General features: G+C 50.2%; 1 protein-coding gene and 1 long non-coding RNA gene across 5 annotated transcripts in view; both read right to left on the minus strand.

Moving 5' to 3' along the window:
* Positions 1-17,606: 17,606 nt before the first annotated feature.
* On the minus strand, positions 17,607-26,434 carry LOC122182609. Its single transcript, XR_006179883.1, has 3 exons — positions 22,076-26,434; positions 21,233-22,001; positions 17,607-20,411 (listed from the first exon to the last, which is right to left on the minus strand). It is a non-coding gene; the product is annotated as an uncharacterized LOC122182609 (long non-coding RNA).
* Positions 26,435-59,643: 33,209 nt separating this feature from the next.
* Positions 59,644-71,046, minus strand: part of UACA (uveal autoantigen with coiled-coil domains and ankyrin repeats) — a 27,160-nt gene continuing 15,757 nt past the window's right edge. For 2 of the 4 annotated variants that reach the window (XM_042876118.1, XM_042876119.1), the window contains exons 8-19: positions 70,909-71,046; positions 70,403-70,440; positions 69,802-69,888; positions 68,605-68,712; positions 67,739-67,771; positions 67,160-67,258; positions 66,957-66,993; positions 66,092-66,141; positions 62,408-65,110; positions 61,837-61,989; positions 60,998-61,063; positions 59,644-60,315 (exon numbers count right to left, since the gene is read on the minus strand). The exon at positions 70,909-71,046 is cut by the window's right edge and continues 44 nt beyond it. In XM_042876118.1, the coding sequence (XP_042732052.1) occupies positions 60,244-60,315; positions 60,998-61,063; positions 61,837-61,989; positions 62,408-65,110; positions 66,092-66,141; positions 66,957-66,993; positions 67,160-67,258; positions 67,739-67,771; positions 68,605-68,712; positions 69,802-69,888; positions 70,403-70,440; positions 70,909-71,046 (3,584 nt within the window). In that variant the 3' untranslated portion in view covers positions 59,644-60,243. The remainder of the gene's footprint in view (positions 60,316-60,997; positions 61,064-61,836; positions 61,990-62,407; positions 65,111-66,091; positions 66,142-66,956; positions 66,994-67,159; positions 67,259-67,738; positions 67,772-68,604; positions 68,713-69,801; positions 69,889-70,402; positions 70,441-70,908) is intronic. The other 2 variants (XM_042876121.1, XM_042876120.1) reach the window with 2 other exon arrangements.

Here is a 71,046-nt window from a genome sequence, read left to right on the forward strand (position 1 = left end):
CCACTGTTCGGGAGAGAAAGAGGCTTACCAGACCGAGGGTTTCCTTTTTCATCAGCTTTTTGAGAGGAACTCCCTTGGGTGGCACGCTCCAGGAGGAGCCAGGGACACCACACAGCCCAGCTCTGAGCACGCTGCTCATACAGGCTGCAGCACAGCCTCAGCTGCCGTGCATTATAAATCAGTGCAAGAAGGGAACACCCCCCACCAAACACACCGTGAAGTTCCTCACCTGCAGAACAGCGAGTCCAGAACCCTCAGAGTTCAGCGAACACAACTCCTGAGCTGTGGCAATTCGGCACCCCGCACTGGTGCTGATTCCTCAGCCCTTCGTACAAGAGTTTTGGGCTCTCCATTCGTCACAGCTGTGGCCGGGGCTGCGGGCAGAGGGGGGAATGGAGCAGACCGGGCCCCGCAGCGCTGCCGGGGCTTCTCCCACCACCGTGTGGCCGCGGCAGCCGCTGCACCGCCCGACCCCGCGGCGCTACGGAAGTAGAGTGCCGTCGACGGCACGAAGTCTGTGATCCTGTGCTGGAAATCCCCCTTCATAGCATCACAGGTGGGAGGGACCTTTAAAGGGCGCCCGCTCCCACTCCCCTGTGATGAAATGGGGCACCCGCAGCTCCACCAGGTGCTGGGAGCCCATCCAGCCTGACCTCGGGTGTCTGCAGGGATGGGGCACCCACCACATCTCTGAGCAACCAGAGAAAGGTGACGGGTCAGTGTGATGCACACCGTGCCCGTGGTGGTGGAGGGCAATGACAGCAGCATTTTTGCTCTGCATGGAGCCCCGTGGCAACAGGAGTCAGAAACACAAGGGCTGATGGATGCGGCCACCTCAGCATTTTTCTCCCACCTCAGTCACAGAATCACCAGGGTTGGCAAAGACCTTCAAGATCATCCAGTCCAACCATCCACCTATCACCGATGGTACTCACGAAGCCATGTCCCTCAACACAAAATCCAAACGTTCCATGAACACCTCCAGGCTCGGTGACTCCACCACCTCCCTGGGCACAACCAAAGCACTGCCCAAAGTGTTGTGGCACATGAGATCTGGCTGAGCGATGCAGCTGCCCAGAAGGGCCTCTGGGGGAGTTGTGTCTGTGCTGCTCTCAGGGCTGTCTGGCTTTCTTCCAGCTCCAGAAAAAAACCCAGGCCTATCAGGTTAGCTCGATGTTACGTGCTGATATGCATACAAGAGCTCACCTTGTCGGCTTTAGGAATCCATCAGTCTTCAGTGAGATAACAAGGACCAGTCTCCGGCATTTTTTCCAAGATCTAGTGATATTCTGAGCTGCTCTAACCTCCAGGCTTGATTTTGCAGACAGGCAGCTGAAGACTTCAAAGGCAGAAGCCCTCATCTGTTAGGAAATTCCTCTGAATACCCAGAAGCATTTGGCACAGCGGTGCTGCCAATGAGCTGGGCAGGGTGGGGTGGGGACAGGCCTGGGGCCGTGCTGCGGGGCTGCTTGTCCCCATCCCAGCTCAGCACTGGGCAGAGACACGGGGCAGAGCTGCTGTTCCAAGGGATGAGACGCCAAGCCGAGGCTGTAACCAGCGTCATGCTCCAGCTCCCATGCACAGAGCCTCTCCGAGCTGCTCAGCATTCCCCAACACAATGCAAAGCAGAAAGAAAGGCTCCACCACGCCGGCTCCTCGGGGGCTTTACCTCGGATGCCCCGAGCGGAGCCCAGCTCGCTGATTGGAGCTCAGCACAGAGGTGGAGTGCGGGGAGCACAGATTGCGCTGCAGAACCGGAGAGGGACTGAGAGTTTTCAGCAAATTACCTCTGTTATGAGCCTGGCCATAAAAATCACCTCGCAAGTGAATTTAGCTTTTCCTCTCTCCATGCCCAATCAATTAGCACATGAGTAATACCAGGTCCATTAGGGCAAACCGATGCCGGGGGTGTTATGTCATCTGCTATAGAAATGATTGCTTAATATACCGGTTGGCTCCGAGGAACTCTTACCCATCACACAACCCTCTAAAATCGATAGCAACAGTCAAACTATATTGTTTCAAACCAGAGTACTGCTGGGTAGCTAAGTAAGCTCAATATCAGGGCTTGTGATCTCAGACACTTACCGGGCTATAAATAATACAGAGGAACAACAACAATGGAGAACATTCTACCCAGAAGACGGGGCTGGCATGAGTCGTACGGGGAGGCAGCGTGGGGTGCAGGAGGGCAGGGCTTGGGGCAAAGCGTCCCCATGGTATCTGGTGTCAGCTCAGCAGAATGAGCCCAGCTGCTGCATGTACATCTGTGCACACATCCAGCTCCGGTGCTGCAAGCAGCACGAGGCCACCATTGCTTTAAAATACGCTTCGTGAAGCAGAAAGGAGCAAAGTGCAATGATGAAGGCTGACCTAAAGCACCTGGACGTGGTGACATTGTGGGTCCATTACAGCCAAGCTGTGTTTCCATCACCTCTTCCCTCTCCCACCACGAATCATCACTGGCTGTCGAGGCTGGAGAGAAAAGGCACAGGGAAAGGCTGGAGCTGGTGGGATGGGAGCCGTGTGGCACCAGGCAAATGCTTTGCTCCCGGTAGGAGAAGAGCTAAAAGCAGAAGGAGGAAAGCTCCTCTGCTCACCCTGGGGAAGGGAGTTCACATCATAAGCGCAGGACAGAGAACTGCTGATATTGGGGCTGCCAGAGGATTTGAATGGGATTGGCCTGGGCTAACAAACTGTGGTCAAAGCTAATCTCTGATTAGCTATACTGAGGAGATTTAATTTAGTTTAAAGCCTTACCTGAAATGCAGAACCGGGTATTATTGCATATCTGACCGAGGCCGCTGTGTACAGCTGAAGTATTTATAGTAGAATTAAAACCTCTCTGAAAGCAATCATCCAAGGAGCAGCAAAATTGATTGCAGCGGTACCGCTTCCAAACATTCGGAAAACATGAGTCAGTCTCCAAAATGTCACAAGATTTTAAAATGTAATATATTTTGTCTTATTTTTATTTAGTTTGCGAGAGCGGTGCTCGCATTTTCAAGCTGCAAAAGGTTGAAACCTGACTCTGTGCTGAGGAAATGGAGATTTGCACCCAACGTGATTCCAGCAGCCTGGGCTTTAATAAAAGGCTTCTGCAGCACCACTTCCCTGGGAAATCAGAGCGCAGGGGAAAAAGTCGCCTAACTAATTCCTATTAGAGGCGAGCTGCTCTCTCCTCATCTCCTGTGAGTGTTCTTGATTAGCTAATAAATGATTAATCGCGCCAAGAAAAGCCTGCTCCTTCACCTCCTGCTTTCATCCACCCGCTGCCTCCAGGGCATTTCCAATGTCACAGCAGCCCCTGTGCCCCCCCAGCCGTGCTGAGACCCTCACAGCAATGGCTTCTTTGCTGCAAGCAGGGCTGGAGGGGAGCACATGCATCCCTATGGCCACCACAGAGCACAGATACCCCGCGCCCACCCTGCCACCCCCATGTGCCCCCCCTGCCATCCCCCTGTGCCATCCTGCTGTCCATTATGCCCACTGTGCCACCCTGAGCCCACCCTGCCATCCCCTCGCCCTGCCCCTCAGCCCGACATGCCCTCCTCTGCCTTCATCTCACACCCAGCAGTGCCCCACTGCCCACCTCTGAGCATCCCTCCCCCTTCTCTAAATGCTCTGTAATTTACCTCAGAGGAAATGGGGTGCATTGATGCCACCGAAAGCAGCAGGCACATCTTTGGAAGCCGTCGCTCCTGACAAGTGCTCTATTTTAATGCTCCGAACAGCAATTTTTATTCCAGCAGTATGTGAAGGCACTTAGTTTTCTATGCAGTTTTTACTTTTTAATCTCATATACTTCTTGCTGGTGTCAAAGTGTCACCATTTAATAGTCTTACTGGGAAAAAGAGTGTTTCAGATCTTGTTCTATAGTCCACATTGTGAATACATTAGAGAACCACTGAATGATTTAAGAGGAATTTTTATACCTCTGAACACGAAGGCAAGGCTAAAGCACACGGGTGTACCGTGCCCAGCCTCACAGTGAGTGCTAAAGAGCCAGGCAGCCTCCCTTCCCACTCCAGCATCTCCCACAGCAGTGGGGTTCCGGGGCTCTCCCCCAGGAATGGCTCACACGGTGCTGCTGGCGGAGCCCAGATGGGGAGCACGGTGCTGGCATGGGGCTCTGCCCAGCACCCCATATATCCCCTATCACCTTCTGCTCTCAGGTTGTGGACATCTCCAAGTGCTGTAAAAGATGCTCCCGCGGCACTTCTGATAAGGAGAACAGGAGCAGACGGTGCAGCTGCTGCACATCAAAGCGCTCCAGCCCAGCCCTGCTGTCTGCAGCAGTGCAGCACCATCAGCAGCCCTTCCAGCTCCACCAGCAGCCCCACATCAGCCCTGCTCTCCCTGCACACATGCTGTACAACACAGGTGCAGGAGTGCACACTGCAGCCAACAGCCAACAGTCCTGCACCGGGAGGGCAGTCCAGAGGTTGTGGAAGGCAGCAGCAGGGACGGTGATAATGATGATGATGATGATGATGACGAAGATGATGATTTCAGGTATCAGATGTGTCTTATTTACTCCCCTCAGCAGGATTTTGCATGGAAGTCCTGGGTTCCAGGTGTGGTCACTGAGACGTGCAGCCAAGGCCCAGGGATGGAGGCAGCTGTGTGAGGGCAGAGGAAGGTCCTTGCCATGCACTTGTGGCACTGATTGTGGAAGGAAAGGACATGGAATAAAGCCCGTTCTTCAGCCAGGGCATTTGCAAAGCATCATTCGCCCCTCGTTAGCGTTAGCTGCCATAATGATGCAACTCCTGAGATTACCTGTCAAGGCTCTGTGAATTTTAAATAAAAGGTAAAAGGGTTTAACTTGAACACGACACCTCTGTGCATACAGAAATAGCTCAGCTGCCGCTTCCCTACAGAGGCAGGTACGATCCAGACCCCGGATCAACACCAAGCACGGCTGCAAATCAAGGGCCAGACATGATTGCAAACATATTCCTCGCTCTTTCCTTTCTTCTGCTACAAAGGAGATGGGAGGCACACATGGGCTTTGCTTACATCTCATTTCAAACAAAATATACAAGCATAAATAACGCCGGCTGACAGCTGGAAGGTTTCTGATCGCACCGCAGACGAGGACGGCGGCTGAGCCGCTCTGCTGCAGCCACAGCCACTGCGGGGCACAGTGAGCATCACCTGCATGGGGGTGGGACCCCCATGAGCCAGAGAGTGGGAAAGGAAGCTTCAGGAATGGGGATTGTTTCCCCCCCCCAAACACACTCAAGCAAATGGGAATAGTTAGGGAGTTTCCAAAGGATGGAGTGACTTCAGCCCAAGGTGGGCACTCGGCCTACATTGGTCAAAGTCATGATACAGAGGAGCTGAACCGAGCCACGCTGCAGAGCTCAGCATGGGTGCTGTACCCCATAGCAACAACAGCAACGCTATGGGTCTTTGTACTCCAGCAATGGGTGGTGGCATGGGTTATGTCACTGAGGGATGGAACCCATCCCTGCTCACATGCAGAGCAATCCTCAGTGCGGGCACTGTGCATGTGAGCAAAGCACAGCACCAGGAGTGACGGGGACGGGGACCCCGTGTTCATGTGGCACACATATTAACGTGGCACCCGGCTGGATGATGGCGATGTCTTTTTAATGCACCCGCATCTGAAACCTGAATGCGTAATCTCTCTATTACCCATACGCATGATATATATACGGCCACGTGGCCGGGGTGATGGATGCGCACGTATTACATATGCAGAGGTTTGGGATCCCACTGCACAGTGGGCAATGATTTCTCTTTTCCACAGCTATTTATTTGCATAGCTGCCTCTGTGGATGACGAATACAGAGCGCTGCGGTCAGGGCGAGACCACTGCTGAAATACAGCCCGGCTTCCCGAGCCCGCTGCACCATTAATTATTAACTCAGTACAGGAGATTTGCCGCTCTCCCAGCACCAGACACTAAAATAGTTCCGTACATAAAAGAGCATTAAGTGAAAGCTCGGGCAAAGCCGATCACTGTGCACAGAGACGTCCCGCTCGCAGGACCCACTGCTCGGCAGGAAAATTTACAATCCTTTAATTCCATTTACAACGCGGCAACACAAAAGGGAGCTGCAGACAGAGGCTGTGAGCGGGGAGAGCGATGGGGAAGAATGGAATAAACAGGGCTACAGGGGAGCGGGATCATCAAATTCCAGCCGGGATTAAGGGAGAACGCGCCTGTTGGGCACCAATGTGAGCCTGGAGTTGTATTGAGTTGTAGAGGTTCCATCTTGTCTCTGCTCCTGGCTGAGCACGTTGCACATCTCGGAGCAGCTCCCCGTAATTTGCTTATAAATAATTGACTTCTCGGTGATGGAAGCCTCTGGAGGGTCTCCCGGTTTATTCACAACAAGGCACCTCGGCCTGCCGTGCAAATTAGCCCTTTCAAACCTGTCTCTTCTCCAACAGAAACGTTATGAAGAGTGATTTTTTTTATCCCCCGTAATAACCTTCAACTAACCTTTAAACTGAAGTGAATAATTTAAATCTTATTTTCATATCAATGGGGGAGTCAAGCCAAGCAATTATCTTTTATCTGTATACTCTGTCGTCAGCGCGAGGCATAATAAAGTTTTCCCAAGTGGGCAGAGCGAAACGGGGAGAGAAAGAGAGAAAGAGAGAGAGATGCTATCTGACGGCATTAAGGCAGAGATGAATTATTCAGCAACAAGCGCAGGAGCTGCAGGACAGCCTGGCTGCATCAGCGGGCAGCGGGGACGGCCTCACCCACAGGGTGCTGGGGGGAACAGGAGAGGGAAAGGGGGCATCCGGCAGTGGGGAGCGGGCTGACATTCCCCTCTGGGCTCATTAGGATGCTGAGTCCCACCCGAGTCCCACCGGACCGCCTGTAATCTTCTGTATTAACGCCTAAAATCCCACGCCTGCGATGATGGAGGGTGCTGACAGTAGGGTTGGTGACCCTGGCGGGGGTTGCAGCCTGTGGGTGCTGCCTCCCCCCCGTCCCTGTGCTGCACACGTGTGTGTGCCCAGCCACAAACTGCAGCTCCGTGCTGCTGGATGTCACTCAGTGCTCAGGGACAGCATCCTGCAGAGATGGGGTGGCTGCTTCCCATGGCACCGCTGTGACTGCACCACAGAGCCAACGAGGGCGGGGGGTTCTGCTCTGTGGTTTTGCAGTGTGAGCAGAGCTTGAGGGTTCTCCAGGAAAATCCCAGCAGGTCGGAGCTCCCTGCTCGTTGTTGCCAATGGGTGAAGGCCTGGAGTGAAGCAGGGCGGTCCCACGGAACGCTGCAGCCCATGGAGAGGTGCTGCCGCTGAGCGCGGGATGTCTCCCTGTAATCTTTCCACTTAAACCAGTGATTAAACTGATCTGGCAGATGATTAAGCAAACAAAGATTAATGAAACAAGCAAAGGAATCAAATCTTGATGGGGGAATAAATGCGTGATTCAAAACAATATTAGGACAAATTGTCTAAAACCGATCGGGAACGCGTTGCTTTTGTCTCCACAGCATTTGTTGTACTCTCAGTTCATCGCAGTCAAAATATTTGCTCAAACCAAAAATGGAGATGAAAAATCTCAAATGCTACCAATGCTTCCCATGATTTACCAAAAAAGATCTGCAGGATGCCCCATCCTGGAATGCCAGCATCAAATGCAGCACCCAATGGTGGTACCCAACAGCGGCACAGCACATGAGCGCAGGGATTTGCATTTCTGTCTGAGCAGAAGCAATGGGTTTTAGAGCTGCAAGTCTTTTTCTTTCATCAATTTTGCATATGGAAAGATCATGTTTGCTCTAAATAGTTTTGTTTTTAAAGCCTCTTAAATTTTTGAGATGAAAATAACAAAGAGGGAATGGGGGGGGAAGACTGCTCCAGACAGACTGTCACAAGGCTGCAGCGGCCAAAGACCAGAAGCAAACTCCATCAGCAGAGCAGTTAATTAAGAGGGGAAGGAAACAAGGTGCCTAACGCAGAGATAATTGCTCCTGTTCTGCTGCAGCACACACTGCCTACACACACACACACACACACACACACACACGTTGGTACCTGGCACATCCCATCTGCAGTCCTCCCCACCCAGAGCGCCCCGAGGACGCGGTGCTGCTCTGTGCTGATGATGGCATTGCCCAGATTTTGCCTTTTCATTCAGATGATGCTCTCAGATAAACCTGACTCAGCAGCATTGGACAAAGCCAAAAGGTTCAACTTGTGCTCCTGCGATGCAACAGAACAAGACGGCAGTCCAACGTGAGTGCAAATCCTCATTCCTAAAAGCTGCACAGCAAAGTTTCTGCCACCATCCCAGCACCACTGCCCATGGCTCTGCATGGCCAGCACGATCAGTGGGACCAGCTCCAGGGCTGCTGTCCTAAAACACGGCACGAACAGGGAGGCCATGCTTCCCTCCAGATCAGTGATGCACAGAAGCAGAGCCGAGGTGCGTTGCTCCATGCCTGGAGGACTCTGCGTGTGAGCGCCCTTTTGGAAGGTTTGGGTTCTCAGTGCTGTCTTTGGGGTGGAAAGAGGGAAGGAAGGGCCTGAGGGAAGATGGAGGTGTCAGTGGGGCAGCGTGCTCTAGTGGAATGTACCATGCATTGCATCACGTTGCATTGCATTGCCTCAAACCACGTCACGTAGCATAGCATCACTTTGCCTTGCAGCAAACTGCAGCACACGGCCCTGCGTTGCATTGCATTGCATTGCAGCACACTGCATCACGTCACAGCACCTCGCATGTGTGCAGCAGTGCAGCCAGCAGCAGCTCTCTGCCCAGTGCTGGGGCTGCTCCTTCCATCAGCAAAGCAAGCTGTGCGCTCCCTGTCCCTGCAACCCCTATAGGCCCCAGCCCTGCAGTTGCTGGGCACCTCAGGGAGGGATTTGGCAGCAGCAGCTGCAGCAGAGAATCCACTGAGTCCATGACATGAATTCCAAGTCTCCCTCTCACAGGGAGCTGCCTGAGCAGCTCAGCCATGCTCCTATCTCTCACTCTACCCCCCCCTTCCCCTTTTTTTGGAGACTCATTACTATATTGTGGATATTCTCCACTAAAGGGCATCTCTTTGAATGCATTTGCTTTTTTATTAATGTGTGCTAAGACAAGTCAAGCCTGATTATCATGAAGACAATTGCTGAATTCCCTCCTGGAGAAATCTCATCTAGACTGTGTAGGCGTTTTAATTTCAGAGACCCATTAATTGGCACAATTGCTTAAGCAGCTGCTTTCCGTGTCATTTTAGGACCACTTTATGAAAAACAGAGCTTAAGGAAAAAAAAAAAAAAAAAAAAGAGAGAGAGAAAGAAATAAAAGATAAAAAGAAAGAAAGGAAAAGTATATGACAGGCCAGAGCTTTCTGCATGGTAGCATAATTAATGCAAGGAGCTTCTTATGGGTGGGAAAGCAACAAAAAGCTGCTGCAGCACTGCAGCGTGGCACATGGCTGCTGCTGTCCTGGGCTGTGTGTGCTCAGGTGCAGCACGGGGTGTCTGGTGCTGCCAAGGATCCATTGGGTTCTGGAAAGCAACGAAAAAAGCAAAAGGAAATGGAGAAGGCAGCCTGCAGGGATGGGCCACGTGTATTTCCTGCAGTGTGAAGCTGCATCGCAGCACACGTCTGTGTGCAGGAGCTCCTTCTGCCTGCATGGGTGAGGGATGGGCACAGTACTCTGATGCCCTCTCCCCAGCCCTGCGCCCTTCCCATGCGTGAAGTTTACCACTGTAACCCCGTGCTCATGACCTGCAGCATCCCCACGTCTCCAACCTACAACATCCCTACATCCCCAGCCCGCAGCATCCCCGCATCCCCAACCTTCAGCATCCACGTGTCCCTAACCTCGTATCCCCACATCCCAACCCACAGCATCCCTGTATCCCCAACCCAGCGCATCCCCATGACCCCAACCTGCAGTGTCCCCATCCACTGAGCTCCTGCAGTGTCCTCACCCACTGAGCTGTGCCCTCCCACGGCTGCAGGATCACAAGAGCATCCCAGCAGCTCCAGCAGCACGCAGAGCTCCCGTGATGAGGTTAATTACGGAATGGCTGAGGAACAAATCCTTCCCTCCAGGAGAAGTGGCCGGAGAGAGCCGCGCGCTCTTCTTTGCCATAGGCAAAAATATACATTCCCCCTTATTAATAAATAAAGCCATATCAATGCCCTAAATTATCAGCAGAATGTATTTGCTAACCTGAAGCGATAGTAGGAACAATTACTTATTAATAAAGCAATAGCTAAATCTAATTACATCCCCATCAGATCCTGCAAGTAATAAAACCACAGTTGCCTCGCGGAGCCGGGGGACCTCCTGACCCCAAATCAAAGTTTAAACCATCCATCAGCTCCCAATACATTCCCAGCACATCCCGCAATTACCATCACCTCCGCTCCGCTCCCTGGCAGGGGCAGGGGTCACCCCATGCACTGCATGGCTGTAAGCTAGAACAGAGCCTTAGAAATCTCATTATCCTGTTAACCATACATTTATCTGACAAGATAAAAGAGACTAGGTGACCAAGCTATCATTAAAGATTAATAGAAAGTATAAAAAATTCAGCTGCAACCAGCATTACTGTTTAGTGCCTGTGATAGGCCTGACAGGATTATTAATCAGGCAGCCAAAAAGATTTAGGTCTTTGCTCTCGGTTTTTCATTTTAAGCCTTTCGTTTCCCCCACGCCATAGAAACCGCAGGTCAGCGCCGGCTGCCGCTAATTGGTTCTGCGGGGTTTGAATGGGAGCGGCTCGGACCAATTATGGGATCACCGGGAGCTGCGGTGACAATGAGGGCTGGGGACGCCGAGCTGTTTACCAGGAGCCCCCCCGGCACAGGGCTATTAATAAATGGTACAGATCAATGCCCGCATTAATTTTAATAGAGGGCTACAAGGACCGCGCCAGTCCCAGGGTGATTTTCCCCTCATTCTTAATTCCATTTAAGTTTAACATGAAAGATTCCCAGGTAACACCTACACAGGAAGAAACGAGATTTCCCTGTTTTTAAGTCTTAAGTATTCTTTTTATTCTGCTTTGCTTTTTCCCTTTTGATCATAAATCAATGTCCTCTCACAAGCTTCCCTGCAAGCCACGTCTGCGAGCAGGCTGTGCTGCACTGCTCTCCATTTCTCCACCTGTGAGAAAGAAAAACCAATAAATTAGGGAAGGGCTTTCTGAAACCCTGCATGGGGAAGCGAACCTGCTTTGCCCACAGTGGGGGTTTGGGAGCCTCCGGCTGCACAGGGCTCCATGCCTGTCCCCATTCCCATCCCCATCCCCATTCCCATCCCCATCCCCATCTCCATCCCCATCTCCATCCCCATCCCCATCCCCATCTCCATCCCCATCCCTCTCTCCATCCCCTTTCCCATCCCCATCCCCATCCCCATTCTCATCCCCATCCCTCTCTCCATCCCCTTTCCCATCCCCATCCCCATTCCCATCCCCATTTCCATCCCCATTCCCATCCCCATCCCCATCCCCTTTCCCATCCCCATTCCCATCCCCATCCCTCTTCCCATCCCCATTTCCATCCCCATCCCCATCCCCATCCCCATCCCCATCCCCGTCCCTCTCCTCATCCCCTCCCCATCCCCATCTCCATCCCATCACTTTTGCCTTTGCCACGTTCCCCCAAACCCTAATGCATTTTTAAATTTAAAAAAAAAAAAAAAAAAAAATTACTGAAAATGTATTCAGCCTTTGCTGGGACACCTCCAAGAACTGTTCAAATCCTTTTAACATCACCCTTCTGTTTTCTCACAAGGCAATATTGAAGCAGGAGCTCGGAATTGGGAAACCTTGGTGGTAGATGGAGGTTGGACTGGATGATCTTGGAGGTCTTTCCCAATCTTGGTAACTCTAGGATTCCGGGATGGCTGAACCAGCATGGGCACAACTCTTTTCCATGAAAATGAAACAAGCCAGAACAAATCAGCTTTCTGTAAGAACAACTTGCATAAAAAAAACAACCATAAAATATCCCTTGCTGTAAAAGCCCTCCAGACACCCAGCAGGGCCCTGCATGCGTGAAGCTCAACCCAGAGCCAGGCTGGCAGAGCTTGACGTAACAACCCTTCTACATGGCATCACGTGCCGTTCCTCCCGGGAAGCCCTATCTGCTGCAAGATCACATTTAGAAGCAGATTATCACACTTCCAATCGATGCAGCACATTGTTTAAGATCCCACAGTCGGGCAATTAATTGTCGAACATAATTGGAATTATGCAGAGAACAAACCGGCGCATCAGCAAAGCCCTGCATCCCCACGTCCTCCTGCCAGTGAGGAAAAGCTGAGTCGTGCATTGCACCTCCCAGCCCTCAGGTCTGCCTGGTGCTGCTGGGCTCTGGTGCTCAGGCTGTGCAGAGAGGTGCAGCACCGCGTCCTGCCGCGCTGCCGCCGTGCGAGCAGACGTGCGTCTCAGCTCTCGTGGTTTAAAATAAATTTAATAGATGCTTCCACACTTTGCTGCTGCTATTCTGGGCATGGCGGCTGGAGTCGATACGCAGGCTGCTAATTGACAGATCGGCTCGTGAGCCAAAAGCAGAGTGGTGTCTGCGAGAAGACGTGGGTTTCGATTGCTGATCTGCCACAGCACCAAGCCATGGCCCCCGTGCCGTGTCACCTCCCAGATGCTGTGTCACTGTGCCGTGTATCATGTCAAGGAATCGTGCCATGTCGCCTTCTGTGTCACCATGCCATGGCACCATGCTGTGTCACCATGCCATGCCACCATTCCAGGTCACCATGCCATGTCACCGTGGCTCCTTGCACTGCAGCAGCATTCCCTATGGATGCCCTCACACTGTGCTAGGCCACTGGCTGTCTGAGCTGTGCCAGCATTCACCAGAGATATCTTCTGATGCTTTCTGATGGGACAGTGCTTGCAGACTTCCCCATGCTTCCCATCAAAAAGAAAAAGGCATTCAGACAAACGGGGAGAGCAGCTTTTATTTGCATAAGTTTTTGCAGCCAAAAGCAAAAGACGGTGGCATCGGAAAGGGTTTCCTAAGAGCTGGTAGGCTAAAAGGGCTCTGAAGAGCCTGGTTTGCATCCAGCCAGGAACTGCAGTCGTTACTGCTGCAACCAAAATAAATCAATTCCAGTTCTGCAGGATGAACGCGGGAGGCACGGGCTGCTCCGCTCCCATCTGCAGCGAGGTACAGCTGGGCTTCACGTCAGCTTTGAAGCTCGCAAGGCTGAGATAAAAGAGAAATGCTAAAACCTCGTGCAAGCAAGGAGAGCTGGATGGTGGGAAAGCCAGGCTGCAGTGCATGTCTGAGAGCTGTCTGTCTGCCTGTCCATCTGGTGACCTCCATCTCATCACAAGCAAGTGCAAGGTGGAAGCACAACCTGCAGCACAGGGCACTTCAGCTGCACAGAACCCAGCAAAGCAACAAACGCTCCTCCCAGAGCCGAGGCCATGCTGACTCCACCCGGTTTGCACGAGCTTCAGAGCAGTTTGGGGCAAAAAGCTGTGAGCCTTTGAAAGAGCATTGCAGCTCTGTAACAGAGCGTGAAGCCAGGCGGGATTCACACAAGCCTGACGGGTTCAGCAGGGGAATGTTGGGAGAAAAGCAAATCCAGATTGATAGAAAGCTCCATTCATCTCAGAGGGATCCAAGCCACAAAGAAATGGATCTAAATGTCAAACATTCCCCGGGTTTTGTGGTATTCCAAACCAGAGGGCTGGGCGGACCCATTGCACAGATGAAAACCAGGTGCAGAGAGCTGTTGTGAGGTGGGCTTGGATGACCGGGCACAAAGCCTGTGGGTCTCCAGATTGAGGGTTTCATTTTAGGGACATTCAATTCCAAGTAAATCCGTGTGATTCTTGCCAAAAGTATTCCACAGCATCCTATGGAGCCAGGTTGGCCGCTCAGTGCTGTCTGGATGGCAGTGAAATGCTGTGGCTGCCATTGACACATCGACATTCACTGTGCCACTCTCCAAGGCTGCGTTGTGCAGATGCCCTGGGCTGCCAACTGCCCTCAACCCCAGCAGCAAATGCAGCTGCTGCCAAAGGTGCCACCCAACCCCCATTGCTTCTGGGGGAGCTCTTAGATCCCATTTGGCACTGTGGTGCTTTTGCCTATGGTGGTGCTCGTGAGCCAATGCAGCACAGCAAGTTGAATGCATGTGCATGAAGTCTGCTACCCCCTGCACCCACAGCTTTCTGCAGAGAAAGCAGAGGACCAGGAGGGGCACGTAGAATCACAGAATAATAGACTGGCTCAGGTTGGAAGGGACCTCAAGGATCTTCAAGCTCCAACCCCCCTGCTGCATGCAGGGCCACCGACCTCCATATCTAATACTAGACTGGGACGCTCAGGGGCCCAACCAACCTGGCCTTGAACACCTCCAGGGATGCGGCATCCACAGGGCAGCTTGTTCCATCACCTCCTGCCACATCTTTCATCAACACTGAGACCTAAAAAAGCCATTTTTCAGCTAACACTATAAAGCAAAGCTGCCGCTTTCCATGGAGGCTCAGCACACTTGACAGAAACTCTTTGTGGGGGGGTAACTGGAAATAATAGGAAGGAAAATCAAAGCCTTTTTTGGGGACATGTCCGAGGCAAAGAGGAGATAAGGTAGAATGAATTATTTCCTGACATCAGCTGATGGGAGGCCTGCAGGACGCAGAAGCCTCAGTCCTTCCCCTGTTCCATAGGCTGGGCTGGGAGAGGAGGATGGGGAAGAAGAGCCTAAGGATGGTGCCTGCTGATCATCACCACGAGTAAAATGAGCTGCTTCCCTGAACCTGAAAAATATCAAACTGCATAAATAAATCTATTTAAATTATTAATAAACGAATTTACATTCGGAGCCTGAGAAGGAGAATTAATTTCATTTCTTATGCTAAACTGGCCAGCATGGATGATGACTCAAGAATTAAAAGATGCAGAAATGAAGGGAAAATGAAGGTAGGCCGGCTCCATCAGAAAAGAGATGCGAAGTGGGGATCCTGGGTCCAAACAAAGCCATCAGCCATAAGCAAGAAGACCAAAACTAACCTGCAAGCTCTGGGGGAGCCCGAGCCCCCCTCTGCTGCCCATGCATCCCGTGTCTCTGCCAGCACTTTGGGGGACAACAGCCCTCAGTGCAGAACCCCATCAGCTGGCTGCTCCCAGGGCAATTAATTAGGAGGTGCTCCCAGCCCCTGGCATTCCTCCTCCATCCCTTCCATTGGGAAACGGCATTCGTGACGGATGGCGTATGAAAACCCACTGCTAAAACAATCCTCTCCTCATCTGCCCTCTCGCTGGAGCCTGTCTGCAGTGCTCTCCAGGATGTATTGTTATTTCGTGTGATGAGACATTCCAGAGAACGAAATAAAATAAAAATAGACATTTGGAGGGGTTTTTGTATTGCTTCTTTGCAGCTCCCCACACTGTGACTCCTGTGAAGGCACTTGTCGGGCTGATCCGCTGGCGCTGCCGCCTCGGCTGTCCTTGTGCTGGAGACACTGCTCTTTTAAATTCGGTTTCTCAGAATTAGAAGAAAAACTTGGCAAAGCAACAATAGGGAAAAAGAAATATGAATAATCTCAGAACAGAAATTGCATTATGTGATGTGGTTGCCATGTGGTTAAGTCTGAGAGAGGATCATGCGAGCGCATTGTGGGAAAATTGATAACAGGCTGAAGAATACGGAGCGTTCAGATCGGAGGGCTGCAGTGCCAACCCTGAGCCAGTGCAAGGGGCTCAGTGCTGGGCAATGGGATGGGGATGGGGGCACCTGCACCGGGGTCTGCAGCCCCTGGGGTGCTCAGCTCCAGGATGGATGAGCTCCCTCAATAAGCCCCGAAATCTCTCAGGGTGTCACACAGCCCGTCTCAGCTGCCACCGAAACTGCAGCCAGCACTGAGATCCGTGCCACCCACCCCTGCCTAAGCTCTGTGCACTCTGCTCCACTGGGGACGGTGCCCACAGCCATCAGCACTGTGTGTCTGTGGCCACGTTGACCCCAAAGCATCGCCCCCAGAGCGCTGACTGGGAGGAAACACAGATTGCAGATACGCTGGGATTCAGATGGTTTGGGGGAAGTAATCATGAATGATGAAAGCGAATTTTGCTCCCCAAACTGTGCGAGCTGTGATCCATCCCCGCCCGCTGGCTGTCGTGCTACGGTGGTTTGAGTGGGAGGAAAGTCAGCACTGTCAGCTGAGCGGCAGGAAGCTCAGAAAGCGTGGGGAAGTGCATGCACACACACTGAAAAAGGGGTAAATTCTGTGAAATCAGATCAGCAATGCAAATTCTGCTCTTTTCTTGCACCGTGGCTCACTGACAGCATGCACAGTGCCATCAGCCCAGTGCAGCACAGCAGAGGGGATGTCCATGGTGTGCCCCATCGGTCCCAGCAGGTCCTGCCTCCACCCAGCCCTATGCAAACCATGCAAAGCATGGGGAGGTGAGAGGAGAGCAGGTGCCTCTGTGGCCTTCTCAGTGCTGTAGCTTTTGGGGATCCTTAGGACAGAAGGATGCTGGGGCTGCACATTCATTCCTGCTGGGATGGGGATGGGGGCACCTGCACTGGGGTCTGCAGCCCTCGGGGTGCTCAGCTCCAGGATGGATGAACTCCCTCAAAAAGCCCCGAAATCTCTCAGGGTGTCACACAGCCTTCCCTGGGGGTAGGATTCTGTCTGTGCATTGCTGCTGCTGAGCACCTGTGTACTCTGTGCCAGGAGTGCTGAACAACAACTGGAGAGATGGGGCAGCAGCTGGCTTGGGGTCTGCAGGTACAATATGGGACCCTGGACAGTATCCAACATCAGAGCCTCAGGACAGCCAGGGCTGAGTGCACACAATTAGGGAGCAAGAAGGGCAGCAGGACTCCAAATCCTAATTTGGCCTGATGAAAGCTTAATGATTCCAGCTTGACGATTGCCGGAATGCCCCAATTTCCTCATTCCAAAAAGCCCCCACTGCCAAGGCTTGGGTGGAGCGGACACGCATGGTGCTGCAGCTCCGAGGGGTGGCAGGAACAGAGCGAGGATTTCAATGGCTGAGGCACAGAGAAGGATTCCTGCGAGCAGATGAGCCGGTAATCTAACAGAAGTGTGGAATTAGAGTTTTTTAATGAGGGTTTCAGAATGAGTAGCAGCCTGGTAGCACAGCCAGTGCAGGAGAGCAGCTATTTGAAGGGAAGCAAAGCAAAGGCTGGGACCCTTCAGCACCAGCTCCCTGCCCCCGAGGTGCCCCTGCCCTGGGGCTGCACCCCCGCATTGCTCCTGTGCAGGGTTTGTGGATGGGAATCACACAGCAGTGCAGCTGGGGAGCAGCAGGAGAACGCTGCTCCTCTCCCAGAGCCCGTCGCGATGGCTGCAGAGCTCCATCCCTGGAGGAGACAGATGGGAATCCAGCTCCTATCTGCATGCAGCTCTGGGCCCCGTGAAGCTGTCTGTGCAAGGGGGGAGCGGGGCGGCCGCAATGCGCACAAGGTGCTCTCGTCATGAAAGCATCTTTTGATTTTGTTATTGCAGCTATCAAAATATTGCAGAGTTCAGAGCATTCCGCAGGGATCCCCGCGCTCTTCAAAGACCGGAGGACCACGACTGGGGAAAAAGAAGCCTTTAATTACGTCGGTTTCCACGCTTGTTTCTGCAGTGGAGTTCCTTTAAAAAAAAAAATAGTTTTAATGAGAGGAAACACATATGGCCCCGTTGTTCAAACAAGGAGAGATACAGCTGATTTTTTTTTAATAGGCAGCAGTTCCTTTGGGTCTCCTGGAGCTCACATCGAGGGGCTCTGCACTGAGCGCCCCCAGCAGCAGGGCTATCGGTGGGGCAGAGCAGCTCCATCCCAGCCCCATGCCATCCATCACCCCCTCTGTTCCCACTGCAACTCTCTCCTCCTCCCCTGCTCCTTCCAACCACGCGGAGCCGCATGCAGTGGGATCTCAGCATGGCCATCCTCCGTGAACGCTCTCGTTTCTCTCAGATGTTCATTTGAATCCAAATGGAAAAGCTCACTTTTCCCACAGTGTAAATATCAGTGCCGTGTATGACGCAGCAGAAAGCACGGGACAGCCCCACATTTCAAAGAGCATCTTGAGCATATCCTTCTAATAAATAATCCTATCTGGCAAATTTAATTAACGGGCTGCAGTGCGTGGTGCAGCCCGCTGGATAGAGTATCTCCATCTGATCTGTAATGCTTTTAGAAGCTTTAAGTATTAATAAAGAGTGTTTTGTTCAAGAACTCACAGGGGACAATTACAAATAATTGCCAAGAAGGGTGTGTGCCTCATTTAAGTGACTGCATATTAAAAATGATGAAGGATTAAAAAAGAATTCATAGCATTGGAGTGCAGCAGCGGTGGCTGCCCCTGTTGCCATCCCTGCAAGGGATGCTTGGTGCAATTCGGGCTTCCCAGCCCCAGGGCAGAAGGAGCTGAATGGAGGAGTGGAATGGCCAACGGAAGACAAAACCCACCAAGGAATCCAAACCCAGAAAACCACATTAAAATTATCACACCGCAAAGTTTTTCTGGGATTGTTTCCCCATTTTTCCTGCCTTGGAGCTATAGAGTGGGGTTTCCCCCTCCACTTCTCCTACTAATTGGGATCAGGGCACGAGATTCACAGCAGCCAAAAAGTGCTCATTCCCTTCCGTGATATCAAGGCAAGGAAGAGGGAAACCTCCTTTGAAACGACTTCTCATGGCAGCAGGGCGTACAAGGAGCAGCACTGCAGGCGCTGTATGTGCAGCACTGGCATTGGGACCCTCCATTTCTTTACAGCTCTCACTTTCCATGACAATGGAAAAGAAAGAAACTTCCAGCACGCCTTTCTCACCCTGCAGGCAGCAAGACACAGGCATCACAGTGCCCAAAGAAAAGCTCTGTTGGGACCCAGCAGTACAGATCAGAGAGGCACCCACCGATGCCAAAAAGCGGCACTCTTAGAACCACCATAAAGACATAATTTTGCTGCTTTTTCACATGCAAATAACAAGTCAGGAGAGCAGCAGCTCTGGCACAGAGAGCAAAGCAGGGCTCAGGAGGGACTGTGCCAATGTCTGGGTGATGAGGTTTGGATGGGAAAGCCCAAAGCTATGCCTGTAAGCCGCCCTGCTTGGGGCCAGGGTCTGAGCTCACCAGGTCTCCTTGGGGATGGCACTGTGGGTTCTCTGCCCACGCCACCTGCAGCACCTGGGATGGGGGCTGAGAGCATCCCCCCCCACGTGCTCCTGCTCCGCTACCATCAGCCAGTACCGAGGACAGTAGGGACAGAAGGATTGGGCTGTCCACCCTCCAAGCCAGAACGCGTGGCTCAGTGAACACCAGCTTTGGGAGCTGTTTCCAGCTGTTTGGGAGCAATGCCTCCTCCAGAGCCAGGAGTACCTCAGGGCTGAGCCCCGTGATGTACATGGGGCTAACGAAACCCAGAGCGTGAGGCCAGCACAGACCCAGCCCCGTTCCCAGACAAGAGCTCTGCCAGGGATGGGTACCAGTGCCGGCATTGAGGTATCAGTGCCAGAATGGATACAAGTGCTGGAGGCACGGCCCCGAGCAGCCCTGCGCTCCCGTGGCAGCCAGCTCACCGCAGCCTCTCAATCTGGGAAGGGTCCACCCCAGCCCTCTGGAGCTCAGCTCAGCAGACACACAGATCCCCCACCCGCTGCCATCTCCCCGTGGGACTGGCAGCAATAAATCCTGCCCGCCGCAGGCAGTGCCATGCCCCCTCATTTTCCATGAGATCCGCACGCAAGGCTTCGGCTCCAAACATCTCCTTTTGATTTCATGGGGAAGGAATGCTGTGAACTTCAGTTTAGAGAACCAATTTATTTCATGCAATTTCTCCTCCTCGTAGAAGCAGCTCTGTATTCCAAGCCGTGATTTTCCAAAATAAAAGCAGCAGTTAACCATTGGAGCGGAGCGATCCGCCTCCGCCTCGCTTCCCCTATTGCTGTGTTTCAGAACTTTGCTTAAAAATGGAAAGGGGCACCTTTAAAACTTTAATACCACGTAAATGTTCCAGTCTCGCTGCTGCACCAGATCGTTCAGCAAAGTAGCTAATTAAAAAATGGCTGCTGTGATGACAGACTAGATTAATAGTTTTTGAAGAGCAGCCAGTGCACCAACTGCTCCCGTAGCCATGCTGAAAGCTAATAATGTAGAAAATTCTGCCAATTCTTTTAATTCATGAATATTTAAGCCTGTGAAAAATCTGTCAGATTATAGCACTTTTCTGGTGATTTTCTGCTTAAGTACATTTATGGGCAAATGCCAGTTGCTCAAGAAACTTCAGTGGAACGCAAAGACTTTTTATTGTCTGCGCCGCCAGAGCCCTTTTCCTCCTCCCATCGCCTTCCAGCCGGTGCCAGGATCAGCTGTGGGCACAGCACTCCCACTGGCGTCCACTGGGATCCCAGGCAGGGATGACCCATCTGCATGGTAACAGGGATGGGGAGGAGCAACAGGTGATTCCTATTAGAGAATTATATACATATATATATATATATATATATATAGCATATATATGTTAACTTTTGTAGGAGCACAAATCCTGAGTTTTCCAGCTAGGATCACTCCCAAAGCTCCTCAAGGGATGTGTCCAGGTCAGACAGACTGCAGTATCCCCAGCCCTACAGCAGCAGGCAGCTCCCCAGCTCACTGCTCATCCACAGCACCGCCTGGTGACTCACCTTACAGCTACTGAAGAAACAATTACCCCAGCTGGGAGCATAACCTGCCCAGCCTTCCCTCACAGTGCCAAAGGCCAGAACTCCCCATGAGCGGTTCCTGCACAGCTATTCTCCAGCCCACCACAGCAGGGATGCTCTTTTCCATGAAACTGGGAGCAACACGGTGGGTTTTGCTCAAGCTCCCAGCAGAATGGATGGGATGGTTGGTAAGGGGCTGCAGAGCTGCATCCCCCGCAGCGCCCACAGCCTGGGGATGTTCTGCACCCTGCGTCCCAGCATCTCTGAGTCACCACTGAACTGCTGCTCAGCTGCACCCGTGTGCAGGAGGACCTCATTCCAAAACGCTTTGGAATGCACCAAGTGGTTTTGTGACTTTGAAACAAAAAAAAGAGGAAACTCCAGCAGAACTCAGAACATCCACAGAGCTGAAAAGAGCGTCTCATCCCAACGCAGCTGTTGTGGTGGGGAAGAGAAAACCTGCCCTGGAGCCGCGTGCTGGGAAGGTTCATGTTTTTAAACTTGAGCCCCAAGTGTCCTTCGTGCTGTCAGGTCACATCAGCCCCTTAAACGTTACACAACACTGCTGTGTAATTAAATGCTTACAGGATTTGCAGACTGCTTGTCTCACAGCTGGGAATGGCTCCTCCAAAGCTCTCAGGTTTGGCACATCAGCTCCTCGCACCAGGGATGCCCACACCTGGGCTGTACCAGCACAGCACAGAGTGGGATGCAGCAGGAGGCAGCAGCCAGCCCCGAGCAGAGGGTGGGGGCAGAGGGGTTGGGGCCCAGCAGGTTTGGGGCTGCCCCATTGCAAGCGGAGCAGCGGCGAAACTTCCCCTTCCTCTCCTCACCACCTTCAGCCACTCACAATGTCACTCCAGCTGAGCAAGAAGCAATTATGATTTAATTACCCCACTGCTCTTCAGCAGAATTTTTGGAATAGCGGTTTCTGCGGTGCCTCATTTACCCTTTTCCTCTTCACCTGCATTTGTTCTGCATGGTGCTGTTGCTGCCCAGCCACGACCGCACGGTCACCTCGTCTCCCTCCCCTCGCAGCACCCACACGGCACAGGCAGGGCACGATGAGAGCTGCTAATTCATAAATATTTAACACCCAGCTCTGCTGCCTCCTGATAGCTTTTTTCCAGAGTTTCTATTCTCATCCGTATTCCACCCCCTTCCCCTCCCTTACGGCCCTCCTCGTTTTTTTCCCTTCCTTCTCGCCGGGCATTAATCCAAGTGCTGAGATGACTGTTTCACTTCCCCGCTGTCATCAGTTGTTTTTATCTTATCTGGGCCGTGGATGCCAGTCAGCAACCCGTTGCGGTCTTTCCAGTTGAGTCCTGACCTCCGCAATCAGCCTCAAGATGTCCTGTAACGAGCAGATACGGTTACTCAACTTGTCCATCAGCACTTCTGGAGGGGGGAAAAAAAGGAAGCACAAACCAGCAAATGGTGGCACGAGGCAGGGCTGTGGGCTGCGGGTGGGCTGGGCTGCTCCCTGCAGGCAGGTGTGCCCGCTCCAGGCCCTCGCATCGGCACCGCATGGCACAGAGAAGCCTCTGCAAACCAAGTGAGCTTTAGGGCTGCTTGTCCTCCCGCCTTCAGGAGCAGCAGGAGGATGTGCTATGGGGCTGCGGTCTGTGCTCCCCGGGGGTCACACTCACCCCACTGCCCCCAGGCAGAGATGAACACCTGGGGGCTGCGCGCTCCGTGCCCGCAGTGCCGTCCTGCATACACAGGTGCCCACGTGTGCTTGGCTCTGGTGCTGAGCGGAGGGAGGAAAACTCACCCCAGCAAACAGGATTGCCACCTCCTGCATCCCTGAGCACAGCCGTCCATCTGTCCGTCTAATGATACCACGGAGGGCAAAGCGAGGCCAGCGCAGAACCAGATCCACTTTATAGACTTATCACCCGGTGTAAAAATGTCCTGTTGGATTTATCCGACATGTGTTCTATCAACGTGCTCCGCTCTGAAGTAAAAGGGCTTTTAGTTACAGCAGATTGGAGGGGGTGTGGGGAAGGAGAAGGGATGGATTTGGGCTCTGCCAGCAGCTCTGGTTGCTTTTGCATCAACGTCTCTATTTTCTAAGGGAGGATTTAAGACCTCGTTGTGTACGAGCAACCGAGACAGGAGAAACTCGAACGGGGAGAACCGTAAAAGGTTGTACTGAAAAATGCTATTAGTCTGCATGAAATAAGATTCTTCCTGGAAACATGACACTGAACATCGAAGGGAGGGGGAGGAAGAGCTGTAAAATGGCTGCAGAAAAAAAGGGTTACAAATTAAATATGATAAAAAGAATCCTTTTGAATGAGATCTTAATTTAACCTCAACATCATGACCGTATATTTCAGGAAATTAATCCCTCGGCCTGCAATAAATCCCAAGGACGGTACGACCACTTATGGCTCAGCAATGAGCCATTACTATGGGTTGCAGATGCCGCAAAGCCATCGTGCCATTACTGAGGGGTGCGCAGAATAACCCAGCTCCGTGCAGCGCCCACACAGCTCCAACTGCTGCAGCACTGACCTGTGAGCCAACCTGCACCCAGACTCACATCTGTGCCCTGAAGGAGTGCTGGGAGCTGCCCACGGGGCCGTGCACCCCAGCATTGCACCAGATCTGCATCTACTCTCAGTGCAGACCAACCACGGACAGAAGTGCAAACACCAGCACCTCACGGAGCCTTCCCTGCTCCCCCATGCGCTGCCAGCTTGGCACCCAGCACTTCCACATATGCCCCAAAAGGAGGAGAAGAACTTCTAATGAGTCAAGGCTGTAACCTTGCTCTGAGAGCAAACATATGCCACCGCCGCTCCCTTGGCAGCAGCACTTGGAGCCAGTTGCTGTCAATTCCATTCGGGCTGCAGCCACTTTGGGGCTCTCGATAAGGAGCAGACAGAGCAGGTGAGGAGCGCCGAAGCTTTGCAAGTGTCGGTGAGCTGCTGGCAGAGCTGCTGCAGCCCTGCTTCGCGTTGGAGGTGGTGAAATGCGTGAGCAGCTCGATTCCTCCTGGGGGAATATCCCTGTGCACTGCTAGGGATATTGCTGAGTGCTCTGTGGGGTAAAAGGCAGTGCACTCCGCTGACCCCACGCACAGCCTTTCTCCCCGGCAGCACGAGGTAGCAGAAGTGAGGAAGCGTCTATTGGGATAGGCAGCCCTGAGCAGAGCTGGCCCAGAGCAGTTCAAGCTGGGAAATGCCTTTTTGACACGAGTCAAGTTCCCCACTGAAAATTTTTGTCAAAACTTTCAAGGTAATAGCAAGAAAGAAAAGCCAACCCCAACAAATCCGAGAGCACCCTGGGAAGCACTGTCACAGTGGGGGGAAAAAAAAAAGCTGCAAGTGTGATTTCTGCTGGGGAATGGTGAACAGGGGCGGGCAACATCCCCAGCTCTGTGCCCCACGCCAACCAGCAGAAAGGAGCCCCAGCAGCAGCCAACCCCAGCAGCACGTTCCCTATGGCTGCGGTGGGACCGCGGCGCCGCCGGAGGTTCCCACCTGCAACCATTGCGTGCAGCGGGAGGAGGAGCGGGCTGGGAACGAGGGGTGCTCTGCTTTCTCATCAGCCACCGAAGTTCTCGTTTGCTGCGCAGCCCCGTTCCCAGGCTGCCCGTGCAGTTGATGCTGCAGCGGATGCTGTGGTTTGCTCGTCTGAAATAAATTGCGCAACAAACTCAGCCCAGCGCTGAGCAGCATCAGCTGCAGCAAAGCAGCTCTAATAGTGCTGGTCCTGTGCGTCCCGCTGGGGGACTTTCAATTGACAGAGTTACAAGAGATGAAATATTCAGTAGGATTAAGAATTTGGAGGAGGTGGAAATCAAAGCGAAAAAGAAAACAAGTAAAAACAGCTTAATCTAGCCTTCTAGCACTAATTGTCATTGGGATTCAGGCTAAAACAAACACAACAAAATGAGCTGCCAATTTGAAAGGGGAAGGAAGAGGGTGAACACGATTCCCACCGCATCGAAAGCAACCTTTTATCTCTCCTCCACCGCAGACAGAGGCACGTGGGGCACGGGGCCACGCCTGGGACAGCCCCAACCACACAAGCAGGATCTGAACCTCTCAGTGCTGGGCAGGGCTTTATCTAAGCGGCCATCACCCATGGCACGAGGGCTCCAATGCAACATCGCCCCAACATGGCATCGCTCCCATGCAACACTGCCCCAGTGCAACACTGCCCCAACATGATATTTCTCCAATGCAACACTGCCTACTGCAACATTGCCCCACCATGACATGGCCTCAAAGCAACACTGCCTCAACGTGGCATGGCCCCAATGCAACACTGCCCCAACATGGCATGGCCCCAATGCAACACTGCCCCAACATGGCATGGCCCCAGTGCAACACTGTCCCACCACGACACGGCCCCCACCTGTGGGTGCCTGCAGTCCCATGCAGGAGAAGCAGTGCAGCTCTGTGCCCACACGCTGTGGGCAAAGGCACCAGCAAGGCAGATTAGCTTACAGCCGAAGCGGAGTTATCCAACACTGCAATTTAAGTTGACAATTACATGGTAACCGACTTGCACACAAAGAGAGGCTCTGGAAGTATTCCCAGAACGCAGAAGTCTGACAGTATCCACCCAATTTGTTGCAACAACAAAGAATACTGGAATATGTCCTTTCATTTGGCAGAGTACTGTTTTATTTTTTTAGGCTAGGTGGAGAAATTTAGCCTGCTATTTAAGGAGCTTGTTGTGCCTTGAGAGTGACAAGCCAAGAGTTTCACTAGAAAGCCAAACTCAAACACAAATTGTATCCTGCCACCCGTGAGACTCAATTGCATTGAAGGAAGGAATTTGCAGAGCCTCATCTGCTGCTGGGGTCTGCCTTTCCAACCCTACAGAGACATAACTGGGGCCTTTCATTGCTCCCTTATACAATCCCCCCTCTTTGCACAAAGGAAGAGAACGCATTTCAGCAGGCATTTGTATGGGCTACTTTTTTTTTTTTGAGCATTCTCCCCATGCCAAAGCCATCTCATTTGCGGGTGTTTGTGCCCACAAAAACTAAAAAGGAGATTTTGTGTGTTAGATTATGATATTTGCAGGCTACAGAGACAAAGCCTTTAGGGAAACACATGGCCCCAGGGGGGAAAAGCCAAAGGAACCCTGAAAGCAGGAGATGGAAATGCATCCCAATGGAACAGGAGGCAAGCAATGGGCTTACCTGCACCACTGAGCCATTCGGCCCCTTCCCAGCGCCCATGTCAAAAGGTCAGCAGCACAGCCATCTCTAGGGACTTTTTTTTCTTGTGGCCTCACTTCTGGTGGAAATTAGTCAGCTTTCCAGAGCAGAAACCTCAAGCCATAGCCACACTTCTGAGCCAGCTCATCACTGTCACCCCTCCACAAACCACTTCCTTCCCGATTACCATCAGTCTCCCCGGCGTGATGAAGGGGATTCAGCCCTGCACGGGGCCATGGGGAGGGGCTCAGGGAGCTCCTGTGGCACGTGGGCAAGGAGCAAGCAGGGAAAAAGCAGCAGTGAAGATGTAAGGTGGTGATGGGGCACAGCAGGGGTGGGCAAGGAGTGGCAGCCAGGCACACAATGGGGCACCGGGAATTTGCTTGCACCTGGGACAGGCACAGACCTCACTCCTGTTTCATCAGCAACCAGACCAAAGCTCGCACCTGCCCGCACACGGCATCGACCCCCACACGAGGAACAGTCTTTCTGAGGGGGACAACTTGGGCTTCTGTGACCTGACAGAGCCAGCTGGGCAACAGACAGAGAGGCCCGCACCCTGAGTATATGGCAATGGTGGCTGAGGGCAGCCCTGTCCTGCCCCCACCACCCTCACGTGCAGCCAGCTTGGCTCCCAGTCCCGGATTTTCCCCCCCAAGCTCTGCTCCTGCACAAACAGCTGCAGTTGCACAGACCCCCCTGGGGCAGCTATGGGGCAGCACCACTCTGTGGGGTTCCGTTGCGATTTGCAAACTGCCACCGCCGCCTCAATGCCTTCCCCTGCCACCCCTGTGCTCCAGCTCTGCAAAACCTGCCTGCCTGCCACAGGCCAAGAAAACGCAGCACAGCCTTCGTTGGAAGAGAGGAGTGAAAATGAGTTGCTTTCACCCCCAAACAACCATCTTTCATCCTCAGACCCACGAGGGCACAGGCAGAGCCTGCAGCCATCACACTGTTCATTTCATGGGCAGGATTTATTCATTACAGCACCAGGCAGCAGCGAGGCCCCAAGCACGATCCCCAGGGTGCAGGGCCGTGTTTGTACCGAGTTCCCAAATGACTCACCAGAAACCAGCCCTGCTCCGGTGAGGCCTCAAGCAGCTGCAGGTCCCCCTCCCATGCTGCGGTCCCCATGTCCTGGGGAAGTGGGACTGCCATCCCAACCTCCATCCCCATCCCAATCCCTACCCCATCAGATCTCAAAACCCATCCACAACCCCAACTCCAATCCCTTTCCCCATCCCGGAGGATCCCCATCTGCAGCCATGGTGAGGCAGGAGCAGGACCTGCTCACCCTGCAGGAGCAGCTCCAGCACAACTGCTTCCACCCCTCATCCAGAGCAGCACATCCCCCAGGCCAGCACCAGGCCACAGAGGTTTGTTTTCTTTAGAGAGGATCTTGGTTTGAAGGGGAAAAAAAAAAGTCCCCATAAAAAAAAAAAAAAAAAAAAAAAAAAGAATAAAAAAGAAAAGAAAAAGAAACCACGGCCACATCCTGCCTTAAACTGCTGCTCGTGATGTGCCGACGCGGCTGCACAGAGCAGTGCTGGGGGTGGCAATTCTCCTCCGCTCGCCAAGTAACACTTCAGCTCTGAGTCAATCGGCTGAAGCCACAAATCCATTTGCTTACGAGCACGAAACCACAGCGACCCACGGTGCTCCTCGGGGCCACATGTGCCAGCACCTGCCTGCACCGAGCTGAGACAGACAGGCTGCATCGCCAGCAGCACACAGCAGTGCAAAGCAATGCCCCCTGCCAGCACCCCCACTTTGCAGGGTGGGATGGGCTCCATCTCTGGCAGCGCCGGGGCAGGGGCTGCTATGCTCTCAGGCACCTCTTCCCACAGGTGCAGGGCTGGGCAGGCGCAGCAGCAGGTAACCCCCCCAGCACGCGGGGTGTTGAAAGCCAGCACTTTTCCCCTGTGGGTTACTACGCACTCAATGTGGGTGGCTCGTGACTCACCAACTCTGTTTCAGAGCCTACAGGTGCTGCTGGCATGGGGAAAGGCAGCAGCTGGGCACTGGGAGAGGGGGAGAAAACCCCAAGCTATTGGAGGATGCTGAGCCCGGCTCCCAGCTGCCCCTGCACAGCCCCAGCATCCCCCATGGGAGGTGCTGTGGGGCACAGGGCTGCTGTGGGCTGTGCACAGTGACCCACAGCACTGCTTCACTGCCAGACAGGGCTGCGCTCTGCAGTTAGAGGGAGAAAAACAATGACACAGGAGAAGAATGTAGGAGAGAAACAGCCCAGTTCCTGGGGGAGGTGTCATCTGCACAGTGGAACTGCCCTCTCGGGGGCTTTGATGGCTTCTGAATTGTTTTACTGTGCCACTGAATCACCAGGGGAAATCCTGCACCGGCAGCAAAGCCTCATCCCAGTGCTCAGCTGTGAGCAGGGATGCTCTGTGTCCTTTGAAGCACTGTGGGCACCAGGAGCCACAGCCCTCCATCTGAACTCAAGGCCAGGTGACAAAGCAGTGACACCGTGTCCATGCAGCTATAACACAGCACACACCACAAAGCAGCTCCAGGCCCCCCCTTGGGGCTCCCCTGCCCCACACAAGCACTGCATCTCTGAGCAGCAGCGAGCTTGGCTGGCTCCATGGGCAGCCCTCACCTCCAGCACAGCAGCCCCCAGCACCCCTTCCTTCAAGTTTTCACACTGCAGCTGGCAGCACCAACCCCCGCCCCCCCCCCCCCCCACCACATTAACCTTTTTTGCTCCATCATTAAAGAAACCCAACAGTTTATACACTTTCTTTTTTTTTTCCTCCTTTCCTTCTCCTGCGTGGTTCTTCACTGTAATCTGCCCTGAATATTTAACGCAGAATCCCTCGTGAGAGCAAGTAGTGTTTTTATGGGCATTAGAGGCAAACTCTCGCAAAGAAGAAGTGGTAATGAGTACCCCTGAGTACCCTCTCAGTTTCACAACTGCCTGTGTTTAAAAACAAGCAGGAATTGGGCAAGTGCTGCTCACAGGGGAGCGCGGCAGCCGCTCTCTCCCAGCGATGTGCTTTGCTCCCATAGCCCGGCGCAGGCAAACACCACTTGTTTATTCCAATTGAAGCCGACACCAGAAGTGCTCCGGACCCGAGTTTGTGTGTCCTGCTTTATTTCCAGCTCGGATAAACGGCATCTCTTTAATTTCTGATGGCCTGAGCAGGGGCTGGTAGTGGTGTTCCAGCAGCTCTGCAGCTGTGTGCACACATTCCCCCCTCTGACTACCAGCACCACGCGGTGCGGAGCAGCTCTCATCCCAATTACATGGGACGAGTTTGCAGGAAGCTTCTCATCACCCGCGCGCTTCTTTTTCACGCCCTGCTCTCTGGTTTAACACAGCAGGCACGCTCCCTCTCCTTTTCAAAGAGAAAATATTCCTTTTCATTTCCACAACCCTCTCCATCATCACCCGGAGCAAACTCTGCGCAGAGCTGCACTGGGATGCAGCGGCGCACTGAGCAGCGCCGGGAGCTCTGCAGGGCCCAGCGCAGCACGGCTGTGATGGTTGGGCACCGGGGGCTCATCCACAGCCACAACGTGGGGCAGAAGCAGCCCTGCAGTGCTCAACGGTGCAGAGCTGAGTGCTGCATGGAGCCGCGGCCGTGCTGAGGCACAGGCTGTGATCAGTTCAGCAGGGCTTTGTGAGTTGATTAGCAGCGTTCAGCAGGGCCACAGGGCTCCCTGCGCCTGGATATCCCATGCAATTTCTCCTTCTTTTGCCTCAGGAGGAATCCATGCGCAATCCCTCACCCACGCAACAGCCCCAACAACAGTCACACTTCCCACACGGTCCCAGACAGCCCCTGCACAGCCTGTTTGCAGCCTGGTGGGTTGCATGGTACTGGTGAGCACTGGGGGCTCGAGGGTGGGAATGGCTGCACTTGGGGTTGCAGGTGGGCTCTGAGAGCAGCCCCAGCCTGCAGAAACCCAAGGAACAGCTCTGGGTCCCCTGAGCTCACTGCCATCCCCATCCGCTGTGCTGCAGCAGGATCAGAGTATGCTATTAAAATAATGTCATGTTACCTATCAATAATAAATGACCAGAATAAATTTGCTGCTCTGTGCTTAATAACCCGACCAGATTTCCATTTAAATATCTGCACAGCAATGGCTTCTTGCTCCGAGAGCCTCTGGGATGAATGCAGTGCTGCATATGCAGAGAGCCCAGAAGGAACTACTCACGTTTGACTGGGAAAGAGCTTTTGTGCCTCCGCAAGGCCAAACTGCAGCAGAAAAAGGAAGAGGAGCCTGGGACAGTGAGATAAACCCAATATCAGCAATGTGCTCCTGCATGGGCGCATGGGAGCACCCCCACCCTCAGCTCCAGCTCCACGCACTGCTACAGAACCCAGCTGCCAACAGAACCCAGTGGAAACAGCACCACAGACTTTCATGCCAGGGATGGCTTCGTCCAACAGAAATGCAACAGAACAGCAATGACGCCGATGCTGGGATCCTCCCATGTCACAAGTTGCAACCTCAGATCCCCCAGGCCAAAGGAAGGAATTGACCCACCTGCCTCCATTTGATTGCCTGGAGGGATTCTCACCAATTCTGAGCCCATGCTGTCCTTGGGGGTGCTCTGCTCAATCCTGGGCACGTTTTAGCTCAGATGGCATTGGCCTCTGTGCTAAAGGTGCTGCAGGCCCAAAGAGCTATGGCTTGCAGGTGGGGGCTCCCAAAGGATGATGAAGCAGAGTCCCCACTGATAGGGACATCTCACAGCCACATAAAAAACACCTGCATCTTCAGCAGCTTCTTACTGCAACACTCATAGAAAGGCATTGCAAAAGGGAGACGACTCAGAGGGGAATGCAGAGCCATAAGAAACTCCTCCCCCAAGGAGCTAAAGAAATGGGACAGATGCTTTGAATCTCAACATCACCCACACAGCTGCAGTGCATCACTCCAAGGTTAACCCCCAGCAACAAAAGGGTTTATTCTTAGTGGTGCTTGCTTCTGGCTGATGGAGGTGGGCATTTGGGAGCAACGTTCTCTGCTTGCTGTTTGCATGAGTGCAGGACAGCCCCAGAGGAGGCACACACCTGGCAGCTAATGGCCCTGTGCTCCAGCACTGTTGCACCAGTTTTGTTGCACTCCATCTGTGTGCAGCCCATGCAGATCACGTCCCATGTAGCCTATGTGGATTGCAGCCCAGCAGCCCACTGTGTGCACTGTCTTTTGCTTTTCAAACACGTCAAAGCAGACTGCTTCCCTCCCGTGGCTCTCAGATGTGGTTGCCTTGTTTTAGCCCAAACTTCCCAAATACAAAGTTTCAGCCCGGCGCAGATGCTGACCACAGAAAGCTTTCCCCCTGAGCTAAATGCAAAGTTATAAGCAGCAGCAACAGCAACAAAATGGATTTAATAAAGGGTAATATTCATTATTCTTGTGCTCAGAGCTCTGAAGTGAAACCACCTTCTCAGAGCAGACATCCTCCAGCACAGCTCACTGCTTGCTGATCAAGCACAAGAAGACCATGCACATTTTCCCCTCACAGCTGCTTGGCCAACCCCCCCATCCTCACTTCCACTGCAAGCAGAGTTTTAATTTGAAGTGGTCCTCAACACCTTTGAGCTCTTTGTTCTTCAGATCTAGAAAGTAATTAAAGCTGGCTGTGGAAAGTTTTCGGATTCCTTTTCTGCTTTTATTGGAAACCATGAGAGAAATACCACGGAGCGCAGAAATACAACACAGCTGCTCAGAAATGGAACTGTGAGGAAGGAGCTGTGCAGCACACAGTGTAAGACCCGTGCTAAATGATCAGCAACCAGCCTGTATCCCACGGCACAGCCCTCATGAGCACTGCCCCAAGCAGTGCTGAGTCCAACGGAGGCATCTGGGATAGGAGACATCCTCAGCTCCCAGCATTGTCATCCAACGGCAGCATAAGAGGTGAGAAGTGCTCAGCACAATGCAGGGACAGGCCTGCATGGTGCTGCTGATGTGCCCAGGAGATACATGTGCCCAGGAGACATCACCTACCCAGGAGACACCATGCATCTAGGAGACACCATGTGTCCAGGGGACATCACTGCATTCAGGAGCCATGGCATGCCTAGGAGAAACCAAGGGTCCACGAGACAACAAGTGTCCAGGAGACATCACTACATCCAGGAGGCATCGTATGCCTGGGAGATTCCATGTGTCCAGGAGACACCGTGCACCCAGGAGATGCTATGAGTCCAAGAGACACCCTGTGTCCAAGAGCACCACCTGCACACCCCAGGCACACAGCCCAGCAGCCCAGGGCCAGGATGTTTCCCCTCTGTTAAAAGCTACTGATTTGCAAGGCCTCACAAATGCATGCCCAGAAAGAAAATATTTGTCTCAATCAAGAAATCCATCCTGTGAATAACGTATCAATCAACATCGCTTCTTTTGGGCTCAAGGAGGGCTGTGCGGAGTGCCCAGAAAAACATGATTCATCTCCAGTGTTACTGTTAAAATCCACGTCAGTTTGTTTTTAATAGATATCAAGTGCTTAGATGAAGAGCATCAGGAATAAAGTCTTAACAATATTAATCTGTCTCTTTCTAAAGAGTAAGCTGATCTATTGTGCTCCAAGCCTAAATAAGGATTCAGAACACTTTCCCCATCTCTCCCATTGGGAGACATGAGCTGTCATTTGCCTGCACTTCTGGAAGGGCCACTCAGCTCTCTGAGTCCCTGTGTGCAGAGCTGGACATCACCCAGCCCAGTGGCACTGCTTACAGAGCCCATTGGGGACTCAGCCTTTGCATGGCATCTCCCTGCTTGCAACAAGGCCTGCTGCCTCAAGGCGTGCTGCAATGAGGCATGCAAACAGATGCATGCTGCTGCCTCCTGCGGGGAGCATGCCGTGCCCCTGCCAGCACACGGCTCCTGCTTGCTGCAGCAGATCAGCACTTCTGCTACCTGCATGCATCCTGTCCCCTGAGCGCCACATTGTGCATCAACCCGCAAGTCAGCTGGATATGCACCTCTCAGCTGCGTGCCCTCACACTCAGCTTCTTGCTTCCCTCAGCAAAGGCCTCTGCAGGTGATTTGCATCAGGTACAGCACCCTTGCAGGAGGCTGCAGAGGTGCACGAAGCAGCACCCGTGCATTAGGGATGGACCAGGAGCAGCAAGAGGAGACCACCAGGGAGAAAAGTGGTCTGCACACACAATTAACAGCCGCTTTTGCGAGCACCTGCTCAGCTTAATGAGACGAGACTGTCCCAACAGCCACAGAGCTGCAGGGGATGGAGTCAGCCACGGCCATGGGGAGCAGGCAGGAGCTGGGGGGTGCAGGCGTGGTGGAGACGGCAGCCATGGAGAACTCATTAACCACCCAGATGTACCCTGAGCGTCCAGTGCTGAAGTTTAATTTAATTGCAGAGAAAGCAATAAACCTTTCTGGCCTTGTAATGCAGGCACTCCGTTCTCATTACAGTTAGCCTCACGTTGTCTGTGTGAAAAGCAAGAAGGAAAAGCAGCAAGAAGCAGAGATGGCTGTGAGCCATGGCTAATGAGAGCCTGCAGTGCTCTGCCCCCACGCCCCAGCTGGAAGCTTGCAGAAGCTCCCATTGCTGGGTACAAGGGATGAGCAGCCTGGCTGTGCACCACGTGCTGCAGGAAGATGCTTTGTGACCCCACACCACGGGCACCGAGGTCCCCATGTTGCGAATTCAAGTGCAGGTTGAGGCTGTGTATCAACATCACAGAGAGTTTCTAATTAAAGGCCAAATAATTTGGGAAGCACTGAGGTTAAGGTGGTGCTGAGGTGACTTAACAGCAAGAATGTCAACTTCTTACAGGGCCACAAGGTAACCAGAACAAACACAGCCAGGCCTGGAGCAGAGCACAGCAATGCTCAGCACTGAGCAGGAGCAGAGCAGCCAAACCTGGGTGTCAGAGGGCAGCAAAGGGCCCCGAGCACTGCAAGAAACATCGCTGCTCCCCAGCACCCAGCGTGAGACTAAAGGCAAGGAGAGATGTTACTCACTGCTGAGCTCATGGGTGTAGGCAGGGCTGGGACTGCTGAGCAGTTCCCAGGTGCTGCTCCTGGAGAAATGAGGCCAGCACTCCTTGTTACCTCCAGGTCATTGGAACAAACAACAGCAAGCAGGCTCCAGCACTGAGCCCACTGCAGGGCGTGGGGGGAGCCCTGAGACCCCCTGCTTCTCTGCCATCCCTTTGGAGGCTCACCAAGCATCCTCTGCTGCTGTCTGCAGGGCAGGGCAACACACAGCCTTCTGCTGGTGCCCATGAGCCCCTTCCTGGCACTGCTTGTGGGCGCTGTGCCTGGCTGGTGGGGAAAGAGAGGAGCTTTGCACCTCCAGGAGAAGCCTGCTGCACTGAGCTGCACTGAGCTGCACCATGCTGAGTGTGGCTCAGCACCAGGACAGAAAGCACCCAGCACTGGGCTCCTGAGAATCACCTTCATGAACCTCAACAGCAAGCAGCACATGTCTGTGTGTGCGCAGAGGGTCTGAGGGACACAGGCCGCGTTACAGGGCAGTAATGTGGATTCTTGCCCCCCTCCCACCCCAGCAGCACCGGTGCCAACGCAGATGCCAAACCTGTGCAAAACGCACGTTGAATTCTGGGGAATTAGGAAATTTCCATTTCAATTCAAATACAAATTAAACTAAAAGTTGTCATCAAAGAAAAGAAGAAGATGAGGATCAAAGTGATGCAACACTCTGGGAAAGGAAAAGATTAAAGAAAGTAAATTGAACAAGATTTTAAAGAGATATTAAAAGGTGTTAATGCAAGCTAATGCAGCTAATGAAGAGAAAGGGAGGCTATTCAATTAACATGTGCAGCAAGGAGCAGAGAGCTTTCCACACCTCCGCTAGAACATCAAAGGGTGGATGCTACCTCTTATTAAAAGGGAACATAGAATATTTAAAAGGAAGAATAGATTAAAATAGATTCCAGATAATTACGTCTACCTCCATAATAGCAACAGTTTATCATTATATTCCAAAAACAAATCTAATAATACGTGCCACATACCGCGGTTAGAAACACTCTTTGAAGTGCTGCAGAAAAGCAGCAATTAACCCGACGCACAGACGGTCTGCGGGCTGTCTGTGTGCTGGGGCTGCACTCTGCTCTGCTCTCAGCCCGCCCTGCCCCAACCCAGCGCCCGCCCTGCTCACCCACAGGGACACGGGGAGCCCAGCAGAGCACAGGGACGAGCCAAGAGCCCTTTGGTTGCCCCATAGGGTTTAGGTGCAGGCAGTGCCCATCCCGCTGCTTTGCACGCTGGGGTCTGTGTGCTCTGCGAGACGTCTGCTTGGGTTTAGGTGATGATTAAAGGTAATTCTGATGTTTGCAAACACCTCCAACTAAACAGTGATGAGTGCAACAGAATTGCCTTGGATCTGGTGGATGTGATACAGACGGATGCTGCTTTACCAGCAGGGACCGCTTGTGCAGCAGTGCGCTGGTGCAGGGGTTGTGTGGTCACAAAGCAAAAGTAGAAGTGGAAAACCTGTGTCCTGGGATGTGCCTGTGCCCAGTACGGATGCAGCCAGGGCAAGGCTGGAAAACACAGTTGGGAAAAGCTGTTTTTCTGCACGCACAGTGTCTGCTAGCTCCAAACTGGAATCTCATTGAGAGGCCATGAGCAGATCACTGCATCCTTCAGCACTCCACGGCATTCCCTGTGTCCCACTGGGGTCAGGGCTCTGCCTGCAGCCATGGGGGACATCCTCAGGGCCAGACCCCCCCCCTGCTTTCCCAGCTCTGAAACGACCACAGCCCATCCCTTCATCACCTCCCCCGGAGACGCTCACAAGGCAGAAGCGAACACCAAAGCTTTCTGAAAGTTGTTTTCTTTCTGGTTAAGGAAAGAAAAAACTGGAGGGGGAAAAAAAAAAAACAGCAGACACAGCGCTACCCCCCGGGCAAGATGTCTGAGGATTAGCATCCATGTATTTTTAATCTCTTCCGAGGGGCTCAGCACCACCCCTGGCTCTGGGAGCCGCTCGCATGGCCCTGGGCATGGAGGAGCCTGCAGCGCCCACCCCAGGATCTGGGTGCTGGGAGAGCCAGGCCAACTGCTTCTGCTGCTGCTGGAGCTGCTGCTCTGTGCTCACAGAACATCGTGGCATTTCCTGGGGTTTGCCCACAGAGAAATGCTGCAGGGAAGATTCTGCTGTGGATTCGGCTCCGTTTGATAGGGGGCACAGAACGCAGGCGGATGTGGAAGCAGCCAGCTTGCAGTGGGTGCTGGGGGGACACTCTGGTGTGCAGACCCTGCTCTCACAGCACATCTCTGCTGGTGCCCAGCAGCTCTCTGCCCACACAGGAGCAATGCCGTGCGTGTGGTTTCTCTTCCCAGCTCCCTCTCCAGCAGCACCACTCTGTGAGGGGCTTCTCCACCCAAGTGGGTGCTCCTGCAGGTCAGGGCACTCCAGCGAAGCAAACCTTCACTTTGCTGTAATTGAGCATTTCCCTGGAACAGAATTAGGTTTTGGAATGCAGCTCTCAGCCCAGCGAGCAGAGGAAGGTTGTCTAAGCGAGGGCACGTAAAACACACTGAATTAGCACAGCTCATTATTTCAAGTGCCAGAGGATTTTGCTGAAGAGCTGCAGCAGCTCAATGGCACAGCGTTAGGCTGCTGACCCGCTCACCTCCAGCACAGCAGCGCAGCAGCACAGCAGCTCTCCTCCCGTTCCAGCAGTGCCATGTGCTCCATTAATGGCACACCGGGGGCGTCCCCTCCTGCCCCACCACAATGCACACAGCACTGCACAGCCTCTGCCAGCCCAGCTCAGCAGCCCTCCTCGTCCTGTTTGGAGACAGCCCCGCTTTGGGATCCTTTCGCAGGGAAATGTCAGCTCCGATGAAACATTTTAATTTTCCCATGGGAGATGTCTAAACAAAACATTAACATTTTGACTTCAAATGTCATTTCACTCTGCTGCAGCAATTAAAAACAAAATGACATTTCAAGTCAAAACGTCGATTCAAAACTGAGTTTTTTTGTTTTATTTTAGAAACCAAAATTGTATTTCAAGTCAGAGAGGGAAGAGCAGGGCTCGTTCTGAGTGCTGCTTTCCTCCAGATTAGATGAACAAACTCCTCTGGAAACCCAAATTGTGCAAACAAGGAGTACCAAGAATGATTCTCCATTCAAACCCAGGCAGCTGCTGCCTGCCAGGGGTGGCTTGTAGGGCTCAGTGCTGGCTCCTGGAGGCTCTGCCTTCCCCACCTGCCCCAGTGCTGGGGCTGAGCCTGACGAGCAATGCCAGTGAGACCCAGGGGAAAAGATGCACAGCTCCTTGAGGTGTTTGCTTGGCACTTTGCACTGGGATCGTGGTCAGAAGACTGCTGCTGCAGCAGAAACAGAGCTGAACAAAAACTCCCTGAGCAATTTACCGGAAGAATTTAACATCCTCGCCTCGCCTGTTTTGTTCTCTGTATATAAAATATTGTTTTATACACTACAAAAATACTACAAAGCCACTTCATCCCTAAGCACGACACGGCCCCCCTCGTCCAGCTGCACAAACACCTCGGCACAGGTTGAGCTTTCCCCAGGAGGGCTGCGGCACTGCTGCACCTCGTGGCACGCACAGGGCCAGAGGAAGATTGCAGGCAGTTATGGTGTCAGAGGGAGTATCCTGTGCTGGGATTGAAATACTGAATAAGCAGTTAGCAGAACAAGTAACCGTATGTTGGAACCTGCGGAAGTGTTCACAATGAACTTGAAACCATCCAGAAATCCCTGGGTTCGGAGCTCAGTGCAGACTCCAGGCCTGGGCTTTATCCACCATGTGGTGTGCAGGGCCAGCTGCCGAGCGAGCACAGCGTGCTCCTCCCCCTGCTGAACCAAGACTGTGAGAAATTTCACCGTGCAGCGTTTTCACATGAAATTCAGTCACTGCAGTTGATCTGGCTGGGGCTTGGGCTGCACAGGAGCTGGCGATCCCAGCTGCGCTCCTCTCCTTGCATCCACATCCCATCTGCACAGCGAGGTTTGGCACCGGCGCTAGGAAATGAGGGGAAGGGGAAAGCCTTTGGGAGCAGCACCGGCTGCATTTTGCTGCATGTGGAGCTTTGGGATGAAAGAATGCGTCCGCGTGGGATGACACAAGGACACACCAAGCAAGCTGAAAGTCCTGGGCAGAGCAGATAGTGCACCCTGAGGAACATGGGGGCTCTTGGCTTGGCTAAAGGCACCAGGGTGCACACTGGGGCTGTGGCTGCCACCGCCCTGCCTGGCTGGGACACCTTCTGTCCCTCCAGCACTGTTCATCCATAATTATCCTATGCACACAGCTTAGCAGCAGCAGCTCCGGTGATCCCTGCGGCCTCCGGTCGGTGAGTAACCCATCTCTTCCAGGAGCTGAACCAGAAGGGCTGCTCCAGCCCTCCTGATCTCACCATCCAAGGTCCCTGGAGATGACGCCTCGGGGACACCTCTGCAACTCTGCTATTCAGCAGCAGGGCTCAGGGAAGGGCAGGTAATGGGCACTGCGGTGCCTGGGGATTGCTGCTGTCAGAGGCACACACACCTAACAGCTTCTGTGGTCCTGCAGGGTTAGATCACACATGGAATAAGACCTCGGTTTCAGGTCTGCATGCTCACAGAAATAGTAAAGCTGTATTTAGACACCGAAGTCATTTTGAGGTTGAGCGAATGTGGTTCCACAGAAGCTCAGAGCTCGGCTGTGGATACACGCAGACATGGGATCGCTCCAGAGAAATCACTTATAAGGCAAGGCTGGCAGCAGAGCAGAAAAAGCAGCCGGGAGCTGTGGAGAGGTTTGCTGGAGGCCGCAGGGAGATGGTGCCAGGCAGGGAAAGCATCCTGGCCCCAGCTCCCAGCTCAGGCCCCGACAACAGAACCACATCAGCAGGTGGACATCGGGGCAGTGAGGCCAAAGCGCAGCTCCAAGCAGCACCCCAGAACAAAAAGATGGGGGAGGTAAAACCCGTCCTCACCTTTGGTTGTACCCTCAGCTCTCTGAGCAGGGCATACTGCAGCACAGCTGAGCCCAGCACACTGCTTACAACAACACCATTGGAGGGCAATGGCACCCAATGTCCCGTGTCCCCACTGGGACCTCCTGCACTGAGCTGACACTGCCTCAGCCACATTCCCACAGCCCTGGGACCGGGCACAGCAAGACAGGGCAGCATGGGCTGACAGCTTCACCCAGCATCACCTCCACCACGGGTGCTGGCATGGGGAGCTCTGCAGATTTCCTGCCATTACATTGTGTTCCTTCCCCGTGGAGCGAAGTAACTGTCACTTTGCTCTAATTAGCCAATTAGGTCCCCAATTAGCTGATGTAATTACTCCGAGGAAGTGATTTCATTGAAGACAAACCTTGCTCCCGCAGCAGACAGCGCCGTGCGGGCTGCGGGGCCGGCGGAAGCGACGTGGGGAACAAACGTGGCATCACCCCCAGCTCTGAGCTGCAGAGCTCCCCATCAGCAGCGTGTTCTTTCAAAAGAGATCAGACCATCTAATCAGCGCTGCTCCATCTGTCGAAAAGGACAAGGGGAAAAAATTAATACTGCTTATTTACATTTTTTCCCCTTTCTCAGCGTAGCTTCTAGATCTAATCAGCGCCAAGCTGTGCTTTAATTGGAAATATAGAGCAGACGCAGATTTCCCTACAGCTCATTTGTTTCTTTATCAAAAATCAAAAACGTCAGTCGGGCAGACAGGACAGCACAGCACGCTGCGTCCCGGGACATCCTTCCTGCTCCTGCCAGGCACAGCCGGTCCCATTGGGTCTTTTGCCCCTATGGGGCAGCCGTGGGGCTGGGCACCGTGCTCTGCAGCGACAGCATCGCAGCGCTGTGACTTTGAGTGTGATCCAGAGTCTGTGCACCCCACGGCTGTGGGAGGAGGCTGAGAGCACTGCACTCTGCCCACAGCGAGAGCTGCTATCGCCGCGTGGCGATGGGGAGAGCTGCTCTCCACTGAATGCGACTCGACAGGCACAATATCTTCCCCAGCCCTCCAGCAGCTTTAGCTGTAAAAGTCTATGCAGATATTGTGACCTTTTAAGAAGGCGCAGCTCTGCGAAGTTTAAATAGCACGCCACAGAGACTCCCAGGCAGACAACTCGTGCACAGAGCACTCGCAGAACAGTTTCCAGGTCAGCAGACACAGAGGAAGGACAGTGACCCTCCTTGGGGACGCAGGGTGAGCTGCGGCCGCAGGCAGATGGCACGGCAGGGCTGCAGCCTGGAAGCAGCACTCGGCCGGGCAGCGTCACTCGGGGCTGTCAGTGCTGCACACCACAACGCGGGTTGTTACCGCCGATCCTGAGCTGCAGTCAGCAGCCAAAGGCTGTTAAGTGCTTGAATTCATCCGCAGTAATGAGAAAGGGGATGAGGACAGGGACGAGACACGCAGTCCTGTCCGCAGAGCTCCCTATTAGGGCTGTCAGCCATGCAGGAGCACAAGCCGGGTCAGTGGAGGACGGCGGTGTTTGCGCTCCTCTTTTCCCACAGCCCCGCTGCTGGCTGAGCCTCAAGAATCCCCCAGACAGGCAAATGCTAACACATTAAACTGCGGTTTATGTCACCTAGAGCGTTTTGCAAAGTCTCAGTGATCTGCAAATAATTAAAGGAGAAAGCAATCAATCTTGTTGTTCACAACAGTGATTAGCCCGGGAGAACCCAGACTGTAATTCTGCAGGCAGAGGGGGAAGCTGCCGCACACATAATGAGAGCCGCCGGGCGGCACAAGTTCAAGGACCACGGGGGTGTTCTCCACTGCGATGGGAACTTCTTATCGCTCTCCAAGGCTGTGTCATCCTGTATTTCACGAGTACTGTGCTGAAGAAAGAGCTTTGCTGCTTGTCAGGCACGGCCCTGCCATGCAGGCACATCCCTGTGGCTCCTCTGGGGGTGTGGGATGCTGTACCCGGAGCATCGCTGCTGCAGGCTGCCGCAGTGAGCGGTCCTGCACCTCTTTGGAGGGGCACAGAGCCTCGTGCACAAGGCTGCAGTGTATTGCAGGTCGCAGCTGTGTCCTGCCTTGGGCACCAGCCCGCAGAGCAGCACAGGGCAGGAAGCAGCCACCAGCACTGCTCCATTCAGAGGGCTGGGTGAGGCACTGTCCTCCAGCCTCATCCATCCCACAGCAGATCCCTGTGCAAACACAGCTCTGCTCCTATCTGGGTGAAAGAATGAAAGAAACCCCCTGCAGGCAGGAGAGACCGGCATACACACATATGTGGGTCTGTGTAGCACTTCCTACCCACCTTCTGTTGTGCATTTGGATGTCAGACTTTGCATCTGCGGCAAAAGCAGCCCACAGCGATTCAAAAGTGATTGCACAGCATTTTGCACTGGGTTAGGTGGAGATTTCTATTTTGTGTATCATTACAGCAAGCAACGGTGGTTTCTCAGGCTTGGATCTAACCTTACCACAAGGCGAAGGGGAAATTGCAATTATTTGTTGATGGTTTTTCAAAGCCCTCATCCAAGCACAGCGTGCACACAGCTCCCCTGACACCATCACCACGCAGCCCATAAACTTCCCAGGAGCTGCCAACAGGAGCTCGTTGTCTCCGCTCCACCGCTCGCCCCACCACCTGCCTGCTTCTGCCCAGCACAGGGAAGCACTGCTGCCAAGCCACGGCCCAGGAGCTGTGGGAAGACTTGGCTTGAAACAAAATCGTATTTCCAAACCAAACTTCAAACCAAAAAAAAACGGGAAAAAGGCAGCAAGCTTTTCCCTCGGTCCCCCCACGGCTCAGAGCCACTGGCAGCCAGAAGGCTGCAGCCTGGGCAGGGGGGGATTTCTGTGCCCAGAACCAAACTCCAAAGAAACCCCAAGGAATTCCCACCAGCTTTTCTAGGGCAGATACGTCGCCTTCCTCTGCCCCCAGCACACCACCACGCTGCCCCAGGAGCAGCACCCTGCGTGCTGGGGAACATGAATGATTGCTGAGCTATGGCGAGCTCAGAACCAGGTCTCATGCTTTTGGGCCCCTGTTGGGATTCCCTTCCAGGGTGGCACGACGGGGGCAGGACACGCAGGCAGAGCAGGCGGCATAGCATGGGCAGGGAACAGAAAGCCTCCCCAGGATGGGCTCCTTCCTCCTGCTCCGAGGGAAGGGAGGAGGAAAACAAGCCAGAAGAGCTGTGCATTCAGAAGCAGCTTTTTCTCCTACACGGCGAGGTGTGTAGCCTGGATGAGAACAAAGGTTCTGGTGTGCTGGTGCTCCCCAGGAGGAGCTGCCTGGCTGGACAGGACAAGGTGAGACAAAGAAGGCTGACCAAGAGCCATCTAACACAGGCAGACCAGGAGCAAATGAGTTTTCAGAGGAGTGCAGTGCCCACAGCTGCAACCCAGATACTCAGCATACAGATGTGGCTGCTTACATCGAGCCAACAAGCATGCAGGAAACCTCTGTGGGGCTTTTGTGCCCTCGTAAGGAACGTGTGGCCCAGCCTCAGAGAGCCCCCAGCTCAGGGCAGAGGTTGGGACGCAGAGACGTGACAGCACCAATTCACCCATGGGTGCATCCCATGCCCTCCCTGCTGTGAGCACTTTGCAAATGCTCCCAGCCAGGAGGGGCACCCGCTGCCCTGCAGGAAATGCAAGGAGGGATTTGCACATGTGGCTGAAGCTGCTGGGAGCAGAGCTGCTATTTTGCACGGGGCAATGAGAGGGGCCGTCCAAGCAAGAAGGGCCCAGCTGCAATTAGATAGACCATTTTCTGTCGTGTTTTTGTTGGGAGCGTTTCACATGCCGAGAGTCTCAAGAGGCAGAATTCATGCCTGTGAGGTTTTGCTTCTCAGCCCATCCCTTTGTGCGATACTTAGTTTAAGCAGTATCTGAAGGAATCAGTCTCTCTTATTATCAAAGCCACAAGCCATCTGGTTCCACTTTCCGAGGGAAAGGGAATAAGGGGAAATCTGGTTTCACTTGGGTTTTCCTTCCCTGGGTTATGGTTTGCTCTATGTTTAATGTTGTTACTGCAATATGATATTTGGGCAGTGGGTGGCCTGTTTCCCCCATTTGAAACTAATTTACAGCTTTGTCTGGCAAAATTGTTGCTTCCAATCAATTAGCACTGACACAGAAATTAAACCATCCTGGGGTCCTGACACATAAGGAAGCAGGTCCTCGTTTGCTGGTAGAAATCCCCTCTCTGGGGGGAGCTGGTGGCTCACCCTCCCTCTACACCAGTTGGGATTTTTATTATTAAAGATCCAGAGTGCATTCTTAAAAGATATTTAATAGGCAAGATTGAGCTCTACTGTGGATGCTATTTTTGTTTTACAGCCATGACCTCGTTAAGGAGATGGACAAATGAAGCCAAAAATGGAACATTAATAAATAGAGCCTGAATCCATCACAAACACCCACCAACATCTCAACCGCTCCTTCTCCCAAAGCAGCTGAGGGCTCCCCAGCACCTCTCTCTCATCCCTGCCCCAAGCACGAACCCCCTGGGCATCACACACTCGGCACATTCCAGTCCGTTTCCCATGGCTTTGGCTCAGTGCTACCCATGGACATCACAAGGGGATCCAGCACCAGGGAGCTCAAGGTGCCAGCTGTCCCTTGGCCCCAGAAGATGCTGGCACAAACAGTGAGACAGAATAGGAGGCAGATCAAAAGGAGGAGGACCAATGCCATCATCTGTCCTGCTGTGGAACACAGACGACACTGCTACAAGAGGAGCAGTTCTGCACAGGGGAAAAAAGACAGGAGCCCGCAGAGGATGGGAGAAGTTAAATCAGACCCTGGGTGCTGATGGATGCCAGGCGATGGGCATCACGGGGCACAGTGCCAACAGTGCCTGCCCCAAGAGCCTTCAGGATGCAACCAGGATGGTACCTACAGGTTATATCCCAGGGCTTTCTCAAGATTGCTGGGCCAGAGCCCAAGCTTGGCTGGAGCTTTCACTTGGAAAGCTTAGCTTGCTTCAAAGGCAGCAATCACAGCAAAGGAGTGTTTTGGCTCTAGAGATGGAGGATGCAGATTTCCTGGAGAAGAAAGGCTGCCCTCAGACAGAGGGGAGGCTCCACCACATTCCCAGCACTGATGAACTTTGGGTTGGTTGTGGGGAAGCACACGGCAGCCCCATGGCAGCAGAGCAGGCAGGGCAAGCACCAGAAGATGCACGGGTTTGCAGGGAGAGAGCTTGAGGCCCTGGGTCACACACTGAAGGACAGGGCTGGGATCAGCCACAGAGCCCTGCTCTCTGTGCCCAGCGGTGGCAGGGGGCAGCTGACACAGAGCAGGCTCCCTTCCTCACGTCGTTCACCTTCACTCTCTGCACGTGCCCAGACAGCTCCTTGCACAATGCCACGGCAGGGCATCTGGGCAGAACCTGGGCCATCCCCCAGCAATCACAGAGGGTCAATCCCTGGAGCTCACAGCCCGGCCAGGCTGCCTTCCTGCTGCCACCTGGCACCCACCGCTGCTGGGCACTGTCAGCGCCGTGCGGGAAGGGCAGCTTGGCCCTAAGGGCTCTGCTGAACATCAGCCTGGACCTGAGCCCTTCCGACCTCTCAGCTTTCCCTGCATGCAGGCCAGCACATGAGCTACGCACCGCTGCTTTGAGATGCTGCCATATGGCACCAGCCCTGCACAGACAACTCCTGCAAGAGCTCAGCAGCAGCATCCCTCTCCTCAGCTCCGGCAGCTGCTACAGACTGGGGTTTCTAAACCTGCCTTGAACACTCAGACCCTCAGCAGTGCTGCAGAAGTGCACGGCTGTTTAAAACAAACCAGAACAAAACAGCCTAACCTCTCTCCCAACAGGAAGAAAAATATTTTTTAAAGTACTGAAGTTTTTACAGCTGGTGAGAGACAGCAACGGGGAAGGCTGCAGGGCAGTCCCGTCAGCAGATTCCAGCCAAAGGAAAAGCACAGGAGAGCACCGAGCCAGATAGGAAAAAAAGATGAAGAGGATGAGATAAAAAGGAGAGAGCTGACAGTCCTGTACCCATGGAGGAGGGCAGCAGAACCTCGTAGCTGGAGATGCACCAGCTAGAGCTGTGAAAATTCCCTGGCTTTGAAGACCAGGTCTTCCTGGAGACACACAGCTCTAATCCACACTCCTGAGTAATTCTCTCTTTGGCAACACATCATACCCGCATTGATTCAAACCCCAGGGCAGCTGTACTGGCTTTAATCTAGGTTTTATTTTTGTAAACTACAGTTTCAAGGAGAATGCTCACGAAGTGGATCTGGGGATGGGTGGCAGGGAGCAGAGCCAGAATCGCTAATGTCTGCAGTGGAAACACTTGTGCTTCTTCAAGAACAGGGACCAAATGTGAAAAGCTTTGATCCTAAAAAGCTAACAGCCCTGTCAGGGAGAAAAGGGGTCAAGCTCTTCCACTTTTGCTGGGGCAGCTCCCTCTGCTGTCTTTGCTCAACAGCTGTTACTCAAAGACGCACGTCAGTTCCAGATGGGCCCGCAGCAGTATTTCATCAACATGTGGTCATTAGTCTCCTCTGTAAAGTTATCACCTAGGAAGAAATGAGTCCCCACAGAAACCAAACTTGAAAAGGAAAATGCCATCCCCTCTACCCCATTCGGCAACCAGCTGGGGAGCCCACGGGACGTAAATTACATCCACAGCCTAAAGCAAAGCCAGACTCAGCCCCAATCTCTTGAACTGCTATCCTTTTCACATGCTGCCTGATCAGCAGGCAGTCAGCAGAGGAATTTGCATGGTGGGCACGCAGGGCACGGCAGGACAGCTGTCACCGAGCACATTTTGATTAATAAGAACCGAGCCCACGTGGGCTGGTTGGGCACTACCAGTGCCCAGCTCACCCAGAGCAGCAGCCATTGGGTCCTTGCCTCCTCTGAGCAGCCCCAGGCAGCACTGAGAAGAGCTTCTGGTCCTGGGGATGCTGGAAGAGGCTTCATCTCTTTCGGAAGAGAAAAACGTGTCCTGACTGTACAGCCAATGAGAAGGTGCTCCATTGAGCACGACACTGCAGAGATAAGGAGAAGATTGAGTATATCATCGCAGAGCCACGAACCGAGGCAGCAGTACTGCTGTTCTGGACACCCTTGTTTTCTCAATAAAACAATTCTGAGAGCACAAAAGACTGATGGTGGACACACATCTCCTTTCCACATCCTTCTTTGCACAACTTTCCACTTCCTTGGCTTCCATCAGTTTGTTTCTCTCAAAAAGGTTCAGGACTCAACTCCAGCAGCGCAGCAGACAACACACGAAGACCATAAAGTCTTGCATAAGAAGTGGGGGCTTTCTCCCCCCCCAGGTCTTCTTTTCAATGCCTCTCTTGCCTCAAGGCAATATTCTCAACCATCTGAAGCAACAGGCTGCTGTAGCAATTTTCCCCAAACAACCCAGCACGGTTGGCACACGTTTCCCCTCGATTTTCACGAACTTCCCTGTATTATCTTCGCATTACTTCTGTGCTGCTGAGCACAGCACTCCCTCCATCAGCACCAGGCTGCAGCGTGCTTTTGGCCACTGCTCTGGCACCATCTGCAGGCAGCGGTGCCACCCGCAGCGCAGGGCAGCTGCTCCCCAGGGGTTTGAGCAGCGCTGTTGAGGAGCAGAAGGATCCCGAGCCTTTTTTTGTGTAAGCACAGAACAGCACGTGGCCGATAACTCAGCGCCTGCGTCCAAGGATGCTGCAAAGTGCAGCATAATTGCCTCTGCTATTAACAGAGAATCACTCCATTGAGCTCATTCAGGAAGCCAAATAAAACTAATAAGAGTGTATATATATGTATACTTATACATATACATGGAAAGGGCAGTGTGGTGCTCAGAGATGTCAGCAGAGAGCTATCTCTCAGCATTAGCCAACCCCCATTCCTATTACATTCAGTGTTCCACAAGCCTCTAGCTTGTCCACCCCCCCAGCTCATGGTAAGACACAGTGGAGCTTTTACCATTAGCACACAGATGGTAAGCTGAAGCAAAGAGGGATTTGGAGACCAAATCACCACCTGCCCTCAGTGCATCCCAAAAGCTGAGCGTCTCTCCCAGCATCTCTGCTTCCTACAGAAAGATCCTCTGCCATGGAGAATCAGGACTGAACATACAGCTCTTCCAGCATCAGACATGAGCCCCAAACATCTGACTGCATGGGTTCTGGGCTCATGCCCACCTCACAGCAAGGTTCAGAGGTGCTCACAGGGCAAAGCAAGCTCAGCACACTACAAACAAGGCAGGGCTGAAAGATGTCCATGAGGTTCAGCCAGTCCCAGCAGGCAAGAACGCACCAACTCCTAGAGCATAAAGTCCCCACATCGAGCCCTGTACAATTACTTCTGGACCAGTATCACTCTAGCCTCATGTCTAAACTGCAAGTAAAGAGGCCATACATTTATAATTGGCCTGAAGATGACAGCTGGGGGACTACCTGCCCTCTCTAAGCCTCTGCCCACAGCTGCACACCTCACAGCCAAGCCCCTGGGAAGCACCCAGATCCAGCACACCGCCACCGAGCCCCAGCTCCACTGCTGCCCTCCTGCCCCAGTGCAGCCAAAGCTGAGCCCCCCCAGACAAAGCAGGGACGGGCTGTGCAGCACTGCTAGGAGCACACAGCCCTCCCTTCACCAGCTGCCTTCTTGCTCACACCAGCGCCTGGCTCAGCCCCTGCTGACAAGCCACTTATCAGCAGTTATCAGGTCTTGGCTGGAGGTAAGGGAGTTTATTTCCTATTCTTTGGAGAAGGAGGCAGCTGCGATAGTTACAGGGAAGGAACCGCGGTGAAAAGGAAGTGCTGGCATGGAGACAAAGAATTCAGGAGGTGGGGAGCACTAGAAGGCCCCGTTTGAGCGAGGAGATCAGGGCAGCACAGCGGTCAAATGCAGGGTATGGAGTTGCACAGGCAGCGAGACAGCCCCCAGGTTTGCACAGCTGATGGGAAGCCCAGCTCCCAGGCTCTGGGCCAAACCCACTGCGGAGGGCAGATTTTTATTACAGCGGCTCAAAGAGGCAGCAGCTCCAGCTCCCGCAGCACAGTGGGTGGGAGAGGGCGAGGGGAATTCTTCACCTCTGCAGCATGGCAGCACTGCCTTATCTGCCAGCTGAGTGCCGGTTAAACAGCACCTCCCACAAGGCAAAAACAAACAAGCTGACATGCTTCTGAAGAGCTGCTGGCTCCGGTTTTATCGTGGAATGCACTGAAGGTTTAACCTTTCTACTTCTGCTTTTCTGAACACCTGTAAGCGTTCCCCTGAAGAACCGACTCTGCATACCTTAGAGCTGAGGAAATTCCACATCTGAGACCTGCACCACGCCGGCCTGCTCTACCAGCCCAGGTCTCCTTCAGCAAAACAAACGTTAGCAGCATTTAAGTCATTACTCCAATGCTGCCTTACAAGAGGCGGAGTGCAAGCAAGGAATGGAAAAAGCCTTTGTTGCTCACAGCATTACCCAAGAGGTTTTGAAAGTAACATCCACAGCACGATGAGAAACACTGTGGGATTGGCACGTTTCCTTCCTGAAGGTTTTGCAAAATGCACTTTTTCTGCTGTGAAAATCAAAGCCAGATTCAGCATCAAATGATTAAAGGTTAACTAAGACTTCAAACAAGCGCTGTGCAACGGGTCATTCTCCTACGGATTACGGAACACAAAGTAGCCCTCGGTATTAATATCTGCATTTAATTATGGCCATGTCTGAAGGTGATGAGCAGAAAAATACCGGCTTTGTTACAGATGTGCATTTCACTCTGGAAATTCTTTGGAAAGAAAAATATTGCTGCACCTGTTAGGCACCAAATGCCAACGATTTCTCAGCACTGTGGGGCAAGTGGCCCAAGTTGAGGGTGAAACGAAGCTGGAGTTGTTTTAAAATAAGCAGAAGAGTCTGCTAAAACACAGTGCTTTTTTATTCAATGGGAAACAAGGTCCGCTGGCTCGGGATGTGAGGATGCAAACACAAACCAGGCTAGAAGAAAGCTGGGTGAAGTGTGCTGCAGTGCACTTGGGTTTCTCCCATAGCTCCTCCAGAAACTTGGCCACTAGAAAATGAGTGATACAGCACAGGGGAAAGCAGCATTCCTCCCCCTGGAAACCACCATCTGCTTCCAGGCACATCCTCTTCACGCGCCTCTTCATCCCTCACTAGAGCCTAATCACAGAAGCCTTTTTAATTAAAAGAGGTGGCTCAATGCATCTTTTTCCTATTGATCTGGAGTCAACAAGAAACCATAAACCAAGAAATTAAAATAATAATTTATAGCCTTTGGCCTGACTGCCTGTTAGCTCTGTTTGCCATATTGTACACAATGGTTTCCTGCCTCTGCCAGTGTATAAACTCAATACAAGAGCTCCAAAAAGGGAGAGAAGAAAAAAAAAAAAAAAAAAAGCCAAACCCCACACACACAACCCTATAAGGCTTCCTCTAGAAACCAGCTCTGAGGATGGTTTTCAGCTCACCCTTTGTCTGATCTGGGGCCAACCCTCGGTTCCAATCATAACAGAAAGCAGTGAAGATGAAAGGCCAAACTCCATTTCTTCCCAACTTGAGCCAGGTGTACAGCTGGCACCAGCAGCCTCCAATGGTAACATGTTCCAGTGAAGACATGTTAAAGCAATAAAAAGAAAATGAGTAACATGTGGCTAAAAACATCTATTCGTTTCACTTATTTTCTATAAATGAATTTTCCCAGGGCAGTGTTTGGGGGTTTCTTTAAACAGTGCTCAGTTCCATAGGCGTTACAGGGTTTCCAAGACAGTGTGATCCCTCTGAGAGGCTTGAAATGCCAGCAAGTATGTCTCTTATAAACTAATAGGCTATTATTTACAATTGTGAGTGGCTCAAATAGCTGATTTAAAACCTTCAAATGACAAAAATTCCTCTGAGGCAAGATGCCAAAGTTGAGCAAACAATTTGTACGGTATGTTAAGTGTGGGGGGAAGCCATAGAGCTTGTAATGAAGTTGTGTCTTGTGTTTCCAATCAGAAGCAGGCAGGACAAAATGCATTATGGCAAGCTACTGAGTGCAACAACAAACCACGGGGGGTGGGGGAGGAAGAAGGGGGAAGCAAGGTTGGATTAAAATATAATTTCTGTGGCTTGTTGAACAACATGACGTAGCTAGTCCTTGGTATGCAGAGGATGGGTGCTCGCAAAGAGCACAGAGCCATCTGCTGCTCGTCAGATTCCAAAGCAATTACAGAATCCGTGTGTTTTCATTGTTTTTGGTGGGTTTTTTCCTCCCATTTCTGTTACCCAGTCTACACAGCAAAACCCACAAGCAACAGCATGAGACAGAGCACTGAAACGAGGGCAACCCCCAACTGACATTTCAGAGCAAGGTTCAAAGAAGAGTTGACGTGATGAAGCTAAGTGGAAAAGCAGAGGAATATCTCACAGAGACCATCAGACTGCCTGAGGCTGCCCACGAGGGCTGCGGGTTCAGGGTTTGGTTTCGGGGAGGGGGGTTGTGGTTAGATTCCTGTTTTGAAATGAGAACACTGATTCCTCTAAGGACGACAGCTGTGCTTGCAGAAGGCAGCTGATGCCTTGCCCTGGGAACAAGCTGTGATGAAGGCAGGGGACGAGAGGAAGGTGCAGGGAGCAAGCGCTGAAGGCGCCGTACCAACTTGTTTCCAGCACACGGATCCTCCATGGATCAGCACAGGATTGCTAAGAGATAAGAAGGCAGGCAGTGAGGAGCACACCCTGAGGAGATGAAGCTGAGTCACTGCCAGAGCCCAGGGAAAGCCTCACCACCCAGACAGCAGCACGAGCATAGAGGTACGCAGGCAGCAAGCGCTGAGAACAGCGTGTCTGTGTCAAAGGACAGCAATGGCGTGAGACCACAGCGGTCCCAGAGCAGCCATAAGCCAGGCCAGAAGCAACGAGCACCAACATCCAGCCCCAGGAGCCTGCCAAAGCAACAGGCACAGCAAGCAGGCCACAAACTGCTTGCAAACAGCCTCACGAGCTCGCCCCACACTGAAGCAGTCAAGAGAATACTGCGCACAGAGCAGGGCCAGGAGGCTTCCCCAGGGCTCAGAGCAGAGCTCAGGCTTTCGGCCCCCAGCTCCTCCCAGTGCTCTGCAGAGGCCGTGGGAGCCCAAAGCCCAGGCTGGGGGAGCCCATCTGAGTGTGTACAGCTCAGCTGTCAGGGACATGCAAACATTGCAGCCACCAGCAATCCCAAAGCTTCCTTGCTGGCCTCAGCAGCTCTACCTCTGCTACGTCAGTGCACAGCTACCCTCTCTTTTTCCATGAAATCCAATCGTATCTTATCCAAGGATAAGACGAACTACCTTTGAATTAGGGGAAGAAATTACAAATAATTCTAAGTACTAATATTCAGAAGTCATCCTTTTCCTAAATTACTTATGGAAACTCTCATTTCATGTCTATGCGTTTCTTTTGAAAGAATGCATCTTCCACATCCCCTCCACCTCTTCAAGCCACGTCACATTTCCATAGCAAGCATCAGAGCACTGGAGAGAAACGCCCAGACAAAGGCACAGAGAACTTCACAACGCCTTTTGGCCAGCTGTACAGAATGTGCCATACAGCAGGCATCTTTCTTCCTACTTAAATGCCTAATAGCACTCATCCTGGACACTGTAAGCTAGGACACCTTCCACCTTGTTATCTGTCACTGTTTCAGACACTAAACTGTTCCAGGAGTGTGGAGGAGTCAATCTTGTAGACAAGCTGCAGCTGGGCTGGATCTCAGCTTGCGTGGGGAGCGACACAGGGCAGGGCGCTGTGCAATTCAACACTCACCAGCTCCCCTGTGTTGAGTCCTTGAGGACTCTACGTTTGGCCCAGTAATTCCAAATAGCCACCCAACAGCTTGAAGCCCTGCATCTACAACCCAGCTTCAGACCGTTTGTGCGCTCCTATCTTCTCACCTACCCCCTAGAGCACGTTCCCAGAATTACATCTATGAGTCACATACATGTTCTGCCCTGATGAGGCAAGCCAGCTGGCAGAGACCACAGACCTTCTGCAGCCCAAGGAAAACCCATCTGCAGCATTTTTAATCTCTCCCGGGCATCTCCACTTCAACAGAAATTCCAGAGCATCCCCAGTCAGAGACGGGAACGCACCCGATAACGCTTATCCAGGAATGTGTTTTTGTACCGAGGCAGAGCCAGAATCCTCCTGCCAGATTTCCCTCCCTGGGACACTTGCTGCAGTTTATGGCTTGCTGTGTCAGTGCAGAGTATATGCTATCAATTAAGAAAGTCGGCTGGCACAGATGAACCCAGAGCCACAGGGCAGAACATCTCTGCCAGAGCCTGCAGGCAGAAACTCTGTAAGTGCATTCCAATTAGCCGTATTCGAAACTAACAGGAAAGAACACACCTCATAGAGACAAATGCGATGAGCAGCTTGACGTGGCACACAAGATGCCTTACTTCTCCCCAGCAGCCCAGCAGTAACTGGCTGAATTAGCAGGTTTGCTAGCCAGGATCTCGAGCCCTTCATGATTCTTCAGCTTGCCTAGCAAACATGAGCCATCCCTGCCTCCTCCTGGTCCCAGAAAGGAAGCCAAGAGCTAGTTTCATTACCACAGGGAAGTGCCATCTGAATAACCATGTGCCCAAGTGGGCTTTTGTCACATCCTCCAGAAACTGCTCAACTCAGCAGCACTTTTTTCACGAGCAGCAAAGTGGAAAAGCACAGCACCAGACCTCCAAAGCAGAAAACATCTCTGAATCTCAGTCGGCCTTGAGAAGTGAGATTCTCCTCTTGAAAGAAAAGGAATAAAGCCTGCTGGCAACACAACAGCCAGAGACAGGGTCACTGGAGGCCTTCTTTCAGCGTCACTTTAATAGAACAGAACAGGTTTTCGAGAGTCCCTTCCAACTGAACACCTGAGCCCAACTGCCTGCCCTCTTCACGGCTAACCAGAAGTTCAGGCACATTATTGAGGGCATAGACCAAACGCTTCTCAAACGCTGGCAGGCACGAAGCACCACCCACCTCACCAGGAACCTGTCCCAGTGCTTGGAACCCTCACACTGAAGATTTTCGCCCAGTGCCCAGCCTGACCTTCCTCAGTACAGCTGAGCCACTGCCGTATGCACCAGGGAGCAGAGCCCAGCATCTCCCTGTGCTCTCCTTCCTCGGATGCTGCAGACAGCAGTGAGGGCACCTCTCAGCCTCCCCTTCTCCCAGACCAGGCTGCACTGTAAGCATGCAGCCCAGATATGCTGATCCACTATAAACTCCCAGTTCAAACACATTCCAGAAGCACTGGCACATTAACTTTGTCCTGACAGGCTCTGTGCCCAATCAGGTAACCTCTGTCCTCAGCCTTGCCTTATCTGATTGCAGAGAAAAGGTTATGGCAGAGCAGGCACCATCTGTTACCCACAGCTGGCACAGGAACCACAGCACCAGCCTGAGCTCAGGACTGCCAGTTCCAGCTCATCTGACAAACATGATGACAGCATCATATTGAGGTAGGCAAATTCACGCTGCCAGGTGATCTGATGGAGCACACACAGGTTGTTAATGATCACTAACTCAGTCAGAAATGCTTGGAATGAGGCCCAAGGTGCAAAGCTATTGCTGTGAGTCCTGCCAACCCCAGGAGAACATCACCAGCAATCAATGAAGGGAGGAGCTCTCTGCCAGAGGAGCAGCAGGCTAAGAGCACAGTTAGATGCAAAAAGTGGGGAGATAAAGAGCAGAAGAAAAGAGTCCTGACAAGAACAACCACCTCATGGGCTGCTTCTTCCAGGCTAGCAAGGGCACGAGCTGCTGCCAAAGCCCAGATCCTAGGTACAACCAACAGCCCTATGCAGGAAAGTAACCTCAACACCCTCACTCCTATGGCTGTCTGAGCAGCCTAGCATGGATTAAGAACAGACATCTCCTAAACCATCCCTCGCATCACTGGGTTGTTTTCTGTTTGTTTTGTTTGTTTTTTTTTTTCCCCTCCAAAAGTCAACTCAATTAGAACAAATACAAATATCCTTTTAAAATGCAGCTAGTCAGTGCCAGTGTTTTCAAAGGCACGAGTGCTTTAGAAGCAGATTGGTTTATTTGTTCCATGTAATTTACTTTTAAAATGCGTCCCCGGATTCCCCATCAATTGCATGTGAGATATTGCAAAGGTGACCCGGGAAGTTTCTAAATCATACGCTTGATAGGAAGCCACAAGCAAGGCTTCAGGCAGAGCTTACTGAGCAGAATGGGGCACAAGGGCTGTGCTGGCGGGTGTGGAAGGGGCTGTTGTTTCAATAATCCCATCTCAGCTGTCCAAGGTCATGTTTCTGGCAAGGACAACACCAAATGCCTGCACACAGCCTTGTGTGTGTGTGAGCTTCAGAGAAGCATCTATAAAGCAAAGCAAGAAAGCCATACAAGCTGAAGCTGGTGATCTGCTGAAGCACCGATAATTTTAAAGCTATAAATCACTCCTCCTTTATCCCCAGCAGAGTTCGTTGCTCAAGAACAGCTCAAGAGAATAAGCAGATTAAACACTCAGAAATTAATATGCAGCTAAGCGCTCCCACGCAATGTCACATCCTTGTCCTCTCCCTCAGTCCCAGGCTGATGTGCAGTGACATCCTGCAGCACTCCTCCATCAGCACCAAGCTATGGCACAGGGTGACACCTGTCACCAGTGCCTCAACACAGCCTTGGGATGGCGTGCTCTGAGTGTGGCAAAGCATTGCTCACCTCTCCAGGAGACCACAGAGATCCACAGAGATGAGCAGGGATTTCAAGACCCCTCTTTGGCCCACGGCACATCACCCCCTCCTTCAGCTCATTTTTTACCCTCATTCAGAACAGAGATCTCCTGCCAGGATTCTTCAAGCTGCCCAGAGCCGTGCATTTCTGTACTTCTCCCCAAGTAAGCTTGAAATGATAGGAACCCCATTACCCTTTAATCAGACTCTGCTCCTCCCACTCCAACCTCCTGCAGGTTTTTGCTTGTTACCAAAGAACTCCCTTTATCACAGCTTGCCATTAGTTAAATGTCCCATTGATTTTTCTGTATATTTTAGCAGCAGTAGGACATGACAGACTCTTTAACAACCCAGGGCTAGATGAAGCTGCTGGGATAGGGTTGCCACATTTCTGCCTCAGATTTCTTGTACAAAAATATGCACGAGTGCCAGAGGTCCCATATTTTCTAAGTGCATCACACCCACTGCTTGCATGTGTGGATGGTAACACAGCACCTCCAGAGAGTCCAACAGCTTGAGAGTGTCAGACTGCAGAGCTGAGATATGTACACATACTTGTCAGTTATTAGGATTTATGGGAATCTGACAACTGCGAGCTTCAGATCAGAGCAAGACATGAACAGCCCAAGATGCCTAAAAAATGACGAGGTCAGCTTTTTTTTTTTCCTAGGCAGAAGAAAACAAACACATGATTTGAAAAATCCAGGCCCTGCTGCAGTTCCTACTGGAACTCCTATGGCTCCTGTAAGATCAGCATCACGCTCTGTACTTCAAGTCTGTATTTCTGCAGCCAAACACTTCCCTGTCCAAATCTTCAAGTCCCCCCTTGCATTCAGCAGCAATCCCGGTTCTCTTCCAAATCCCTGCCCACAGGGGCACGTGGGACCAGCAGGCAACTCTCCATCAGTATGGAGTCTGAGAGGGACTCAGGGAAAAAGCCACCTGCTCACCTCACCCATCAGCAGAACGCAGGCACTGCTGCAAGGTGCTGCAGCTGATCCATGCCCTGCAGAACTGCTGCAGGCAGAGGGCAGCTCCATGCTCAGCCAGGAACAACTCCAGGCACCCCGGCCTGCCAGGTCTGTGCCTTGCCAAGTGTGCTGCACAAGTCAGGCCCACTCGTTTTGTAGCTGTTTTCAGTGTGTCAGATACCAGCATTAGAGAGCACTCAAGCATACATCATTTCAGCACAGGCAAACATCCCAGAGTAATTTTCACTTTGTGTTTGAAACGTAAGAGGCAAGTACATGTGCTTCCCTTTTTTTCTGAAGGGAGGAGACTCCAGCATTTCTTTCCATGTTACGCTGTAAGATTAATCTGGGAGCTTCCACGGTTTTCCAGCTTCACCACATGGCAGCCATGTTGCATCTTCCCCACCAGACAAGCTGACACTGCATCCAACTCCAAGACATGTAGGATTCCAGCTTATTAAGCACTACTCGACAGATCTCTATCCCTTCCAACCCAACCACCACCACCAGCCTGCACCTCCACACGTTTGTCTGCAGGAAGCAGTCAAAGCAGGGAACGCCTGGTGCCTTTTAATTCATTCCTGGGCTAAAATTAGAGCTTCCCCAAATGTGACAAAACTCACAAGGCCACCCCCAGCCAGCTGCCTCCTTGCTGCAGCTCTCAGACCTGGAGAAGAGCATCCTCTATTTCAGGCCATGAAGTGGCTCCTTCGTATCACCCCTCACCATCCACCCCACCACTTCTTGTGCACTCCTGTAACACCTCATCTGCATCAGCATTCTGCAGTGTCACCATTTCAAGCCATGGGGATTTCTTAAGAAAAAAGAAGAACGAACAAGCAATCCCGTTTGTTGTTCTTGCTTGCAGCAAGAACATTACTTGTAATTCCTCGGCTCCCTCCAGGGAGGCATAGAGCAGCTCTTGCTCTTTCCCTGAAGCTCCAGCCTCTTCCATATTCTGAGGGTTTTCATATCACTATTCACAACTGGATATTTTTCCCACCAGGAAAATCCTCATTTTTGAGGAAAAAAAATAAATCAATTTCACTTCTCTCAGATCAATGCTTCATCACTTCTTTCAGAGGAAGACCGAACGCAGCTGCATGGACAGGAGCACACCATTTCTCACAGTCATTTTTTTGCAGACTTTGAAGACATTTGTGCAGGTGTTCCTACCACCAAGCCCCCAGGTTTCCTAAAGCCTGAGTTGCTTGTTCAAGCCTTCCATAGCCAGAATGCACTGCAATTTCACACCAGACAGAAGTGTCCTTGCACCCCCAAATCGTTCTTACACAACACCTGACTCCTAACACAAGGAACCTCTAAGAGCCCTTTGCACTTTGGCATATGCTCACTAGATGATGATCTCCAGCTCAAAGCCCCACAGTGAATTTTTTCAGTCATCACTACCATGTTCTAAAAGCACATAAGCAAAAAGAGCCAACACTTAATGAAGTGCAAAACTAATAAAACTACCCGCTAAATGACAGAAATCATTTTCAAGTCCTATTTCCCTTCACAATGTATTCCCTTCCCATCATTCAAGATACTCTGTAAACACAGAAGTAAATACTCCTCACAGCAGAGCACTGGTTTGAAAGCTAAGTCCAACAGTAAAGTTTCAATTTAATATGCTTTAAATGCTCAACATCTTTTTCACTTAATGTAAAACCCATCTGATCTAATAGCTGTGATTGAATTATGTGTGTGTTTTTCTTTTTAAAGTTAATTTTCTGAGTTGGCAGAGCACTACACACATTAGATTAAGAACGCAGTAATCTCTACAAGCTTTCCAAGATTCAGACATATTTCCAAGTCAGTTACTCAGAAGTCATTTACCCGCTTTAAAAAGGGCTGCTACGTAACAGCAACATTCTGCCAGCAATCAATTATAAGCTGCTTGTGATGCTGCCTTCCATTTCATGTAACAGATCGCTATCTCTCTCGTCAAGTATCCCTCAAACCTCCTTAATGCACTTCATTTGCATCTGACATTTTTGTGACCTCTCATTTTCTCCCTTTCATTTATCAATGTGTGCCCATGAGCACGCAAAATGGAAAGCTGCCTTCACTGCACAGGTGATACCTGGTGTTTGATTATACCAAACACATGGATTAGCACAGCCGTGGGAATTGTGCTGATGAGCAGACAGCCTGCATTTTGTGCTCACCTTCCTGATACAACTGAACCAAAAAACCTCATACACAGCACTGCCAGGAGATGTGTTCATTCAGTTTGAGCCTACATGCTTGCACAGTATTTAAGTAATCCACTCCTATGACACCCCAAAAGACAAAACTTAGTTCCTAACATGATATGACTTTATAGCATCAGATTCAAGGTAACAAAGAAGTCTGAGCTAGCATGTACTGGTGACACCAGTTGCATTGACTTACACTGCTCTCAAGGAAATTGAGTCAGTTTCTCATTCCTAGGTCATTCTTCATCACCTTGCATTCCCTCCTGCCCAGAGGATGCAGGTAACCAGTGCACCCAAGCACAGCTCCACTGCAGCCCACTGCCACCAAGCTGGCACAAGCTCTGGTGCCACTCCTCCAGTGGAAAGGCCCTCGATGTGCAACTGAGCTGTTATACACAAGGTGCACGTGTTTAATCTCAGCCCCACTCCTCCTCGGGTTGTGGAATAGCAGAAATGCTGCTGCAGGAAGCAAGGCAAAGAACAGCAGCAACACCACTACTGTTCAATAAATAAGCACTGATCTCCAGCAACCAGATGGGGCAAAAGGAGCAACGCCTCACAGGCACTCAGGTTTCTTACATCTGTGTTCAGGTGGTGACCTGTCCTGAATAAAACCGTGACAAGAAGCTACCAGAAATGCACACCAAGCAAAAGAGCAGCTGAAGGAATGCTGAGGCAATTATCAACACCGAGGACTCAAGAACTCTGAAAATACATGGAAAAAATATGCTAGCAGACATGTGAAAAATAGATGAGTTACTTGGGATTCAAGAGCACTCAATCAAGTCCAATACCCTCCGCAGCCCAGGCTACTTTGACAGATTCTTTACATTGCTTTACCTTTTACAGAATCGATCACTACAAAAAAAGAAAAAACATTTTATTAATGCAATATAGGAGAAATTTAGAAAAACATACATAGAACTCCCTCAATAAGGAAACATACAATATCAAAGTATGCCAGAGTTAGTATATCAAAACAGTCAGTTTCTCTCTAATAAAAGTTTCAAGTAACACAACCATAAAAGAATTTAGCTATGAAGTAGTGTGTTTATACTGAGATGCTTTCTGTAATAGTCCTCTAAGAAATTAAAGGAAAGCAGCAGTAGATCTGTTGTACTACAGACGTATTCAGTAAATATATTAAATGTATTTATGTCAATAACTGTCCTGCACATTCATCACTTCAGGTATCCTCCCTGTCTGGCAGTTGCCTCTCAACAATATGCGACTGCCCAAAAAGGGACACAGAAGGAAATAAAGGTAACATCACTGAAAGCCAAGGCCTAAGCCAACGCGTGCTGGGAAGCCCAGTTAATGTGAAGCAGACAATTCAGCACTCTAAACTTCAGTCTTTGTTTTTCAGAGAGCACACAGAAGGCAGCTTGGTCTTCTTTGCTTCAGGCTGTCAGGTTCTTATCTGCTAGGTATAAACAAGTGCCTTCAGCTCAGTAGTGAAGTTAAGGGGCCACTGAGCGCATTACGGCCTGCACTATTACAACACCAGCATTCATCATTAGGCTCATTATTAAATTACTTTAGGTAGTCCCAAATTTCATATTTTCTGTTACAAAACTTAGGGAAATACCATCCTTCAGTTAAAAAAAAAAAAAAAATGAAACCTTGTTTTAACAGGTAAATTCCAAGCAAATAAAAGCTCTCATTTCATTTGTCATACTATTTGCATCTTTCCCCATAAATAATCAGATTATAGTACATAATTTACAGTTAAGAGGAAAATTATTTCATGAAAGTTTAAAGTGTGTTTGAAAATCCAGTAATTGAGTTACCCCATGTGCAGCTTGCTGAGCTGCTTGGCCTACACCCACGTTACACCTAATGAAGAATGAAATTATTTCCAAGTAGAACTATTGCATTTAAAATAAAAAGTTGCTCTACAAACCATGACATTCCAGTCGTATAATCCAGCCTCCAGTAATCAGCATTACAAATAATTCATTAAAAGTCTCTTGGGCAAGGGACAAAGGTTGGTGTTCTGATGGAAAACCCAACTTTTAAGTCTGATTTTAAAAAAAAGCAAAAGACACTGCATCTTAACATTTATTTAAACAAAACCTATAACTTGGCCAGCCAAGTTACAGCACATACCAAACACCTTCCATCTAGCTGTGCAGCTGACTTCAGCACGTTGTAACAGTCACAGTCAGCTCCAGTTACAAACAAGACACCCCACTCTTGGTTAAGAGTCATACAGCTACAATACTTGCCAAGCTCATTTGAACACCATTTATTTTCAACCATACCATGAGAGTTCAAGTTATAGGATAAACTAGAGTTTCTGGGAATAGGCCTTGTTTTAGGAAGTGGTCAATCAGACATACAATTATTTAGCTACCATGTCATCATTTTGACAGTCAGCTTGTACACCAACTTCAAAGCTTGTTCTACATCTTTTATGAATCTACTGAAAGGAGAGCCAGATCTGAGGCTTCGTAGCTCTACTTTACTGTTTTGGAAGAAAACATTTTGGCTTTGTAAGCTGTTTCTTATATGGAGTAACTTCCAGGGATTCCAATTACAGCCAATTAATATCAAAACAATATAGAACTCACAAAGGTTATCACTACCGTAATCACAGCACTCCTACAAGCTGCAGCAGCCTTCCAGAGCAATGGCACTAAGCATGTCAGCAAACCAGTCCCTGTCTCATCTGAATGATCTGCAGTAAAGCAGCTTGGACATCTTCATCCATGTGACCCTAGAGCAAGCAAACACAAAGAAAAATAAACAGGTCTCATAAAGCATCAACTCTACACACACAACATCGGGGGGCCTTCAGAACTGCTCAGAAGTCACAACTCCTTGTTGTATTTCCACCACTCTGGACAACTCTTTAGGAATCCTGCTACAATCTCCTCATGAGAGAAAGAACAGTCTGCCCAACCTAGCAGCGTATCATATGAAAATGTTTGGGCAAAGAAAAAAAAATAGTTCTTGTTCTCTGGATGCCAGTTTGCTCTTGCAGCAGCCCTACTTCGATGTGCTTATGCATCTGAAGCCACAATTCTGAAATAAGTTGCTCAGCTCTTCGTTCAGCGGGCAGCACTCAATAGGCCTGCATTCCACTTTCCAGCTTTAACATGACTCCCCTCCAGCATCACCTGGCACAACGCAGCACTGACAACATTCACATCACCCAACCGTCACCTCAGAGCAGGTTACAGCTGCATACAGTCACACTGGAGGCAAAAGCTAAGAGGGCAGCACCGTAAGACTGCCATGGTATTTCTTTTCTTTTCCTGGGTCGCTCAATTATAAACTCTGAACATGAAAACAAACTTGAAACTAGCATCACTTCTTTAAGATCTTCCAAAAATATCTTAGGAATCTCTATAAATTCAGATAACACAACAAAACATCTGAACTTGGGGCTACCATACCTGTACAGCACTGAGAAGATGTGTCCGATACACTGAGACCACCTCTTGGTGCTGCCTTTTAGCATCCTGTGAGAAGGAAGACAAGAGATGAAGTCAAATTAACATCTATTCTTATCTAATTCCAAATTTGTGGATTTGGTTCTGTGTGCTAGTATAGAAATACTAGTCAAAGCAAGTTTTCAAGGTTAAGATCAGCTATATTCCCTGCATTAATCAAGAAGAAAGACAATTTTTCAAGTTACATTCTAGTTCTGTACAGACTCACACCCAACTTTGCTCACGTACACAGCTTTAGCTGTCAGCTATATTAAGCCACAGAAGCACTGACATGCATGTGTGCACTCAAAAAAAATTACAGCACTTGCTGTGAAGTGCTCCCATCTACTGTTAGTTCTTAATGATAAGCAACACACTTCTCAGTGTTTGCAGATAAGGGAATACAAAGTCCACCAAATTCATTAACAAAGGACCACTTCACTTTTAGAGTGGAAAAAATACATGGTTGGTCTTCTTTGTACAAAATATTAGTGTGGAACTTGCACACAGACATGGCCATGGCATGAACTACAGCAGTATGCTTCTTCAGCACAAATCCTGTCTGTTTCATCTGGAAGAGTTCCTAACACTGCAACTCCAGTGCACAGAAGTAAGCAGACAAATTCACAGATAGAAGCAATCAGTCAGAGAAAGAAAAGCACACTTATGAACACTTCCACTTTTCCCAAAGCCTGAGCTCACAGTCAGCCCCAGTGCCCTACTGACCATACGCGCACTTCCTTCTACACAGAACCACCATAAGCAATGCTACTGCATTTCAGACACCTTGCATAATTACTTACAGCCAGCTGTTGTTGCAGTGTTTTCACTTGGTTCTGGAGCACTTCTACCTGCTGGTTCTGCCTCTTTGCAGGAATCCCACTGGTGTACGTAAGCTGAGACAAGCCATTAAGAGCTTGTTTTAATCGTTCCACATCATTAAGCAGCTCTGTTATCTTTAAAAGAACAAACTCATTTAAGGAGGCCTCACTTCCTGAAAAAGTGGTGCTCTAGCATTTTTATTCTTAACCACAATACATGAAGCCAAGGCAAGAATACTTTCTGTATTTAAAAGATAGCTATAAACACTCAGGTGACCAATAGCCAATGGAAGAATGAGTCCATACACTAAGAGCATGGGATGCAGGATGGAAGTCATAGAGGTTATCGCCTCAACAGTACCCAAAACTACAAAGGAGTTAGAAAAATTTGGTGTACCATCACAGAAGCAAAGGGCTTCTGCTCATGGGTTTGGGTCAGCCCCAGCACCTAATGCCCAGCACACAAAAGTCATACAAGAACAGCTCAGCAGCTGTAGGAGCCCACTGCCACTGCTCTGCAAAGGCTTGGCCCATTAAGTACCTGACAGCCTACCTTGTTATCCTTGGCTTCCACCTGCTTTGCAGACTCCTGTATTCTCTTCTGCAAGTCAATAATTGTCGTCAGCGATTTCTCACACCTTTCTTTCTGGTCCTTAATTTCCTGCTCAATGCTGCAGCTCCGTAACTGGAGCAATTCCTTCTCATCTTTTAAGGAGCGCTCGCTCTTCTTAGCTTGCAAAGCCTCCTCGCATGCTTCCTCATACTTTTTATTTACACTGGACAAATTTTCAGCTATGCTCTTAATCTGGGCCTCCAGAGCACTTTTCATGGAGTTGTATTCTGATAAGTCAATCACCTCCTTGCTCGCCAGGTCTGTTAGAGCTTGCTGATTACGCTGAATCTCGGCTTGCAACTTCAAGATTTCCTCACTTTTAACTTGGCTTTCTCCTTCCTTCGCTTTTAAACTGCTTTTAGTTGCTAGGACTTCTTGTTCTAGCATTTCTTTCATTTTCATATATTCTACCAAAGGTACTGAAGACTTCTTCAGATCCAACAACTCCTGCTGCAGTTCTCCTACTTTCAGCGCCTCTTTATCGTAACGATCCTTCTTACTCCTGAGAGCTTCCTTCAGATCCTCTATAGTGTGCCCAAGAGCGTTCTTCAACACATCAATCTGCTCCACAGACAGATGCTGACTGCCCACAGGAGCCTGCACAGCTACACCCTGCTTGGCGCTCTCTTTCAGCTCATCCTTTTCATCTCTGTTGCCTGTATATTTCTGCAGCATCTCCCTCAATTGCTTGTTCAGCTCCTCCATTTTGCTTTCAAACGTCTTTTCCATTTCGCGGCATCTCTCAGCAAGGACATAGTTCTGCTGCAGGTCATTCTGGATGGACATAATGCCTTTTTTCAGCTTCCCATTCTCCTCCTTGCACTTCCTACTTTCCTCCTCACTTACTTCACACTTCCGCATCTGTTCCTGCAACTGCGCTTTTAATTCTTTCACCATGGCTTCAAAGCTTTGTTCTCTGTCTTCAAAGGAGGCAACTGGGGCGTATTTTGACTTAATGCATTCTTGAATTGTGTCAAGCTCCTTCTTTTGGGCTTCAATTTCTCCGTGTAACTGCAGAATCTCCTCTTGACTCCTCTTATACTCTGCAGTAATTGCAGCATTGTTTTCCCGAAGCTCCCGCACGCTGTTATTCAAAGCACTCACTTTAGCATCATGCTCTTTTAAACTTACACATTCGGTTTGTAATTGGTTCTGCAAGAGTTTCACCTTATCTTTCAAAGCCCCGTTTTCTTTATCTACTCTCAGAAACTCTTGCTTTCTCTCTTCGTTCTTTTCCTTCAGATCTGACAACTCCTTATTACTCCTTTCCAGTGCATTATTCAGAGCAGTTCTAATCTCCTCATGCGTTGCAGCCAAAACATACTGATCCTTCACAGACTCTCTTATGGCCGTGTTTTCAGAGACGAGTTTGCACATTTTTTCTTGTTCATCATCATATTTTTTCTGAAGCTCAGCAAGCTGCTTTTCAAGCTCAATGCCATTCGATTTTAAAGCTTCCATTTCTTCTCTGTGTTGCTCTGGAGACAGGTACACAGCCTGCAAGTGGCTCATGGTCTCACTTAAGCTGTTCTTCTCTGCCAGCAAACGCTCAGCTTCTGCTTTGCTTTCATTATATTTCCTTGTGATTTCAAAAAGCCTTTTGGTCAGGTCACCAACAGTCACATCACTTGTTTTTTTCAGTTCTTCGTGAATTTTTAAAGGCACGTTCTGGCTTTTAATTTCAGTTTTTAATACTTGGATTTGTTGCTTCAGCATCTTGTTATCAGTCTGAAATCTTTCAAGTTCCTTCTGCAGAGTCTGATTCTTTTGTGACAATTCAGAAATTCTTTTCTCCAGTTCCTCATTTTTTTGCTCAAAGCCACTCCTCATTTGCTCATGATCTTCTGGCTTTACGTGCTGAGCAAGTTTAGCCTTCTGACTATCAGATTCCCTTTTTAAAGCCCAGATCTCTGCCTGCAGTTTTTCACGCTCTCCCTCAATCTCTGCTAACTTTTTTGCTTTCTCATTCACTTCAATTGACAGCAAACTCTTCATGTTTTCAAATTTCTCTGAACTTACAGAGTGTGCTAACTTGGCTGCTGTTTCTTTGAGCTGCCCTTCTAACTCCATGACACTTCTTCCCCTTTTATCTCGCTCCATCTCCAACTTAACAAGTTCCTTCTGCAACCTTTTATTTTCTTCCACCAGCCTTCCTTCATCTCTCTTAAATTCTGCCACTAGCAATTCATTCTGCTTAATCTGGTTCCTCAGCTTACCCACTTCAGCAGAGGCTCCTTCGTACTTTGTTTTCATTTCTTTCAACTGATCCTTCAGCTCCTCTGTTAGCTTACTGTTCCCTGAAGCAGCTTCATTAGTCAGGTGATCCTTCAGAGCAAGAAAGTGGGTCTGCATTTGCTTAACTTTGCCTTCCGAGTCAAACATCCTCTTCTGCACATCTTTTAAAGCATCTTCCAACTGTTTTATCTGTCCATCAGATTCTTCCTTGGTTCTTTCGCACTCTGATGCCAAAGCTTTACATTCAGATACCTTGTGAGAAAGTTCCCTCTGCAATTTGCTTATTTCTTCCTTTGCTGCACCATAGCAAGTCCTCATGTTGTCAAGTTCTTTCTTTAAAGTTTCTCTCTCTGAGTTGGGTGATTGGTGAGGCAGGGACAGCTCCAGGGGCCTCAGCATAGACCTGAACTGAAGACAAAATGGCACAGAAGTGTAAGCATGCTTACAAGTTCTATCCACATGCACTGTCATATTCATAACCACATAAGTGCCCGAATTATGTCAGCAATAGCAGCTCTGATTGTACTTCTAGTTATTGTTTGCAAATCAGATCCAATGATGTTACAACGAATGCACCGTTCCTGTGTTTTATTTTCCATCATTATTCACATTTATTCATATCTACTCAAAAATATTTAAATTTCCTGTAAGTGCCCCTGCCAACCAGCATACAAAAATACTGGTCAAAGGAACTGGAACAGGCTGAGTACACCATGATTAACAGGACCTTCTCTCCACAACGTCTGAAGAAAGCAGTCACTTCTCTTACTGCCTAGTAAAGAACACTTAAAAAGTATTATAAAACAGTAAGAAGCTTTGCTGTTTTGCATTTTCTTTAGTACCAACCTTCACTTTGCTGACAGCCATTACAGCAATTCCATAGCACTGACTCGGTCATGTTCCAAGCACTTACTGCCTTCAGGTCACTTGCAGACCTGATCAGCTTAAAGCCACTTAATTCTGGCTTGGGATAAGGTTGAATTTTGTGTTTTTGTTTTTGGTTTTTTTTTTTCCCCCCTTGGTCTAATTGTGAAGGTAGCTATCAGCAAACAAAATCAGCAGGAAATTATTATTCAGCTAGCAGGAAAACAGTCTAGATTTTAACTGAATTTTAAGCAGGAGAAAAGTTAAGGAGATGAAAACCAATTGCACTGTGCACTATGCCTGCTGCCCCAAGCTTCTGCTGGGTTCCTTTTGAAGAATGCCCATTGCAGACCATTCAGCACTGATGCCTTCACAGCATTTACAGCTATGTCACATACACAACCCTAGAGGGCACCAGCAGTTAAAAACATGGCAAGGCCAGTATTATAGAAACTGTTGCACATTCATAAGAATTTTTTGCTTTCCCAAGAGTAACCAGCTCTGAATTCTAGTAATATTTATTACCTGTGATTCCACAGCAAACGCTTGACCTTGTTTAAGTAAATCTTCTTTCCCTAGATTTTCAAAGCAAACAGCAGTTAGTTGAGAAACAGTCACACAAATCCCAACAACTATGTTTCTCCTTCCTGATTTTATTCTCTTTAATGGGACTGTGCTGTGTCACAGGTTGGTGTTCAACCACCTGGTATTAAAACACCCCCTCTTAAATTAAGTAAGACAGGAAGCCTGGACAAACACCTATAAAGGGAAAGACAACCCTGCCACGCCAGGCTGGGTGCTGCTCTGCCAGAGAGCCATAAAGGCTGCCTTGAATTACCTGTGGAAAGAATATAGCAGGGAAAAGTATTCCTTTGCATTCCAGGCAAACCTTCTGGGCAGCCCAACAGCTCCTGTTGTGGTTCACAACAGATTCAGGCATCTTTTAAGCTAAACAAATGCAGGACAGGCCTGTAACCAAGTTGGATGTGAAAGACCCCAGGTTCTGGAAACTGAATCATTTTTAACAGAAGCGTAAGTCAAGGTCCTGTGCTTAAAGCTGTCTTCAAGTTTCCCTGTGCTGAAACACTCGTGATCGACTGCCTCGTCCAGCACAAGAATGCACAGACAGGCAAGAATTTGTGCTGTTTAAGATATGAAGAACAGAAGGACTCTCTCGTCACTTGGTTTGTTTTTCACATCATTAGAAGACATCCCAGATTTCACAAAAAGTCACACGTGAGTCTCATCACTGTGTTCCAGCACCCAGCACTCTGTACTGTGAGGCAGGAAGTGTGGACAGATGTTTGTCCATAGCAAGGACAAAGAGGAGAAGAAAAAGCTGCTCTCCAACACTGCTTGGCAAGCTTTAGGAGTTAAATACAACACTTACTGTTACTCAAGTTACTTCCAGATCCCACTAAGTCAACCTGCAAGCAAATAAAATACAAAAAAAGCTGAATTACCACATTTAAGCTACAGATAGAAAGGCAGAAAACTTCTCACTTAAACTCAAGACTTTCAATAATTAAAAAGATTGAGCATTGACACAGTAAATATCCACTGTTGTACAGCATTTCAAATCAGTTAACATACTTCATAATATTTGAGTTTAGCTTTCAGAGCTTCAATAGTCCTTAAGCTTTCCTCCTGCTGTTTTTCCTTCGTACTCAGGATTTTCTTCAACTCATCTTTCTGAAAGAAAACAGAAAGTGCCAAATAGCCAAAGCCACGAGGATGGCCAGAGTCATAAGATAAGCAGCTCTTAAAAGTGGCTTAAAGGAAACTTCAACTAGAAATCAGCACTGAGAGAATACCTAAATTCTTTAAGCTCATTCTACAAAACCAGGTCTCTACAAGAACAGTCTCGTAGTAGTCAAGGAAATAGGTACTAAAATCATGTGCAATAGTTTCATTAATGCAATGCAAACAAATGAAAGTCACTACTTCAACAGATGCTTACAACACTTTTCAGGTGAACTAACAATTACAGCATTTATTTGTAGCAATACAAATACCATACAGCTCTATGAACTGAATACACATCAGTAGACACTTCATTTAACCCTTACACATCGCTTTCCTTCCCTCCATAGCTTTAAACACCATCTCATAAATTCAGTAGTCATTTCCCTGTTTCATAGTTCTATTACACTTCAAAGTGATATATCATACCTCATTTTCAAGATCATCTGCAAACATTTGTTCCTGCAAAAATAACAAGAAATCCCCCCACAAATCATTTTTCAATACTGTTTCAGGGGCTCATGCACTGTACATTCATTGATGAGTTACATTCATTGACGAGTCTACCCAGCTTCTCATCCTACAAGCTCCCATCACACTGCCCACCTCGCATTTGCCTTCTAACCTCTAACAAGAGAAAAACAAATAAGGATGCTGACAGAACGCTGTCTCTTGATACTTGCACTAAGAGAATGCAACACCTTTCTGTTATACATCACTCACTGAAGCAGAAAAACACAGCTTCTCAGTAAAACGTTGATTTTAGAACATGAATATGAGGGGGCAGAATGGCTTCTTTGGGATTTTTTGGAGGGGCAGAGGAGGAGAGTTGGGTGTTGTTTGTTTTGGAGGGGAGGAGCAGGGCGAGTTTGGGTTTGTTTTCGTAAGAAACAGAACTTCAATTTCAGACAATGAACCAAAACTGAGAATCTTTTTTCCCCCCTTCACTTTTTTCTAACTGAAGAGTTGGGTTTTTTGTCCTGTTTCCACTTTAAGTAACTGCTGGAAAATAAGCAATGGCTCTGATAAGCACCAATGCAAAATAGGTGCATTTAAATGGCAAGTTTAGTTTATTTTCTGAATTGCAATAGACAGGAGTGCCTTGTGGTTCCTATTACATTATGAAATACAGCTATAAATGCTATTGCTCAACTTCATGAGGAGCAGTAGATGAAGGTGTAGCATCCCATCACATTTTGAATGACTACAGTCTGAAGGTCTTTGCAGCACAAGAAAGTAACAGCAGCACCTACAGAAGTGATTTGCTGTAACTCCATGAAGACCAGTGGTTTTACCTCAGTTAGCTGCAGCTGCAGCCCACTGATTCTATCCAGCAACATCCTCTGCTCCTCCTGCACTTCCCTCATTCGATCCTTCAAGTCTTGATTTTCTAACTCCAATTCCTAAAGAAAAAAAGGCAGAATAAATACACCACACTCACACAGGGAGAACTACTGAGTTTGTACCAACAATTTCAACAGTCATTAATGACATCAAGCCTTGCTTAAAAAGCCCCAATGATTTTGTTGCCTTACTTCAGCTCTGCCTCATTCTGAAGTTTACATAAGCACAACTTTCAAGGTCTCCAAGCTTTATGTCTCTGGATAATTCTCACGTACATACAGGCTTTGAAAATGCAAGCAGAATAAGATTACACTCAATGCTGAAAGCTCTCAAGTGGTTGCCTATTAACATGTAACAATAATTAGTATTAAAACAGTTCCTGAAACCCAATGTATGTACTGAAAAGGCCTCAATGGCATGAAGCACAGCAACTTGAATGGACTTCTGCCCCAGTAACCACAAGAACCACCCTTGCAATGCACAGAATTTCAATGCATGGAAATGATAGGGCTTCAGATCTTCATTCAGCCCAGTGCTTACATCCAAACAAAACCTGATTAACCCACTGCTAGATAATCACCTTCTTAATAGTGGAAACTACTCTAGCTCAAAACAGAAGTGCTGCATTTGGAGATTCTTATCCTCTGTAATAAAAAGGATTTCAAAATGAAAGCGTCAGTATCTCAGTGGGTTGCTCCCCATAGCTTAAAGTGTTACATACCTTCTCATAAACTGTAATGACACAATAGGAAGATGAGAAAATTAATACCAGTTAATAGAGCAATTATGATGCAACTTAGTTTTAGAAAGACACCCATACATTTCTGAGAATGTTAAAGCATCTTCCTGTTTCGTGACCCTATGATCTCATTGCAGGTGCAAGTAGCAGGCACCAAAAGTTAAGAGATGGGAAAGGGCAAATCTCACCTCATGTCTTAAAAGTATTTAATGTAAAAAATCTTTTAAAAAGTTCACAGCTGATCTGCATAATTGTCACTTCACATACTCATGCAATTAAGTCTTAAGTAAACAGCAACACATGTATGATCTTCCTAAATGAAATGCTAGTACTTAAAATCCCACCTTGTCTTTAATGCCTGGTTCATTACATGTATGGGAATACATAACTCAGAAACCCTCCTATTTACCTGAGCATTACGGTCCTTCTGATACAGCTTGACATTCACCTCTTCCTGTGCATGCAGCCGATTCCACTTTTGTGACATGTTGTTCATCTGTTGCAGCAACATTAAAGCATTAATTGATATTCCTGGTGCCTTCTGACAACATTCATCCAGGTTCCATTTCAACAGCCAAGGGAGGGTGGGGAGGAAGCAATACTACCGAGCAAATTATGCACAGGGACTAGTTTTTAAACAGAAATACACACCACATAATTAGAGTTGAAAACAAGTTGACTTCATTCCCCTGATTGCATCCCTTTTTAAAAATATTGGGTGTCCCCAAGCTACTTCAGGGAACAACAGGCTTTGGAAGACGTCCCAGAGAGACCAAAACCTGCTCCTTGTTCAGCAATAGCTCATTTCCAGCTCCAGACAGCAAGAAATTGACTGAAAATTAACACAGACCGCAAGCCAGGCCCAAAAAATCCAAAAATCATTCTGGGCTTCGCCCCACAGGGCAGAAACATAAGAGAATGTGTTACAGAAGAGGGAAAGTTCACTAACACTATGTTTCTCCCACACCTCCTCATAAGGCAGCCTTAGGAGATAGCACAGTAAGCCTCACCTTCTGTTCAGGCTGCCCTCTCTTCATGGTATCTCTTGCTAGAAAAGCAAAAATAAACACAAAGCAACACAAAACACAAAATAAGAATTTGGAGAAAAATTCATTTCGTTCATATTCACACAAAGCGTACTTTGCAAATCTACTTCAGTTTAAGACACTTCAGGAAATAGTTCCTCTCTCCCCAAATTCAGTTAAAAAAATACAGCATTTCACAAGCACAAGATGATTATAAATAATGCTCAAGAACAGCTATGGTCAGTACTGCAGGAGCAGTTCAGTCATGCTAACACCCTGCACATCCTCACATCACAGCCTGCGTTAGCTTTAAAGGCTTTACTACAGTCAAGGAAACCAAAACCAAGACCCCTCTCCTCTGCACCCTCCCACACAGGCTGTTTATCAGCTTTGTGTTTAAAGGCCTGCAGCTGTCCTCCAAAGAGCGCATTCAAAGAGGATACGCAACCCACAAGGAAGAGTAAAGCAGGCAGCAGCAGCCACGTTCGTACCTTTGCTGGAATCCTCAACGGCAGCTTTTATTAAAGCCAAAATGTCAATATTGTCACCAATTCTGGCATAGTAAGCACAGTCATGACCAAGGCCATCAACCAAACTAACATCCGCGCCATTCCTGAGCAAAACTTCTA

Source organism: Lagopus leucura, unplaced genomic scaffold (assembly GCF_019238085.1).
Source record: "Lagopus leucura isolate 7727_CA_CO unplaced genomic scaffold, USGS_WTPT01 Super-Scaffold_100015, whole genome shotgun sequence".
Taxonomy (NCBI): domain Eukaryota; kingdom Metazoa; phylum Chordata; class Aves; order Galliformes; family Phasianidae; genus Lagopus; species Lagopus leucura.